Genomic DNA, 71,755 nt, shown 5'->3' with positions numbered 1-71,755 from the left:
CTGGGTGCATTGCTGAGCTTCTCCTGTTGTGATTCTTTGCAGTTTTGCGTTATATAAATTACACAATTCCTTCAGCTGGTGTCTGTGTCTTTGGTGCTGACCCTGGCCACTGGTGAAACTGAGTCCCATCGTGCCTAGGAGTTACCTGGGAAGACAAACGCCACCACTGCAAATGTCCCCTGGTTTCTGCCTTCTTCCCCCCACTTTATACGCTGAGCATGATGTCCCATGGTCCGGGATCTCCCCCGGGTCAGTTGGGGTCAGCTGTCCTGGCTGTGTCCCCTCCCAAGCTCACCTGCACCCCCAGCCCCTCCCCAGCGTGGCTGGACGAGGGGCAGGAAAGGCCTTGGCTCTGTGCAAGCTCAGCAAGAGCAAAACTATCTGTTTGTGATGGAGCCTGTGCTCAGCACCCGACCCCAGCAGTGTCTCGGTGCCAGCATCCGTGGCATCAGGCCCTACAAGGGGTTTCCATGGCAAGTGCCATGCCAGGTGACCCAGGTGTCCTGTCCCAGTGAGGCTTGCCATGGAAACAGTGCCCAGCTGACCTTTCTGTCTGGCTGAGCTGGCCTTTGGCCCTGGCCCTGGGGTTTGCTGCTGGTCCCGCTGCGCCTGCCCAGCCAGCGCGGCACAGGGCAGGTGGCCATGGCACAAGCCCCCAGCGAGGGATCCCCTCTGGCTCTGGGCAGTGACAGCAGCCCTGAGCAAGGGGCCCAGGGCAGGTTTCCATGACAAGCAGCCATCACAATGGCTCCAGGCGTTGGCTGCCGTGGCACCAAACTGAGGAAGGGGTCTCTGTGGCTGTTGCCATGGCACCTGACTGCATCAATGAGTGTCAGTGCAGCTGAAGCTGGACCAGCGGCACCGCTTTGTCCTCAGGCTTGCCATGGCAGCTGAGGACACAACAGGTCTGCATGCAAGTGCCCATGGAACCTGACTGCACAAATGGCTCCTTGGGGTGGTTTCCAAGGCAACTTGAACTGATGAGGGTTGCCCTGGCACCCAAACCCACTAGTGGGGGTCAGTGCAGTGTCCATGGCAACAGTCCCTTGCAATGGCCCAGGGCACCTTGGGATGCTAATCCACCCTCACAGCTGGGCAGGGCAGCTTGGAATGGTCTTGGTGCTGCCTGGGGCTTGGCACACACTTGAGGAGGGTGTCTGTTTTCAGTGGGGAACTTTTCGTTGTTTGGAGCAATCAAAACTGTTGTAGGTTGGTGTTGAAAAAAAAAAATAAGAAAACCCTTCTTAGGGTGTGTGCAGCCAGTTCTCCAAGCAAAGCAGGGGTGTCAGCTGAGTCAGGACAGACAGGATTCGGTTGGGGAATGTGCAGCAAAGTTGTCCACACCCACCGGGTCAAACCTCAAGGCACAGCTTCTCTGAGCAGGCCAGACCTCCTTAGGAGAGACCCTGGAGCAATATCCATCACACAATGCTACAATCTCAGGGCCTGAGAGGTGACTGCAGATACCTCTCCAGGAGTACAAGTCAGAAAAAAGAATGCAAAGGGTCTGGAGGCATTAATGGGTCCCACTGAGGTCCAGCTGCAGCACAGGCTGCTCATGGGCTCCTTGCAGGAGGGAATTGGAGGCCAGGATTGCACAAAATCCTCACAGAGACTCAGTGTGGGAAGGAAAATGCAAAGTACCCTAAAATACCTTGGTTATCTCAAAGCATTAATGAGCGCCCCCCCAGTGTCAATACAGAGCAATCAAGGGACTCCTTAAAGTAGATAATTGGAGGTCATGATTGCACAAACCTCTCCTGGAGTCGGTATCAAAAGGAAACACCTAGTACTTGAAAAATCTGAAGTACCCTGAAGCATTAATGAGCCCCACTGAGTGTTGGTAATGACTAAGAATCTCAAGGGACTCATTAGAGCAGATAATTGAAGACCAGGATTGTAGGAAGCTCTGAGAGACTCCAAGGCAAGAGCAAAGGCCAAGGTCCTTTGGAAAACCTGCAGTCCCTGGAAGCATTCAGGAGCCCCCCAGGGCCATTCCTGACCAAGGCTCCCCAGGGACTCATGCCAGCAGATCCCTGAGGCCACCGGGGTGTGGGGCAGGGGAGGATGCTGAGGGCAGGACAAGGGGGTGACAGTGCCCAGCCTTGCTGGGGCTGTGCCAGGAGGCCCCAGTGGCTCAGGACAAGGTGTCTCCTCCCAGCCCTTGGTGGCACAGACGCTGCTGTGCCCCAGGGCACCAAGACTTGGCTTCTCCTGGGCACTGCCAGCCCTGCCAGGGCCCTTGGCCATGTCCAGCACAGCTTGTCCTGCACTGTCCCACAGCTGCTGCTGTGCCCCTGCAGGCTGCACACTCCCATCTCGCTGCCCCCCTGGCTCTGCCCTGCCACTGCCCACCCTGCCCTGACTTCTGCCCAGGCTGTCTCTGCAACCCCCAACCAATGGGCTGGGGATGGGCAAGTGTTCCTTAGGGCACAGGGAGGGGACAGCTTGGCTGGGGTGACCCAAGGGCTCTCCCATTCCATGCGATGTCAAGGGCAGCAATAAACTGAGGGCAAGGAAGGGCGTCAGATGGTCTCTGAATTTGTAGTGATCTTACACTCCTCCCTGATCTGAACATCCCACATTGCTTCTTTTGTGAAGCAGAGGTGCGCTTCTCCTACTGGGAAACTTTGGTATGCTGAGGGAGCCCACCCTTTTTTCTAAATTGGTGGCTACCCAGTAACTTTTCCCATAGTAGTGCAAGTTTCTAAGTTGTGCTTATTATAGCAGGCCGAATAGATATGTGTGTGGAAGGCAAGGGTGGATACCGTGTGTCCACTGTACCGGATTGTCTGGTAAGGCTTGGAACAAGCATCAGCTCTGTTTCCTTTTATCATGATGAGCAGTAGGATGACTCTCAGGACTATGTTCATCCCTCTGCCTCCCTCAAGGCCTACGGGGTTGCTGCCAGTAGCCGAGGTTTGTTTCATCTTCTCCTTCTCGGCAGCAGGGACTATGTCCTGGGGTGTCCCACTTTGTCCTTTTCTTCTGGTGTTGTTTCTTACTTTTGTTCCAGCTTTTAGCTTTATCCCCAGGACCAGGTACAGCAGTAAGAGCACGGTATACACAACCCTTTCTGGCACTCTTTTGCCAAAACCTTTGCTTTGGCTTTTGTTTTTTGTTTTGGCTTGTTTTTTTTTTTTTTGTTTGCTTTGTCCCTTTCTCAAATAACGCCCACCAATTGTGATCATTAATTTCGATTTCTCCTTGTGCTGATAGGGTATTAAGTACCTTAATAGTTTCCTTCTATTCATTTCTTCTACATTGGATACGTGATGCGAATGGGAGGTACCCACCATAGGAATGACTCCACCACAACTCGGTACAATATGGACATCTTTTCTTGATGAACGGGCTACAATCACACCCAGGTTCAGGACAGGTGACTTTCAGTCCTGACTGGGAGGCCTTTGAGAAGAATTGATCTGGTATCCACAGCAAGTCCTCCGAATTCGCACTTTGAGGTCTCTGGGCTCGGATGTCACAGTCCAACCTGTCTTGGCTTAATCGTATGTATGGCAAATCCTAGAGGTATGGTTTGAGCTAAAATTCTCTTCTTCCTTAATTCTCGCAAGTCTTTGTTGATTGTTATTATGTAGTTTTGAAGAGAAGGGTCCTGAACTAAGCCGGATCAAGGCGTACTCCTTTAGGGTAAGGCATACCATCCAGCATTTCATATGGTGAAATCCCTGTTTTCGAATTTGGCGTTGCCATGTATTAGACAGGGCCAGTGGGAGGCACTTTGTCCATGGCATTTTAGTCTCAATCATTAATTTTGACAGCTGCTGTTCTAAAGGTTGATTCATCATTTCAACTCTCCCAGAACTCTGAGGGTGCCAGGGTGTATGATACTCCCAGCTGATGCCTAGTGCCGAGGTCAGTAACTTCAGCACTTCCGATGTAAAGTGTGTCCCTGGTCTGAGTCTATTGCTCGGACCAGCCCATACCTTGGTATTATGTGTTCTGTCAATATTCTGGCTACCACTTGTGATGTGTCTCCAGCTGCAGGGTATGCCTCTACCCAGTGGCTTAATTGGTTTACTATTACTAGTAAATATGTCTATCTTCCTATTTTTGGTGATTCTGTAAAATCTATTTGTATTCTTTCAAAGGGTCTGTAAGCAGTTTTCCATCCTCCTGACGGACCTTGTTGCATACCTTTTTTTATGAATTTTCTGACAAGTTAAACAACCTTGTCCTTGCACTACTCTCGAAGATCTGTCTATAAACAATTTTTCTCCATCCTTAAGTTTAACGTCTTCCAAGTCAGGTCTAGTTTTTCTTTGTAATTCTATAATGTCCACACAATTATATTTTAAGTTTTCTCCTGGTTCCCCATATAGGAATTGTGCAGGACTTTGAGCAGTTGTTGCTTTTAGCTCTAAATTTGGGGAAGTAATTAGAATAGCTTCATATTTTAATATTTAGGCATCGGTTAGCCATTTCTCAGCTTTTTGATTCAGAATTCCCCTGACATGATGAGGGGAGTGTACCATTAGGGGTGCCCCAGAGGTGACTTTTTGGGCTTCCTCAGTTAAAAGTGCTGTGGCCACTAGGGCTTGTAGACATGAGGGCCAGCCCCAACTGACAGGGTCTAGCAGTTTAGAATAATATCCCACTGGCCTTTGACTGCTTGCCCATTCCTGAGTGAGTACCCCATATGCTGTTTGATCAGAGGTGTTTACAAATAACTGAAATGGTCTCTCCAAATCCGGGAGACTTAGTACAGGGGCTTGAATTGAATCATGTTTGACTTTTTAAAAACTTTTGTCATTCACCTTTGTCCATTTTCTTAATAAATTATTTTCTGCCTCTGGCAGTAACAGTAGATTTGTAATTCAATTCTGCTCTGGGTCTCAATTTGCATATATTTAATAATAAGGACTCAAAATGGTTCACTTTTTGCTCCCATCACAAGTGCTGTTTCTCTACTAGGTTTGCACGTTTTTGGTAGGTGTTTAATTGTGGATATTTTTTTTTGGCTCTTGTATCTACTAAAAGTTCCACCTCCTCTCCATGGGGACCGATTTTTTAAAAATTATTTTTTCAAGGGCTCTTTCGATGGTATAGTCCCCAGTACATACAGCCCTTGACACCCTTATTCGTTCTTTTGGAACATTTTTTCATCCCGTATCCTCTCTTTACAATTTTTTTTTTTTTTACTATGACCTTTCTTGTTACAGTAAAAGCAGGTTCGACTTAGTGAATTATTTCCTGCCTCATTTCCTTGTTTCCGTGGGGGTTTTCGTGTTTTCCCTCCCCCTTTCTTCCCTGGTGAGTAGGATACTTAATGTAGATTGTAATTCCATCCAAGTACACAGACTTGGTCCGAGGAATTGATTTAGTGTCTCAGATACCCCTATAGGATCTTCCAATAGTTTTCCCATCTCTTTTTCTAAGTTTCTTACCTCCCCTGTGTTCAAGGGAACATTTACAAATCCAGTTAATTCAGTCTGTTGTCCCGCTAATGGGACTTCCCTCAGGGGGTAAAGGGGAGCCTTTGTGTCATTATCTCCCTCCTCTCTGCTGATCCTATCGCTCCTGGTATTTCTTTGACTCCAGGGAGTCCTTTGAGCTATTGGAGTACCAGAAGGGGAGGGAGCAGAGACATTGGGGGGGGGAGGGGGGGATCGCCTGTATTTTTTTGTATTATATGGAGGTGGGAGATTATCAAGGGATTCCCAGGTAACCTTTTTTGTTATCCTCATCCTCTTTTTCCTTGACCGTACATCCCGAGAATGGTTTATGCTGTTCTGTCCACAGAGCAGCACAGTCACATTCCTCTCTGTTAAATGGTTCTTTACAAGCATCCTAAGTGTTTAATGCCCCACAACTCCATTTTTTTCTTTACTTTTTCTTTTGTATAATTCCCTTGTGTCCCAACGTCATTCCCAAAGTGCTGCCCGGTGGTATTTCTGGCAACCTACTGGCCTTCTTTTTTCTTTTTTTTTTTATTTTTTTTTATTTTGTTTTTAAGAACTTTGAACCCTTCGTGGGTTGTTTGGACTTAAAACCTTCCTCTTTCTTTGTCCTATTTTTACCTCAAAGGACTATCTCGAGGTATTTGTGCTTCCTCTTGTATTCCACCCGGATCCTGCCTCTCCTTGGGTCAGGATGGGAAGGAATTCTGCCTCTACCTGGGCTTGGGATGGGAAAAAGCAGCTTTTTCCCTCTTCCCCCGTGACTCCTGTGTTGCTCTCCAATCTTTCCCCCCCCCAAGTCCCTCCCCCCAAGTCCCACCTCTGCCTGGGTTGGGATGGGAAAAGAACCTGGCCTCTACCTGGGTTAGGACGGGAAAAAGCAGCACTCGCTTCGTCCCTTCACCGGCCGGGCCCCTGGCGGGAAACCAGAACCGCGGACAAGAAGGACTCCACACTCGGTTCGTGGAAAAATCCACGTCTCGTTCAGCAAGCACACAGTCACCTCCACCAAACCAGACAGTCACTTACGGCTTCGACGCTCCTGTCTGGGTCTGCGTGCACAAGAATGACAGGTGATTTTGCCGTGGTCTTCCGGGGAGTTTTTTTCCTTGCTCAGTCTATATCGTGAGGTACGTCCATGGGTCCTGAGAACCACTGAGGAACCGGGGCCGTGGGAGCGGGGCGCCTCCCTGAAATTGCAGTGCCTCTCAAGGCTCCAAGGATGTCCCAGGTTTCAGCACCAAATTATTATAAATGAGAAACAAAGTCTCGATATTTAGCAAAATTTAGATTGCTTTATTTGGTATAGACGGAGCAAGCAGCGCTGGGGAACGTGAGGGGTCAGCGCCCACTCCACGCTCCGTCGAACGTTGGTTGGCAGCTCCTTTTTATAGGATGGTTCTCCTTGTAGTCTCGGGACAGTTTGCCAAGCAGCCATGTGGTCTTGGTAGATAAGGAACAGTAGACATGGGGGTCTTGTCTTAACAGCTGAGTTGCAATTGATTACACCAAGGCAGGAAATCTGGTAGTGCAAAATCTTTTAGGCTGCAATTGGTTATACAAATGCAGGAAATCTGATTTTGCAATATCTTTCAGGCCGTGGGAAACCCCCGTTTTACAAACTGGTATCAGATACAATTTAATAAAAAATCATAATATTCATAATAGGGGGATTTAAACAAAATTATTTAATCATATGTATTTTCTCTGTCTAATGTCCATGCTTCATTTCAGACCTGAGTATTCTGGTTTATACAAACCCAGCTACTTTTATGATTGACACGAATCTTTTATCAATTATCACACATGGAACAGGTCTGGCTGGCTTGGCCTCCCAGGGGCTACCTGACAGGTCTGGCTGCCCATGGAATGTCCAGGGCTGCCTCTCATCAGTCTCTGGAGCACTGGGGCTCTGTGCCTTCCTTCCTAGGGAAAAGAACCGGCCTTCTTGTCCTTCCTGACCATGACCTAAATTGGAATTTGGCCTCCCAAATTCCATATATCCAAGGATTGCTCCCAGACAAAAGTAGCCAGGATAGACAGGTCAGGCTGGCCTGGTCCTGCGGTGAATTTCTCAGACTATGAGCAGAATTGGTTTATTTGCCAACATCTTGGAGAAAGTCCAGAGATCTCCTGGGATGGGGTTTGGAGGCCTCAAGCACATGACCACGATACAGGGACAAAGGAGCTCTGTGCTCAGTGGAGTGGAGGCTGAGGATGGTGGAGGAGAGCCCTGGGAGTGCCTGAAGGGTGGTTTCAGAGATGGTGGATCCTTTTGACATGGCAGAAAACAGCCAGAGATAGAAAAGATTAATGCCAAGGGCCGCTGGGGAGGGCCAGACTGGACCCAAGGAGAAAGGAATTTCTCTGCCAGGGCAGGGCTGTGGTGCAAGAAATCCCCCAGAAAGAGTGTGGAGCAGCCCAAGGCTTTGTGTGGCCAGGCAGAGGCAGGCAGGAGGCAGAGCTGGCAGCAAAGGAAGGGGCCAGCGAGGTGGGGCAGCCGGGGGCTGAGGACAGCCTGCAGGGACAGAGGGGCAGGGCATGGGCACCGTAGGACAGCCTGGGCTGCAGAGGGCACAGGGATGGGCAGCAGCTGAAAGGCCCTGCCAGAGCCAACTCCTGCAGCACTTTGGCCATGGCTGCTGGCCCCGGGAAGAGCCCTGAGCAATGAGGGAGGGACAGGATCTGCCTTGCCAGGGACTGGGGCTCAGGCTTTGGCCTTTGCATTCCTGAAACACATCCAGGTGAGCTCAGCACCAGGGACACCTTTCTATTTCTTGTCCCCACCTGCCATCAGTGCCTCCAGGGTTCAATGATTTTGAAATTGGAGACTTTAAAAAGTCCACTTTATTGTTTAAGAACATTTTCAATTTCATTTGTCTAAAATGGAGTTGCCATGAGCAAAGTGCACTTGTGTGGGGACCAGCAGGTCTGACTGCCCTGGGCACAGGGAGCCCAGTTTTCCCTCTGAGCTCCCCAGTGTGCAGGCTGAGAGCAATGCTGAAGATGAGGCAGCAAGACAAACCAGAGCTCAAAAACAAAGAAGCTGCGCCAAGATCCCCCCTAGGAAGAGAAGTCATATTGGTGAGATTCCCAAGAAATTAGACCAGAAATGACCAAGGGAAATCTGTCCCAGCTTGTCATTGCCTTCTTTCTACAGTCTCCAACGCCCGGAGTGAAGAAATGTCCAACAGCAGCTCCCGCAGCCACTTCCTCCTGCTGGCATTGGCAGACACGTGGCAGCTGCAGCTCCTGCACTTCTGCCTCTTCCTGGGCATCTCCCTGGCTGCCCTCCTGGCCAACGGCCTCATCATCAGCGCCGTAGCCTGCGGCCACCACCTGCACACCCCCATGTTCTTCTTCCTGCTCAACCTGGCCCTCAGCGACCTGGGCTCCACCTGCACCACTGTCCCCAAAGCCATGCACAATTCCCTCTGGGGCACCAGGCCCATCTCCTGTGCAGGATGTGCTGTACAGCTCTTTTGCTTGCTGTTCTTTACCACAGCAGAGTAGTATCTCCTGACCCTCGTGTGCTACAAGCACTACGTGTCCATCTGCACACCCCTGCACTAGGGGATCCCCCAGGGCAGCAGAGCTTGTGCCCACATGGCAGCAGCTGCCTGGGCCAGTGGCTTTCTCCATGCTCTCATGCACACTCCCAGTCCATTTTCACTGCCCCTGTGCCGGGGCAATTCCCTGGGCCAATTCTTCTGTGAAATGCCCCAGATCCTCAAGCTCTCCTGCTCCAAATTCTACCCCAGGGAACTTGGCCTACTCATGGGTGGTACCTGTTTAGCATTTGCTTCTTCTGTATTCATTGTTTTCTCCTATGTGCAGATCTTCAGGGCCGTGCTGAGGATCCCCTCTGAGCAGGGATGGGATAAAGCCTTTTCCACCTGCCTCCCTCACCTGGCCGTGCTCTCCCTGTTCCTCAGCACTGTCATGTTTGCCTACCTGAAGCCCCCCTCCATCTCCTGCCCATCCCTGCATCTGGCACTGTCACTTCTGTACTCAGTGCTGCCTCCAGCCCTGAACGCCCTCAGCTACAGCCTGAGGAACCAGGACCTGAAGGACACCCTGAGGACAATGATCACTGAGTGGTTTTCAGAAGCAATGAACTGTCATTCTTCTGCATAGCTGTTACTAAGTTACTCATTAATGCCCACTTTGTGTCCCGTATTTTTGCTGCTGACACAGGTGTTACACTTCTGAGAACTTGCTCGCACCAAAATCTTGGACTGTTCAGGCAAATATTTCAGTATTTGCCTTTCTAGTGTGACCCAGAGACTGTAGAAATGGGGAGCTCTAGTACAGTAAGTGTGTGCTGAAACAACAGAAAGAACTCTGTGTTGTCTTGTTTGCCTGACATCTTTCCTCCCTGACATCTCTGGAGCTGCAGGGTCGGTGCCTGTGGGCAGAGCAGGGGGAGAAGAGTCCCAGCAGAACAGCATTGCCAGGGAGCCCCAGGGCTTCTCCTGTGTAACCTCCTCTTCCTTCACTTCCACACTCCCCTTCAGAGCCCCTGTGCTGGTTTAAGGCCTCAGGGCTCTCTCAGCTTGGTCCCTGCCCTGCTGGGTGACTGTCCAGAGACTGCAGGCAAGGACAGGTTGTGGGCACTGCTGGGACAGAGCTGGGCTCTACAACAGCATTTCCATGGTGCAAGGGCATGTCCCCGGAGCAGGGCCAAAAAGCTTCAATCTTCTTCCCAATTTGTTCTCAAGGATGTGCCCAACACAGTACTCTGGAGAGGAAACCAGAGGGTGAAGAGGAAAATGTGGCAGTGTTCAGGGTGGAGGCCCCCAGGTGTGCCCTTGCAAAGGCAGCGCTGCTTCCAGCAGTGGCCTCTCAGCCCAGGTCACAGAGGTTGCTCTTCCCTCCATGGTGGGACATCAAGTGACCGGGTCAGGAGTCTGTGTTTGCAGTGCAAGGACAAGACACAGCCCTGAGCATCCTCTGTGTGGGGTGGGGGTGGGGACGACGACGACATAAACCCAGGGAGCACAAACACCTTCAGCTCTTCCTGGAGTTTCCAGAGAGTAAGGTCCCCTGGGAACTCCTGAATGCAGGGCTGGGATGAGCTCCTGTGCCCAGAGCTCCCCGTGTCCATCCCTCCGGCTGTGGGGCACCTGGGGCAGGGGCAGGGCAGGGTGACACCAGCAGGGCTGAGCTCCCTGCCAGGCTCTGGCAGCGGCAGCAGAGCCCAGGGAGCCGCTGCCCGTGCTGCAATGAACTGTCTGTGTGTGTGCCAGGGAAGGACTCGTGTCCCTGGATGCCCCTGTGGCTGTGAGCGGGGCATGAGCCCAGCTCAGGGCTGGGCACCTGACAGAGCCCTGACATTGCTGGCTGTGCCCAGAAGAGAAGGCTTAGGAAAGGTGACCATGGTTAAACCTCTCTGTCCATCAAGTGACAGCCAAGTGTCTGTCACTGGCCCTCCTCAGTCAGACAACAGGAGAAAATAAGCTGAAAACCTGTGGGTCAACAGAATAAGAGATTAATGGGGAGGGCAGGGCAAGGAAGTAAAAAGCAAAGGCCAAATGCAGAAGCAAAGGAAACCACAGGGAGGCAAGAATTCAGTAGATGTAGTGGTTGCTTTGGAAGACAAACGTATTAATAGAGAAAATTCAGAGACCATCTCACGCCCTTCCTTGCCCTCAGTGTATTGCTGCCCTTGACATCGCATGCAATGGGAGAGCCCTTGGGTCACCCCAGCCAAGCTGTCCCCTCCCTGTGCCCTAAGGAACACTTGCCCATCCCCAGCCCATTGGTTGGGGGTTGCAGAGACAGCCTGGGCAGAAGTCAGGGCAGGGTGGGCAGTGGCAGGGCAGAGCCAGGGGGGCAGCGAGATGGGAGTGTGCAGCCTGCAGGGGCACAGCAGCAGCTGTGGGACAGTGCAGGACAAGCTGTGCTGGACATGGCCAAGGGCCCTGGCAGGGCTGGCAGTGCCCAGGAGAAGCCAAGTCTTGGTGCCCTGGGGCACAGCAGCGTCTGTGCCACCAAGGGCTGGGAGGAGACACCTTGTCCTGAGCCACTGGGGCCTCCTGGCACAGCCCCAGCAAGGCTGGGCACTGTCACCCCCTTGTCCTGCCCTCAGCATCCTCCCCTGCCCCACACCCCGGTGGCCTCAGGGATCTGCTGGCATGAGTCCCTGGGGAGCCTTGGTCAGGAATGGCCCTGGGGGGCTCCTGAATGCTTCCAGGGACTGCAGGTTTTCCAAAGGACCTTGGCCTTTGCTCTTGCCTTGGAGTCTCTCAGAGCTTCCTACAATCCTGGTCTTCAATTATCTGCTCTAATGAGTCCCTGGAGATTCTTAGTCATTACCAACACTCAGTGGGGCTCATTAATGCTTCAGGGTACTCCAGATTTTTCAAGTACTAGGTGTTTCCCTTTTGATACCGACTCTAGGAGAGGTTTGTGCAATCTTGACCTCCAATTATCTACTTTAAGGAGTCCCTTGATTGCTCTGTATGGACACTGGGGGGCCCTCATTAATGCTTTGAGATAACCAAGGTATTTTAAGGTACTTTGCATTTTCCTTCCCACACTGAGTCTCTGTGAGGATTTTGTGCAATCCTGGCCTCCAATTCCCTCCTGCAAGGAGCCCATGAGCAGCCTGTGCTGCAGCTGGACCTCAGTGGGACATATTAATGCCTCCAGACCCTTTGCATTCTTTTTCTGACTTGGACTCCTGGAGAGGTTTCTGCAGTCTCCTCTCAGGCCCTGAGATTGTAGCATTGTGTGATGGATATTGCTCCAGGGTCTCTCCTAAGGAGGTCTGGCCTGCTCAGAGAAGCTGTGCCTTGAGGTTTGACCCGGTGGGTGTGGACAACCTTGCTCCACATTCCCCAACCGAATCCTGTCTGTCCTGACTCAGCTGACACCCCTGCTTTGCTTGGAGAACTGGCTGCACACACCCTAAGAAGGGTTTTCCTCTTTTTTTTTTTTTTTCTACACCAACCTACAACGGTTTTGATTGCTCCAAACAACGAAAAGTTCCCCACTGAAAACAGACACCCTCCTCAAGTGTGTGCCAAGCCCCAGGCAGCACCAAGACCATTCCAGAGCTGCCCTGCCCAGCTGTGAGGGTGGATTAGCATCCCAAGGTGCCCTGGGCCATTGCAAGGGACTGTTGCCAGGGACACTGCACTGACCCCCACTAGTGGGTTTGGGTGCCAGGGCAACCCTCATCAGTTCAAGTTGCCTTGGAAACCACCCCAAGGAGCCATTTGTGCAGTCAGGTTCCATGGGCACTTGCATGCAGACCTGTTGGGTCCTCAGCTGCCATGGCAAGCCTGAGGACAAAGCGGTGCCGGGGCTGGTCCAGCTTCAGCTGCACTGACACTCATTGATGCAGTCAGGTGCCATGGCAACAGCCACAGAGACCCCTTCCTCAGTTTGGTGCCACGGCAGCCAACGCCTGGAGCCATTGTGATGGCTGCTTGTCATGGAAACCTGCCCTGGGCCCCTTGCTCAGGGCTGTTGTCACTGCCCAGAGCCAGAGGGGATCCCTCGCTGGGGGCTTGTGCCATGGCCACCTGCCCTGTGCCGCGCTGGCTGGGCAGGCGCAGCGGGACCAGCAGCAAACCCCAGGGCCAGGGCCAAAGGCCAGCTCAGCCAGACAGAAAGGTCAGCTGGGCACTGTTTCCATGGCAAGCCTCACTGGGACAGGACACCTGGGTCACCTGGCATGGCACTTGCCATGGAAACCCCTTGTAGGGCCTGATGCCACGGACGCTGGCACCGAGACACTGCTGGGGTCGGGTGCTGAGCACAGGCTCCATCACACACAGATGGTTTTGCTCTTGCTGAGCTTGCACAGAGCCAAGGCCTTTCCTGCCCCTCGTCCAGCCATGCTGGGGAGGGGCTGGGGGTGCAGGGGAGCTTGGGAGGGGACACAGCCAGGACAGGTGACCCCAACTGACCCGGGGGAGATCCCGGACCATGGGACATCATGCTCAGCGTATAAAGTGGGGGGAAGAAGGCAGAAACCAGGGGACATTTGCAGTGGTGGCGTTTGTCTTCCCAGGTAACTCCTAGGCACGATGGGACTCAGTTTCACCAGTGGCCAGGGTCAGCACCAAAGACACAGACACCAGCTGAAGGAATTGCGTAATTTATATAACGCAAAACTGCAAAGAATCACAACAGGAGAAGCTCAGCAATGCACCCAGACATCACTCCCAAGAAGTGCCCGCAGTGATTAAGAAAGATCCATCAGCAGTTCCCCCCAGACTTTACCATCACCCAGATGCACACATCAGCTGGGGGAAGCTGTCACAGCCAAGGACTGCAGAGCCACTCCCGGACACTGGGAATTCCTGCAGGTGCCTCCAGCCACAGCTGAGGCTTCCAGCCCCGCTGAGAGAGGGCCCAGCTCTGACAGTGCTGAAGAAACAAACTGACAGCACTTCTAGTGCAGCAACATGTGGTTTCATTCTCCTCTTGGCTCACACCCAGAGCCTGGCCAGGGCTCAAGGAGGAACCCAAGGAGTTGGCTTTGACCAAACACACCCCAAACAAGGCCAGATGTTGGATTTCATGGCCTTGTTCGGCTTCTAAATACACAAAGGTCAATCCACCTTTCACTCATGAGTGCATACATCTATCACAGCGCTCATGTCCGTGCATAGTTTGGTCATGTGTGGATACAAAGATAACATTTGGTTGGAAGGTTCATCCAGAGATCCCCTTTGGCTCAGGGCCTGGTGTTCAGCCCTCAGTCAGGGCCTCTTGTCCAGCCTTTGGTACTTCAGGCATGTGATTTACTGCTGGGCTTGACAGTGCTGGGTGAACAGCAGGACTGCATGAGCTCTGAGGTCTTTCCCAACTGGAAGGATTCTGTAATTCCAGGATTCCATCTGCTGCATTCAGCTAGGTCCATGTTAGCAGCATTCCTTGAGTCCAAAAGGCCCCTCTTGGTCAGCCCTTGTGGCCTAAGGCTCCAGCTCCTTTAGCTCCTGCTGCTAAGCTGCTCAGGCTGAACGAGAGGGCTCAGGGAGAAGAAGAATACAGCTCATGCAATTCCTTCTGGGACGCTGAGAGGGGAGGGTGTGGCACCAGGAGCATTGTTTGCTGTGGCCTCCTCTCTACCCTTCAGGCCCTTCAGTGCTTTGAAGCAGCCAAGAGCTTTCTTCAAGGGTGCAAGGAAGCAGCTGTTCCTGCTCCCAGCTCTGGCTCTTCCCACTCTCTGACCTTGACTGGTTTTGTCCCTCTGGCTGTGCCCTCTGCTCCCCCTGTGCTTGGTGGCTGCTGCCCAGGACTGTGGCACTGGCACACATCAAGGGCTCCAGCCCCTCCTTTCTCTGCCCTTGCAGCTGCCTGCTCACAGCAGCCTTTTCCACCTGGAAGCTCCCCATGGAGAGGGAGTCCCCACCTCTGTTCCCTGCACAACCTCCAGGATGCCAGCGCTGCCATCTCCAGTCCCTGCTGGCACTGAGGGCTCCCAGGTGCCCCAGGCTGCTGTGACACCACTGCACACCGCAGGGAACAGTGCCAGGAGGAGTTCAGCTGTGCTGCTCCATCAGTCTGTGCCAACCAAAGGGGAAAAATCCTCAGCCCTGCAGGGCCAAGAGCTGCTCACAACTCTTGTGGCCAGAATGTCTGCTGAGGGCCAGCCAGGCTGCTGCAGTGGCACCGACCTCCCAGCTACCACCATTGCAGTCATGTCCCCTGGGCCTGGCTCTTCCCTTTCCTCTGTCCCTCTCCTGCCCCTGCAGGGATGAAGAGTTTTGCCATTAATATCTTGTCCCCAAGGTGCTGGGGCCAATTGCTTCCCAGTCGGGTTCCTGCAGCACGAGTGGCTTTGCAGAGCCCAGCCAGAAATGACCCCTGAAGCTGCAGCTCTGCAGTGGTGGCCACCAGGCCGAGTTGCCAAGGGAGGCTTGTGGCCATGCCCTGGAAGCAGCTGCTGCTGCCAAGGTGCCTTTGGTGTCTCAGGCTCTCCCTGGCACAGGTGCCACCACGGCACTCTGCACTTGTGCCCGAGGCCTTCCCTGTCTTGGGGCTGGCCTGGGCCTTTTCCTGCAGCGGGGTCTGCCCTGGCCATGGCACAGGAAAGGCAGTTCCTGCTGCAGCAGGAGGCTCTGCCTGGAATGGGCTCAAACAACTCCAACAAGACTCTGTTTGCAAAGCTCCCGGTGGGAAATGAAGAGGGGGATCACGCTGCTTTTGGGGTCAACAGTGCTGAAACCAGCCTGACTCCTCCATCCCCAAGATCAACATCCTGAGAGGGAGCTGAAGCTGTGGCAGAGCTGGTAAAATGCCCAGAGAAAGGAACAACCAAGTGCCACCGCTGAGAACTTCTGCAGAGCTGCTGAGCTGGCACAGCCTGGGCACATCTGCCTGACAGGGCAGCACTTCAGACTGGAAGAGCCCCGTGCCAGATTTTAACGGCAGCGTGTCCCAACATTTCCCTCCTTGGAGGGGTGGGGGCCTTCCTCCCTGCAGTGGGGACACCCCTCAAGGTCACTGCTCCAGGCTGAGCCAAAGGGACTTGCCCACGGTTGTTGGTTTGGGGCAAGGACATCAATCTCTACTTAATAACTGGTTTTGCTTTAACACAATTGCTTCAAAATTGCATCCTGTCTCACCCTGAGTGTCCCTGCAGAGGAACAGACACGCAGTTCCACAAGCTCAGGGTTCTCCTTTGATGAGGAATCTGGCATGCAAATGGCCTTGTAAGAAGCATAAAAGCTGAGGGAATGGACTAGAAATTATTAGAAAAAAATGACCCTTCTTTCAGACAAAGTTCACCCAGTTCACCTGCATTTCCCCGTTTTAGATTCTTTTTGTCATCTACTCTGGGAGGGCTGCAGTCAGGGCTGCATTCCCTTACAATTCCTGGTCGATGACTTGTGAGTCTTAGACACTGTAAAGTACCTTGAGCTGCAGAGAGTTTGCCTTCCCGTGGCTTTGTTGGAAAGCAATGCTGGAGACATAAGGGCAGTGCTTGGGTGGGGCAGGAATCCTCCAGCCAGGGAACGTGCCCCGGCGGCAGTGTGTGAGCCTCAGCGGGGCCAATGCACAGCAGCGAGCGAGGGGATTGCTGTGTCACTGTGCGGGAGTCAGGACTCTGGGCCTTGGCTGAACAGGGCAAAGTTCCCGTGTTTGGACAGACTCAGGGGCTGCCCCGGGGCGCGCGGGGCTCGGGCATGGGGCGTGTGGGGCGAGCGGCGAACGGACACGCGGACACGCGGACAAACGGCCCCGGCGCTTCGGAAGCAGCGGCAGCAGCGGCAGCAGCGGCGGCAGCAGCGGCTGCAGCGAGTCTACAAGCCCTCTTACTCTCTTTCTTGTTCATTCTATCCCTTCTCCCCGGGCTCCGTTCCCCAGACCCCCCCGTCGTCTCCCCCTCTCCCCCTGCCGGACCGGGCCATGCCCCCGGCCCGCCCCCGGCCTCGGGCGGGGCTGCCCCGTCACCTGCCCCGTCCGTCCCACCCCGGGCTCGCCTCTGCCCGGCTCTGGCTTTCGTGGCTGTGGCGGTGCTGGGCGGGCATCAGTGCCTGGGGCTGGGGCAGCATCGCTGCCCTTTGGCTTTGCCTGGCCGGAGCCCGAACCCGAGCCCGGCCCCGACCCCCGCCCCTACCCCGGCTCCGGCCCCGCCTCCGGCTCCGGCCCCGGCTCCTCCAGGGGCCCGCTGAGGACACACGCGGCGCGGCCGCTCCCGCCGCCTCCGCTGCGGCTTCCCCGGCCCGAGCTCCGCCGCTCGGCAGCGCGGCCGCCGGCCCCGAGCCGCCAGGGCCCGGGGCGGGTGGGGATGCCCGGCCCGGGACGGTCGGGGGGCGGTCGGGGGCCGTGTGTGGCCCCGGGCCGAGCGCTGACGGCCGCGTGTCGCCCGCAGGGAAGGCGCAGGGGGCCTTGCAGGAGCGGTACCGGCTGGGTTCGCTGCTGGGCAGCGGCGGCTTCGGCAGCGTCTTCTCGGGGACCCGGCTCGCGGACGGCGCCCCGGTGAGTGGCGGGGCCGGCGGCGGGCGGAGGAGGAGAAGGAGGAGGAGGAGGAAGAGGAAGAGATGGAGGGCGGAGGAGGAGGCCGGGGCGCGGCGGGCCGGGCGGCGATCTGAGCCCGCTGCTGCCCCTTGGTTCGCAGGTGGCCATCAAATGCGTGCGGCGGGATCGCATCCGCCATTGGGGCGAGCTGGTGAGTGAGCGGGGCCAGCGGCAGAAGCCGGGGCGTTGCGGGCGGCGGGGAGCCGGGGCCCGGCAGGCTGGGAGCCGCCGGGAGCCCTGCAAGGAGAGCGGGCGTGGGCTGAGCGGGGGATGCAGAGCATCCCAGGCTGGCTGAGGCGTTCCAGAGCCCTGGCACGGCCTCAGCCCCACTGACGGCATCGTGGTCCTCGCGCAGCCCAACGGCGCCCGTGCGCCCCTGGAGGTCGTGCTGCTGGACAAGGTGTCCACTGGGTTCCGTGGAGTAATTCAGCTCCTGGAGTGGTTTGAGCTGCCCAGCTGCGTCTTGTTGGTGCTGGAGCGTCCCGAGCCATGTCAGGACCTCTTGGATTTCATCGTGGCTCGGGGCTCCCTGCCGGAGGAGGAGGCGCGGGGGCTGTTCCGCCAGGTGCTGGAGGCCGTGCGGCACTGCAGCAGCTGTGGGGTCCTGCACCGCGACATCAAACCTAGCAACATCCTCATCGACCTGGCCACCGGACAGGCCAAACTGATTGACTTTGGCTGTGGCACCTTCCTCCAGGACACACTCTACACCCAGTTTGCAGGTGAGCCCAGCCTGGGGGATGCCCCTGGGCATCTCATGGCCCAGCCTGACTGTGGCACCCCGCTTGGATTCCCCGCTTTGCTGCAGGTCATGGGATTGCTTCTCCTGCACCAAAAGTTGCTTTTGAGTGGGGATCAGAGGGGAGCCAGCTCCCAGCCCTGCCAACGGCATTCACCACCCACTCAGCCGTGGCTGGAGCTGGGGCAGCCAGCCCGACACAAACCCCCTGGGGGGAGCAGAGAGGGGACTCAGACCCGTGCACGGCTCCGTTTGGTGTGCAGGCGAGGAAGGGCTTGGACTGCTTTGCTGCCCCTGTTTGCCTTGGCTTGTTAATGTTTATTGGGGGCAATGCAAGCAGAGAGGAGAGTGGGTTTTTCCCACCCTCGGGTGGGTTTTTCTTCTGGGTGTCATGGTTGGGCCTTCCCAGGGCTTCTGCTGCCCTCTCCCAACACCAGTGGTTTCTTTTCCGTCCCTCCTTTTTGTACGCCAGAGTCAGGTGTTGGTGACGAGGCAGCGGGTCACTCCTGTGCCACTGGTGCGGTCCCCCCAGTCCCAGGGATGCTGGGGCGAGGCGCTGGGAGCAGCAGCATCCCCGTGATGAGCTCCATCTGTATTCCATAGGGACACGGTCCTACAGCCCCCCAGAGTGGACCCACCTGAAATGCTACCACGGCGAGGCAGCAACGGTCTGGTCCCTGGGTATCCTGCTGTACCAGATGGTCTGCGGGAAGCACCCGTTCAAGAAGGGCCGGGACATCGTCTGGGGCCAGCTCATGTTCCCACGAGGGCTCTCTCAAGGTGAATCCTCATCTCTGGGATGTGGCACATGTCCTGCTCTCCTGCTCTCCTCCAAAACAGGGAATTGACTGCAAAGCTCAGGCCCAGCTCTGAGCAGATCCAGCAGAGCCTGGGCACGGGAACAGTGGGGCAAAGTGAACAGGGTCCTCCTCCAGCTGACCGGTGATTTGTGGTTTCTCTCCCCAGAGTGCCAAGATGTTATCAGATGGTGTTTATGCATGCACTCCATGGACAGGCCATCTTTGGAAGATCTCTTCTATGACCCCTGGCTGCAGGGTGTTCACCTGCCCTAGAAGATGGGAGAGATTCACAGGCACCGTTTGATCCGGGAGCCTGGATCAAACAGCTCCACACGTGTCTTGGTGATAAGAAGCAAAGAAACACAGACTTTTTTCTCCTGCCTGTACCATGGAGCAGGGGTCATCAGATGGGAATGTCCGTTCTGGAGCTGAGCTGGTCTTGCAAGCACTGGCGGCCACCATGCATCCTGGTTTTACTTGTCCTGCTTCAGTGGTGGCTGAGTCCCTGGGCAGAACACTGACAGCCTGGTCTGGCCCCCAGGGAAGGAGCAGCAGCCCCTGGAGAAGCTGTACCACGTGGAGCTGCTGCAAGGACAACCTCAAGGCTGACAGCCTCTTCCTCGACCTGGCCACTGGCAGCAGGAGATGATGGACTTTGATTCTGGCACCTTCTTCAAAGACACGCTCCACGCCCAGTGTGCAGGTGAGTCCACAGCCAGGGGGATGCTCCCAGATCTGGGCATGGCCTGGCCCCTGGCTGGCAACCAAAGGTTCCCCCTTTGCTGGAGTAGATGCAAGGAGTTCTTCAGTGGGCTGCCAAGGTGCTTTTTGGCTCTGGGCAGCTGCTGAGGGGCTGGATGTGCCATGGCTGGCTGCAGGCTGGGCACGTGTCCTGCCCTCGTGCTCTGCTCCCAGAGGCAGCAGTGACTGGGAGGTTTGTGCCCAGCTCTGGGCACAGGCAGCATGGTCTGGGCACTGCTCGTGGTTGGGACAAGGGGGACAGGAGCCTTCAGCTGAGGGGTGGTTTCTGGGTTCTCTCCTTGCAGCCGGGCTCTGCGGATGCTGAGGCAGCTCTGGGCCGTGCCAGGGCTCTGCTGGGCTCAGCCCTGGGCACGGCTGGGCCCGCTCTGCCCTCACAGGGCTCTGAGAGCTTTGCATCACACGAGCCCGTTCCCAGCACACCGCCTGAGCTTTCTGCTTTTGCAGGTGAGGGAGACTCTCCTGCAGGCCAAGAGATTGCAGTTAGGGACACACACCCAATTGGCAAGAACCCAAACTCTCCACGGTCCCAGCTGAATGCCTGGATCTCCACAGGATGTTTTGTCTGTCTCCATTCCTTTTTGTCTGGAATTGTGCCGTAGCAATTGTGCAATTTCTTCCTCCTCTAGAAGTGCCACGAGTGGGCAAAACCTGGCGAGTGGGCCGTGTTCCTAAGGCAGTGCAGTCTGGAGCTGATGGATGGAGAGTTGCCCTTCTGCACTTCCAAACCAGAGCAAAAAGCTGTAAGTGGGTCTTTCCATCTTGAAGAAATCACTGACAATTTCAAAGGGAACAGCGCACCTCATTTGAAGGGTGAGAAGGAAGGGCATCTTCAAAAAGGATTTGGGGTTTGACAGAGTTTAGTTTCCCAGTCCTGCTTGGAGCTGGCAGGGCACAAAGCAATTTCCTCTTGCTTCAACCACAATTGAAAATAACAATATTGGAAATAAACCCCAACATCGTTTTAAATAGGCTGCTGAGGTCAGTAAGATGGATCCATACCATCAGCACGTTTCTAAAGTAAATAACTTAGTCCTTGTTTTAAAAAGATCGGTTGCCCCTTTATCCAAAGGTCTGGACTACTTTTCACTAACACGTTGTTTTGTTTGTATCTTTCACATGTTTTCTGTGTTTTTTTTTTCCTTTTCTATGTTTTTTGTTTTTCCTAGAACAGAAATCCTCTCCTAAAACAGGAGTGTCCTTCGCTCCTGGTTCCCGTGTGGAGCAGCTCCTTCCCGCTGGCTGAGCTGCCCAGGCAGAGCCCAGCAGCTCCTGGCCCTGCAGGCCTGAGGCTTTTCCCATTGCTGGGCACGGACTGATGGAGCAGCACAGCTGAACACAGGGACACACAGAGGGACCAGGAGCAGCTGCCTTTGTCCACCTGGAGCTCCAAGGGCCAAACTCTCAGCAGACAGGGCTGGAAGAGACTTGCAGGCTCCCTGTTTGCTGTGCTGCCCCCCCTTGTGCCTGGCCCAGCTCTGTGGGGGCAGAGGGAGAAGAAGGGGCAGAGGGAGAAGAAGGGGCAGCTGCCTCCCAGCTCCCAACCCCCAGCCCAGGGACCCCTGTGTGTGCTTGGGGCACTGTCAGCACCCGCTGCTCCAGCCACCGCTTCTGCTGGCACTGACAGCAACAGCCAAATTGTGGCTGATCCCGAGGGAGCAGCAGCAGTGCCTGGATCTGATCCCTGACTCTGGGCAGGGCTGGAAAAAAACGACACCCACAGCAGCAGCAGCAGCAGCAGCAGCAGCACATGGACCTGACTTTGAGCACAGCCCCTGGCACTGTTCCCTGCGGTGTGCAGTGGTGTCACAGCAGCCTGGGGCACCTGGGAGCCCTCAGTGCCAGCAGGGACTGGAGATGGCAGCGCTGGCATCCTGGAGGTTGTGCAGGGAACAGAGGTGGGGACTCCCTCTCCATGGGGAGCTTCCAGGTGGAAAAGGCTGCTGTGAGCAGGCAGCTGCAAGGGCAGAGAAAGGAGGGGCTGGAGCCCTTGATGTGTGCCAGTGCCACAGTCCTGGGCAGCAGCCACCAAGCACAGGGGGAGCAGAGGGCACAGCCAGAGGGACAAAACCAGTCAAGGTCAGAGAGTGGGAAGAGCCAGAGCTGGGAGCAGGAACAGCTGCTTCCTTGCACCCTTGAAGAAAGCTCTTGGCTGCTTCAAAGCACTGAAGGGCCTGAAGGGTAGAGAGGAGGCCACAGCAAACAATGCTCCTGGTGCCACACCCTCCCCTCTCAGCGTCCCAGAAGGAATTGCATGAGCTGTATTCTTCTTCTCCCTGAGCCCTCTCGTTCAGCATGAGCAGCTTAGCAGCAGGAGCTAAAGGAGCTGGAGCCTTAGGCCACAAGGGCTGACCAAGAGGGGCCTTTTGGACTCAAGGAATGCTGCTAACATGGACCTAGCTGAATGCAGCAGATGGAATCCTGGAATTACAGAATCCTTCCAGTTGGGAAAGACCTCAGAGCTCATGCAGTCCTGCTGTTCACCCAGCACTGTCAAGCCCAGCAGTAAATCGCATGCCTGAAGTACCAAAGGCTGGACAAGAGGCCCTGACTGAGGGCTGAACACCAGGCCCTGAGCCAAAGGGGATCTCTGGATGAACCTTCCAACCAAATGTTATCTTTGTATCCACACATGACCAAACTATGCACGGACATGAGTGCTGTGATAGATGTATGCACTCATGAGTGAAAGGTGGATTGACCTTTGTGTATTTAGAAGCCGAACAAGGCCATGAAATCCAACATCTGGCCTTGTTTGGGGTGTGTTTGGTCAAAGCCAACTCCTTGGGTTCCTCCTTGAGCCCTGGCCAGGCTCTGGGTGTGAGCCAAGAGGAGAATGAAACCAGATGTTGCTGCACTAGAAGTGCTGTCAGTTTGTTTCTTCAGCACTGTCAGAGCTGGGCCCTCTCTCAGCGGGGCTGGAAGCCTCAGCTGTGGCTGGAGGCACCTGCAGGAATTCCCAGTGTCCGGGAGTGGCTCTGCAGTCCTTGGCTGTGACAGCTTCCCCCAGCTGATGTGTGCATCTGGGTGATGGTAAAGTCTGGGGGGAACTGCTGATGGATCTTTCTTAATCACTGCGGGCACTTCTTGGGAGTGAGGACTGGGTGCATTGCTGAGCTTCTCCTTCTGTGATTCTTTGCTGCTTTGAACTTTAGAAAATTAGGCAATTCCTTCAGCTGGTGTCTGTGTCTTTGGTGCTGACCTTGCCCACTGGTAAAAGCAAAGTGGCGTAGTCTGGCTGGATCACAACAAAATGTCACTTTTAAAATGTAAATGTAAGGAGTCCGTCCCGTTGGAAATTGCTGGATGCGAAGCCCTTCCCTAGAGTTGTGTGTCTCAGGAGTGGGCTGAGGTCAGAGCACCGTGGGAGCAGTGGAGCCGTGAGTTAAAAGAGGCTGAACCAGTGGGTGTCTTCAAATGCATCCCAAAATTGCATATGGAAAAAGGAAAAGAACTTGTGGGTTTGGGAGGATGAGGAGGGATTTTGTTAAGAGCATATTGGAAACAGCAGCAACAGAAGGAACAATTTGTGTTGGAACACTCCCACATGGAGACACAGAAAAAGTTTTAATCTTGAGCTTGAATTTCATTGTGCTTGTGATATAATAATGTTACTGTGTTATACATACATATGTGTACGCATATCTTACATGTCATGAAATAATATTTTTATTTTTATATAAATAATAATAATAATAATGTGAAATAATGCTGACAGTACTCGTGTGTTAGCTTTGGTTGCTCAGGGATGTAACACTGAATACCCTACAGAAAAGCTTTAACAAGGACATCAACGTCACGGCAAACTTTGTGAGACTGTTTATAATGAATACAGGAGGAAGGGATGAAATTGGCTGCTTTCATGGGGTTTGCTGACCCTGTGATGTGGAATGTGTTTTTTGTTAGTGTGGAAAACACAGTGATTAAGACTGCTGGGTTTTTCATACAGCAGGCTATCCACAAGCTGCGGCATTGGTTGGACAGATGAATGTTTGTTAAAAGAGCAGTTGAAAAAATGAGGAGCTGAGAAGCTGTCCCGATGGAGAAGCCAACTCCCAGATGTGCTCCCTACCCTTAGCAATGGGCCCACTGGGAAATGGAAAGGCCCTGGATGTGCATGGCTGCTCCCGGTTTGCAAATACAACCATGGCCAGTGAGACTTGGACTTCCTGGGAAATTGTTCTGGGTGCCACGGCCCCTGACAGGGCCCCCCAGAGGCTGCAGGGCTGGACTGTGATGCACTGGAATTAATTAGGATAAATCAGAAGCAAATGAGAGTTATCAATACAGAAAGAGGAGTTCAGATTCCTCCAGGACACTTTGTTTGGGGAACTGCTCACTGGAGCTTGGCCTTGCAAAGGGTTCACGTCACGGGAAGAGGAATTGATGCAGATTGTCAAGGAGAAATCAAAGTAATCCTTTTCAGCAATAGTGAACAAGATTGGATGATTTAGCCCTGTGGCACAGTAGCACCATTATTGATCTTCCAGCTTTCGAAACATCAGTGAAGGAAGGAGATCCAGCTCAAATCAGCACTGTTTGTGGAGATCAAGGCTTTGGATGCAGCAGTCCTAATAATGGAGCCAAAGTGTGGGTGGAGAGGCCAAGTGGCCCTCCCGAGCCAGCTGCAGGAACAGCTCTGGGGAAAGACAAGACTGTTGGAATGCTGGAACCTGGCAATATGTCCCTGCAGCCAAGTGCTCTATGTGAGAACAAGTGGATGTTTTGGGATATTGTTTTAGAGATCGTGCCAGACCACATCTGCGTGTTTGCCCCAAGGGTCCCGTTTGGGAAATGCTCTGATCCACGGGGCTCCATGTGAAGGCTGATGTGACACTGAGGCACTTCCAGACGAATTCCAGCCAGGAGCCTGGGGGTCCCTCAGGGCCTGGGACCCGGCACCTCTCCAGCCAAAGGGGAAAGGACCCCAGCAAGCCTTGTTACCCGCAGACAGCGCAGGAAAGCTGAACAGCAAAGGTCCCTCGGGACATTATTCTGGAATTAAATGGGCACCAGCTGCATGGACAGTGGAATTACTGTTCCTAACCCGGATGAGACTGAGGAAAAAGAATGAGTCACCTTGTCACTAAAGTAGTGCTTATGTCTGTAAGTTGTGTCTTGAGAGTCAGCCAGAATCTTTGTTTGCCAGAAACACCTGTAGAGTTTCATCAGGGATTAGTCCTGAAATTGTTCTGAAAATGTAAAGATCTTAGTAGCCAAAATACTCCATGTAAGTAATTGCTGGGTATGTCCTCAACTAATGTTGGGAGGAATGGGGGTCCCTTGGAGGGCCCACCCTGTGGGGTGGCCAGAGCTCTGTCCATGGGCTCTGACTCCTAACAGAGTCAGTGCAGGGACAGTTAAAGAAAACTGTGCTGTGCAAAAAAGGAATACAATGATCAGCTTCACAGGGTTCACTAAGATTTCCCTTCAGTAGAAACTGAACCCTGTTGGAGTTAGAGGCCCCAGTGTGAAAGGATTTCTGTGCTTTGCCATCACTCCCAATGTCCATAGAACTTGGGGTGCTGGAGCTGGTCAGGGTCAGTGTTAGAGCACTGCCAGCTGCAGGGCCACTGTGAAACTGCTGTGGCCCAAAGGCACGGGGGACACAAGAGGAGCACAGGGAGGAGCCCTGGATGCATCAGCAGCCCACAGTGGGAAATGGGAAATCAGACCTTTGGTACTGGGAATGGGACCTGCTGGATGTGCAGAGACAATGCCTGTAAAGGCTTCCCTCAATGTGTTTGGGTCCTGTTTTTCAGGCAGTGTTGATGCCTCCCTTGGGGGTACTTCAGCAACAAGCAGAAGGAAGAGTTTGGGCCGAGAGAACATTTCCCCCCACAGAGTGCCTTTGGTCTCAGAAAGCCAAAGACTCTGGTTCACCCTGTGCCCCATGAGCACTGCCTCGTCCTATGGAGTTCACATTAATGAGCTACATGGATTATTTGAAGAAGTAGAAAAGGATACTGTGCAAATATCCAGTAGCACATCCTGTGAGCTCCAACAAACACAAATGGGGCTCTACAGAACCTCATGGCCTTGGATCATCTGCTTGCTGGGCAAGGAGGAGCCTGGGCTATGACGGGACAGGAATGTTGCACTTCTATCAGTGATGAGTCTGAAGTGCAGCCATCAGGAATCACCTCAATAGGAAGAGCAGTAGAAGAGTGGCAGAAAGAAGAAAATTCTTCTTGCTGAGATTGCCTTCATGCCTGCCAAATTGGAGGCTGCTGTGAAATGCATTTGTGGCAGTCACTGCAAACATTGCAGTGTGAGCCCTTGGTGTGTAATGATTCCAGGTTAGAGTTGTTGTGACACTTTGTGCTGGGAAATGGAGCACTGAGACTTGTCTCAAGAGAGACACAGTCTCAAGAGAAAGTGGGGATTTGAGAAACAACAGAGAAGAGCAACTAATTAGGCATGTTTTAAAAGAGTTGCAAATTACAGCTCTGAGTAATGAACTGTTCTTCAATTAATGCTTAATTGAAGAACAGGAGGTGATGCCTTTGTGCCTCATACCTAAATCCAAGAATCCATTATTGAAGGAATTGTTATGGAGGCTGTAGTTCATGCTTTGGTCAAAGCACTGGTTGAAGTACCAAGGCCTGAACACCAGGCCCTGAGCCAAAGCTGAATTCTAGATGCACCTTCCAAGCCAATGTTATATTTTTATCTGCTCATCATTGAGGCATTTTTAGCAATACGATCTCTGTATCTGTGTATTGGTGAAAGAAGGATTTACCTTTCAGCATTTAGAAATCCAACAAGGTCCCATCTGGCCTTGTTTGGGGGTGTTTGGTCCAAGTGAACTCCCTTGGTTCCTCCTTGAGCTCTGGCCAGGCGTTGGGAAGAACCAAACAGGAGACTTAAACCCATGTTCCTGCACTAGGAGTGCTGTCAGATTCTCTGTTCAACACCATCAGAGCTGGGCCCTCTCTCAGCAGGGCTGGAAGCCTCAGCTGTGGCTGGAGGCACCTGCAGGAATTCCCAGTGTCCGGGAGTGGCTCTGCAGTCCTTGGCTGTGACAGCTTCCCCCAGCTGATGTGTGCATCTGGGTGATGGTAAAGTCTGGGGGGAACTGCTGATGGATCTTTCTTAATCACTGCGGGCACTTCTTGGGAGTGATGTCTGGGTGCATTGCTGAGCTTCTCCTGTTGTGATTCTTTGCAGTTTTGCGTTATATAAATTACGCAAGTCCTTCAGCTGGTGTCTGTGTCTTTGGTGCTGACCCTGGCCACTGGTGAAACTGAGTCCCATCGTGCCTAGGAGTTACCTGGGAAGACAAACGCCACCACTGCAAATGTCCCCTGGTTTCTGCCTTCTTCCCCCCACTTTATACGCTGAGCATGATGTCCCATGGTCCGGGATCTCCCCCGGGTCAGTTGGGGTCACCTGTCCTGGCTGTGTCCCCTCCCAAGCTCCCCTGCACCCCCAGCCCCTCCCCAGCATGGCTGGACGAGGGGCAGGAAAGGCCTTGGCTCTGTGCAAGCTCAGCAAGAGCAAAACCGTCTGTGTGTGATGAAGCCTGTGCTCAGCACCCGACCCCAGCAGTGTCTCGGTGCCAGCGTCCGTGGCTTCAGGCCCTACAAGGGGTTTCCATGGCAAGTGCCATGCCAGGTGACCCAGGTGTCCTGTCCCAGTGAGGCTTGCCATGGAAACAGTGCCCAGCTGACCTTTCTGTCTGGCTGAGCTGGCCTTTGGCCCTGGCCCTGGGGTTTGCTGCTGGTCCCGCTGCGCCTGCCCAGCCAGCGCGGCACAGGGCAGGTGGCCATGGCACAAGCCCCCAGCGAGGGATCCCCTCTGGCTCTGGGCAGTGACAGCAGCCCTGAGCAAGGGGCCCAGGGCAGGTTTCCATGACAAGCAGCCATCACAATGGCTCCAGGCGTTGGCTGCCGTGGCACCAAACTGAGGAAGGGGTCTCTGTGGCTGTTGCCATGGCACCTGACTGCATCAATGAGTGTCAGTGCAGCTGAAGCTGGACCAGCCCCGGCACCGCTTTGTCCTCAGGCTTGCCATGGCAGCTGAGGACCCAACAGGTCTGCATGCAAGTGCCCATGGAACCTGACTGCACAAATGGCTCCTTGGGGTGGTTTCCAAGGCAACTTGAACTGATGAGGGTTGCCCTGGCACCCAAACCCACTAGTGGGGGTCAGTGCAGTGTCCCTGGCAACAGTCCCTTGCAATGGCCCAGGGCACCTTGGGATGCTAATCCACCCTCACAGCTGGGCAGGGCAGCTCTGGAATGGTCTTGGTGCTGCCTGGGGCTTGGCACACACTTGAGGAGGGTGTCTGTTTTCAGTGGGGAACTTTTCGTTGTTTGGAGCAATCAAAACTGTTGTAGGTTGGTGTAGAAAAAAAAAAATAGGAAAACCCTTCTTAGGGTGTGTGCAGCCAGTTCTCCAAGCAAAGCAGGGGTGTCAGCTGAGTCAGGACAGACAGGATGCGGTTGGGGAATGTGCAGCAAGGTTGTCCACACCCACCGGGTCAAACCTCAAGGCACAGCTTCTCTGAGCAGGCCAGACCTCCTTAGGAGAGACCCTGGAGCAATATCCATCACACAATGCTACAATCTCAGGGCCTGAGAGGAGACTGCAGAAACCTCTCCAGGAGTCCAAGTCAGAAACAAGAATGCAAAGGGTCTGGAGGCATTAATGGGTCCCACTGAGGTCCAGCTGCAGCACAGGCTGCTCATGGGCTCCTTGCAGGAGGGAATTGGAGGCCAGGATTGCACAAAATCCTCACAGAGACTCAGTGTGGGAAGGAAAATGCAAAGTACCTTAAAATACCTTGGTTATCTCAAAGCATTAATGAGCCCCCCCCCCACCCCCCCCAGTGTCCATACAGAGCAATCAAGGGACTCCTTAAAGTAGATCATTGGAGGTCAAGATTGCACAAACCTCTCCTGGAGTCGGTATCAAAAGGGAAACACCTAGTACTTGAAAAATCTGAAGTACCCTGAAGCATTAATGAGCCCCACTGAGTGTTGGTAATGACTAAGAATCTCAAGGGACTCATTAGAGCAGATAATTGAAGACCAGGATTGTAGGAAGCTCTGAGAGACTCCAAGGCAAGAGCAAAGGCCAAGGTCCTTTGGAAAACCTGCAGTCCCTGGAAGCATTCAGGAGCCCCCCAGGGCCATTCCTGACCAAGGCTCCCCAGGGACTCATGCCAGCAGATCCCTGAGGCCACCGGGGTGTGGGGCAGGGGAGGATGCTGAGGGCAGGACAAGGGGGTGACAGTGCCCAGCCTTGCTGGGGCTGTGCCAGGAGGCCCCAGTGGCTCAGGACAAGGTGTCTCCTCCCAGCCCTTGGTGGCACAGACGCTGCTGTGCCCCAGGGCACCAAGACTTGGCTTCTCCTGGGCACTGCCAGCCCTGCCAGGGCCCTTGGCCATGTCCAGCACAGCTTGTCCTGCACTGTCCCACAGCTGCTGCTGTGCCCCTGCAGGCTGCACACTCCCATCTCGCTGCCCCCCTGGCTCTGCCCTGCCACTGCCCACCCTGCCCTGACTTCTGCCCAGGCTGTCTCTGCAACCCCCAACCAATGGGCTGGGGATGGGCAAGTGTTCCTTAGGGCACAGGGAGGGGACAGCTTGGCTGGGGTGACCCAAGGGCTCTCCCATTGCATGCGATGTCAAGGGCAGCAATACACTGAGGGCAAGGAAGGGCGTGAGATGGTCTCTGAATTTTCTCTATTAATACGTTTGTCTTCCAAAGCAACCACTACATCTACTGAATTCTTGCCTCCCTGTGGTTTCCTTTGCTTCTGCATTTGGCCTTTGCTTTTTACTTCCTTGCCCTGCCCTGCCCATTAATCTCTCTTTCTGTTGACCCACAGGTTTTCAGCTTATTTTCTCCTGTTGTCTGACTGAGGAGGGGCAGTGACAGACACTTGGCTGTCACTTGATGGACAGAGAGGTTTAACCATGGTCACCTTTCCTAAGCCTTCTCTTCTGGGCACAGCCAGCAATGTCAGGGCTCTGTCAGGTGCCCAGCCCTGAGCTGGGCTCATGCCCTGCTCACAGCCCCAGGGGCATCCAGGGACACGAGTCCTTCCCTGGCACACACACAGACAGTTCATTGCAGCACGGGCAGCGGCTCCCTGGGCTCTGCTGCCGCTGCCAGAGCCTGGCAGGGAGCTCAGCCCTGCGGGTGTCACCCTGCCCTGCCCCTGCCCCAGGTGCCCCACGGCCGGAGGGATGGACACGGGGAGCTCTGGGCACAGGAGCTCATCCCAGCCCTGCATTCAGGAGTTCCCAGGGGACCTTACTCTCTGGAAACTCCAGGAAGAGCTGAAGGTGTTTGTGCTCCCTGGGTTTATGTCGTCGTCGTCCCCACCCCCACCCCACACAGAGGATGCTCAGGGCTGTGTCTTGTCCTTGCACTGCAAACACAGACTCCTGACCCGGTCACTTGATGTCCCTCCATGGAGGGAAGAGCAACCTCTGTGACCTGGGCTGAGAGGCCACTGCTGGAAGCAGCGCTGCCTTTGCAAGGGCACACCTGGGGGCCTCCACCCTGAACACTGCCACGTTTTCCTCTTCACTGCTGGTTTCCCCTCCAGGGCACTGTGTTGGGCACATCCTTGAGAACAAATTGGGAAGAAGATTGAAGCTTTTTGGCCCTGCTCCGGGGACATGCCCTTGCATCATGGAAATGCTCTTGTAGAGCCCAACTCTGTCCCAGCAGTGCCCACAACCTGTCCTTGCCTGCAGTCTCTGGACAGTCACCCAGCAGGGCAGGGACCAAGCTGAGAGAGCCCTGAGGCCTTAAACCAGCACAGGGGCTCTGAAGGGGAGTGTGGAAGTGAAGGAAGAGGAGGTTACACAGGAGAAGCCCTGGGGCTCCCTGGCAATGCTGTTCTGCTGGGACTCTTCTCCCCCTGCTCTGCCCACAGGCACCGACCCTGCAGCTCCAGAGATGTCAGGGAGGAAAGATGTCAGGCAAACAAGACAACACAGAGTTCTTTCTGTTGTTTCAGCACACACTTACTGTACTAGAGCTCCCCATTTCTACAGTCTCTGGGTCACACTAGAAAGGCAAATACTGAAATATTTGCCTGAACAGTCCAAGATTTTGGTGCGAGCAAGTTCTCAGAAGTGTAACACCTGTGTCAGCAGCAAAAATACGGGACACAAAGTGGGCATTAATGAGTAACTTAGTAACAGCTATGCAGAAGAATGACAGTTCATTGCTTCTGAAAACCACTCAGTGATCATTGTCCTCAGGGTGTCCTTCAGGTCCTGGTTCCTCAGGCTGTAGCTGAGGGCGTTCAGGGCTGGAGGCAGCACTGAGTACAGAAGTGACAGTGCCAGATGCAGGGATGGGCAGGAGATGGAGGGGGGCTTCAGGTAGGCAAACATGACAGTGCTGAGGAACAGGGAGAGCACGGCCAGGTGAGGGAGGCAGGTGGAAAAGGCTTTATCCCATCCCTGCTCAGAGGGGATCCTCAGCACGGCCCTGAAGATCTGCACATAGGAGAAAACAATGAATACAGAAGAAGCAAATGCTAAACAGGTACCACCCATGAGTAGGCCAAGTTCCCTGGGGTAGAATTTGGAGCAGGAGAGCTTGAGGATCTGGGGCATTTCACAGAAGAATTGGCCCAGGGAATTGCCCCGGCACAGGGGCAGTGAAAATGGACTGGGAGTGTGCATGAGAGCATGGAGAAAGCCACTGGCCCAGGCAGCTGCTGCCATGTGGGCACAAGCTCTGCTGCCCTGGGGGATCCCCTAGTGCAGGGGTGTGCAGATGGACACGTAGTGCTTGTAGCACACGAGGGTCAGGAGATACTACTCTGCTGTGGTAAAGAACAGCAAGCAAAAGAGCTGTACAGCACATCCTGTACAGGAGATGGCCCTGGTGCCCCAGATTGAATTGTGCATGGCTTTGGGGATAGTGGTGCAGGTGGAGCCCAGGTCGCTGAGGGCCAGGTTGAGCAGGAAGAAGAACATGGGGGTGTGCAGGTGGTGTCAGGTGGTGGCCGCAGGCTACGGCGCTGATGATGAGGCCGTTGGCCAGGAGGGCAGCCAGGGAGATGCCCAGGAAGAGGCAGAAGTGCAGGAGCTGCAGCTGCCACGTGTCTGCCAATGCCAGCAGGAGGAAGTGGCTGCGGGAGCTGCTGTTGGACATTTCTTCACTCCGGGCGTTGGAGACTGTAGAAAGAAGGCAATGACAAGCTGGGACAGATTTCCCTTGGTCATTTCTGGTCTAATTTCTTGGGAATCTCACCAATATGACTTCTCTTCCTAGGGGGGATCTTGGCGCAGCTTCTTTGTTTTTGAGCTCTGGTTTGTCTTGCTGCCTCATCTTCAGCATTGCTCTCAGCCTGCACACTGGGGAGCTCAGAGGGAAAACTGGGCTCCCTGTGCCCAGGGCAGTCAGACCTGCTGGTCCCCACACAAGTGCACTTTGCTCATGGCAACTCCATTTTAGACAAATGAAATTGAAAATGTTCTTAAACAATAAAGTGGACTTTTTAAAGTCTCCAATTTCAAAATCATTGAACCCTGGAGGCACTGATGGCAGGTGGGGACAAGAAATAGAAAGGTGTCCCTGGTGCTGAGCTCACCTGGATGTGTTTCAGGAATGCAAAGGCCAAAGCCTGAGCCCCAGTCCCTGGCAAGGCAGATCCTGTCCCTCCCTCATTGCTCAGGGCTCTTCCCGGGGCCAGCAGCCATGGCCAAAGTGCTGCAGGAGTTGGCTCTGGCAGGGCCTTTCAGCTGCTGCCCATCCCTGTGCCCTCTGCAGCCCAGGCTGTCCTACGGTGCCCATGCCCTGCCCCTCTGTCCCTGCAGGCTGTCCTCAGCCCCCGGCTGCCCCACCTCGCTGGCCCCTTCCTTTGCTGCCAGCTCTGCCTCCTGCCTGCCTCTGCCTGGCCACACAAAGCCTTGGGCTGCTCCACACTCTTTCTGGGGGATTTCTTGCACCACAGCCCTGCCCTGGCAGAGAAATTCCTTTCTCCTTGGGTCCAGTCTGGCCCTCCCCAGCGGCCCTTGGCATTAATCTTTTCTATCTCTGGCTGTTTTCTGCCATGTCAAAAGGATCCACCATCTCTGAAACCACCCTTCAGGCACTCCCAGGGCTCTCCTCCACCATCCTCAGCCTCCACTCCACTGAGCACAGAGCTCCTTTGTCCCTGTATCGTGGTCATGTGCTTGAGGCCTCCAAACCCCATCCCAGGAGATCTCTGGACTTTCTCCAAGATGTTGGCAAATAAACCAATTCTGCTCATAGTCTGAGAAATTCACCGCAGGACCAGGCCAGCCTGACCTGTCTATCCTGGCTACTTTTGTCTGGGAGCAATCCTTGGATATATGGAATTTGGGAGGCCAAATTCCAATTTAGGTCATGGTCAGGAAGGACAAGAAGGCCGGTTCTTTTCCCTAGGAAGGAAGGCACAGAGCCCCAGTGCTCCAGAGACTGATGAGAGGCAGCCCTGGACATTCCATGGGCAGCCAGACCTGTCAGGTAGCCCCTGGGAGGCCAAGCCAGCCAGACCTGTTCCATGTGTGATAATTGATAAAAGATTCGTGTCAATCATAAAAGTAGCTGGGTTTGTATAAACCAGAATACTCAGGTCTGAAATGAAGCATGGACATTAGACAGAGAAAATACATATGATTAAATAATTTTGTTTAAATCCCCCTATTATGAATATTATGATTTTTTTATTAAATTGTTTCTGATACCAGTTTGTAAAACGGGGGTTTCCCACGGCCTGAAAGATATTGCAAAATCAGATTTCCTGCATTTGTATAATCAATTGCAGCCTAAAAGATTTTGCACTACCAGATTTCCTGCCTTGGTGTAATCAATTGCAACTCAGCTGTTAAGACAAGACCCCCATGTCTACTGTTCCTTATCTACCAAGACCACATGGCTGCTTGGCAAACTGTCCCGAGACTACAAGGAGAACCATCCTATAAAAAGGAGCTGCCAACCAACGTTCGACGGAGCGTGGAGTGGGCGCTGACCCCTCACGTTCCCCAGCGCTGCTTGCTCCGTCTAAACCAAATAAAGCAATCTAAATTTTGCTAAATATCGAGACTTTGTTTCTCATTTATAATAATTTGGTGCTGAAACCTGGGACATCCTTGGAGCCTTGAGAGGCACTGCAATTTCAGGGAGGCGCCCCGCTCCCACGGCCCCGGTTCCTCAGTGGTTCTCAGGACCCATGGACGTACCTCACGATATAGACTGAGCAAGGAAAAAAACTCCCCGGAAGACCACGGCAAAATCACCTGTCATTCTTGTGCACGCAGACCCAGACAGGAGCGTCGAAGCCGTAAGTGACTGTCTGGTTTGGTGGAGGTGACTGTGTGCTTGCTGAACGAGACGTGGATTTTTCCACGAACCGAGTGTGGAGTCCTTCTGTCCGCGGTTCTGGTTTCCCGCCAGGGGCCCGGCCGGTGAAGGGACGAAGCGAGTGCTGCTTTTTCCCATCCTAACCCAGGTAGAGGCCAGGTTCTTTTCCCATCCCAACCCAGGCAGAGGTGGGACTCGGGGGGAGGGACTTGGGGGGGGGAAAGATTGGAGAGCAACACAGGAGTCACGGGGGAAGAGGGAAAAAGCTGCTTTTTCCCATCCCAAGCCCAGGTAGAGGCAGAATTCCTTCCCATCCTGACCCAAGAAGAGGCAGGATCCGGGTGGAATACAAGAGGAAGCACAAATACCTCAAGATAGTCCTTTGAGGTAAAAATAGGACAAAGAAAGAGGAAGGTTTTAAGTCCAAACAACCCACGAAGGGTTCAAAGTTCTTAAAAACAAAATAAAAAAAATAAAAAAAAAAAGAAAAAAGAAGGCCAGTAGGTTGCCAGAAATACCACCGGGCAGCACTTTGGGAATGACGTTGGGACACAAGGGAATTATACAAAAGAAAAAGTAAAGAAAAAAATGGAGTTGTGGGGCATTAAACACTTAGGATGCTTGTAAAGAACCATTTAACAGAGAGGAATGTGACTGTGCTGCTCTGTGGACAGAACAGCATAAACCATTCTCGGGATGTACGGTCAAGGAAAAAGAGGATGAGGATAACAAAAAAGGTTACCTGGGAATCCCTTGATAATCTCCCACCTCCATATAATACAAAAAAATACAGGCGATCCCCCCCTCCCCCCCCCAATGTCTCTGCTCCCTCCCCTTCTGGTACTCCAATAGCTCAAAGGACTCCCTGGAGTCAAAGAAATACCAGGAGCGATAGGATCAGCAGAGAGGAGGGAGATAATGACACAAAGGCTCCCCTTTACCCCCTGAGGGAAGTCCCATTAGCGGGACAACAGACTGAATTAACTGGATTTGTAAATGTTCCCTTGAACACAGGGGAGGTAAGAAACTTAGAAAAAGAGATGGGAAAACTATTGGAAGATCCTATAGGGGTATCTGAGACACTAAATCAATTCCTCGGACCAAGTCTGTGTACTTGGATGGAATTACAATCTACATTAAGTATCCTACTCACCAGGGAAGAAAGGGGGAGGGAAAACACGAAAACCCCCACGGAAACAAGGAAATGAGGCAGGAAATAATTCACTAAGTCGAACCTGCTTTTACTGTAACAAGAAAGGTCATAGTAAAAAAAAAAAATTGTAAAGAGAGGATACGGGATGAAAAAATGTTCCAAAAGAACGAATAAGGGTGTCAAGGGCTGTATGTACTGGGGACTATACCATCGAAAGAGCCCTTGAAAAAATAATTTTTAAAAAATCGGTCCCCATGGAGAGGAGGTGGAACTTTTAGTAGATACAAGAGCCAAAAAAAAATATCCACAATTAAACACCTACCAAAAACGTGCAAACCTAGTAGAGAAACAGCACTTGTGATGGGAGCAAAAAGTGAACCATTTTGAGTCCTTATTATTAAATATATGCAAATTGAGACCCAGAGCAGAATTGAATTACAAATCTACTGTTACTGCCAGAGGCAGAAAATAATTTATTAAGAAAATGGACAAAGGTGAATGACAAAAGTTTTTAAAAAGTCAAACATGATTCAATTCAAGCCCCTGTACTAAGTCTCCCGGATTTGGAGAGACCATTTCAGTTATTTGTAAACACCTCTGATCAAACAGCATATGGGGTACTCACTCAGGAATGGGCAAGCAGTCAAAGGCCAGTGGGATATTATTCTAAACTGCTAGACCCTGTCAGTTGGGGCTGGCCCTCATGTCTACAAGCCCTAGTGGCCACAGCACTTTTAACTGAGGAAGCCCAAAAAGTCACCTCTGGGGCACCCCTAATGGTACACTCCCCTCATCATGTCAGGGGAATTCTGAATCAAAAAGCTGAGAAATGGCTAACCGATGCCTAAATATTAAAATATGAAGCTATTCTAATTACTTCCCCAAATTTAGAGCTAAAAGCAACAACTGCTCAAAGTCCTGCACAATTCCTATATGGGGAACCAGGAGAAAACTTAAAATATAATTGTGTGGACATTATAGAATTACAAAGAAAAACTAGACCTGACTTGGAAGACGTTAAACTTAAGGATGGAGAAAAATTGTTTATAGACAGATCTTCGAGAGTAGTGCAAGGACAAGGTTGTTTAACTTGTCAGAAAATTCATAAAAAAAGGTATGCAACAAGGTCCGTCAGGAGGATGGAAAACTGCTTACAGACCCTTTGAAAGAATACAAATAGATTTTACAGAATCACCAAAAATAGGAAGATAGACATATTTACTAGTAATAGTAAACCAATTAAGCCACTGGGTAGAGGCATACCCTGCAGCTGGAGACACATCACAAGTGGTAGCCAGAATATTGACAGAACACATAATACCAAGGTATGGGCTGGTCCGAGCAATAGACTCAGACCAGGGACACACTTTACATTGGAAGTGCTTGTTATAAGTGTTTGTCACACACACTGACTCAGAGCCAATTGAACATCAACAAGGGGAATTTATTAAGCAAGCGGTAACAAGCAAAAGCAGCGCTGGGCGGCCGGGAGTTAGCACTCTACCAACGGCGCGCACTTTCCTCTCTCAGTCCTTTGGGTTTTATACCCCTTGTTTCTGGTGTACGTGTCCCTTTTGCAATCGTGTCTGCGCTTGCACTGCCTGTTGATAGGGGTCGTACTTTGCCCTCCTGTGGTCGTTGGAATGAAGAAGACTCCTCTTCCCGGCAGAACCTCTGCCTTATCAGTAGATCCTTTTTACGCGTTGAACAATGGATACTTAAGTATGGTTAATTAACTCAGCTCAAACTAATCAAGACATTCTTGTGGACTACGGGTGCATGACTTGTGCCCTCTCAGATCTGGTTCTATTCTTTGTTATTTTATTGAACTCTTGGTAGTCCTTCTATTTTAATGAACAATTTTTATGTTGTTTTTATTACAGTGCTGAAGTTACTGACCTCGGCACTAGGCATCAGCTGGGAGTATCATACACCCTGGCACCCTCAGAGTTCTGGAAGAGTTGAAATGATGAATCAACCTTTAGAACAGCAGCTGTCAAAATTAATGATTGAGACTAAAATGCCATGGACAAAGTGCCTCCCACTGGCCCTGTCTAATACATGGCAACGCCAAATTCGAAAACAGGGATTTCACCATATGAAATGCTGGATGGTATGCCTTACCCTAAAGGAGTACGCCTTGATCCGGCTTAGTTCAGGACCCTTCTCTTCAAAACTACATAATGACAATCAACAAAGACTTGCGAGAATTAAGGAAGAAGAGAATTTTAGCTCAAACCATACCTCTAGGATTTGCCATACATACGATTAAGCCAAGACAGATTGGACCGTGACATCCGAGCCCAGAGGCCTCAAAGTGCGAATTCGGAGGACTTGCTGTGGATACCAGATCAATTCTTCTCAAAGGCCTCCCAGTCAGGACTGAAAGTCACCTGTCCTGAACCTGGGTGTGATTGTAGCCCGTTCATCAAGAAAAGATGTCCATATTGTACCGAGTTGTGGTGGAGTCATTCCTATGGTGGGTACCTCCCATTCGCATCACGTATCCAATGTAGAAGAAATGAATAGAAGGAAACTATTAAGGTACTTAATACCCTATCAGCACAAGGAGAAATCGAAATTAATGATCACAATTGGTGGGCGTTATTTGAGAATGGGACAAAGCAAACAAAAAAAAAAAAAAAGCCAAAACAAAAAACAAAAGCCAAAGCAAAGGTTTTGGCAAAAGAGTGCCAGAAAGGGTTGTGTATACCGTGCTCTTACTGCTGTACCTGGTCCTGGGGATAAAGCTAAAAGCTGGAACAAAAGTAAGAAACAACACCAGAAGAAAAGGACAAAGTGGGACACCCCAGGACATAGTCCCTGCTGCCGAGAAGGAGAAGATGAAACAAACCTCGGCTACTGGCAGCAACCCCGTAGGCCTTGAGGGAGGCAGAGGGATGAACATAGTCCTGAGAGTCATCCTATTGCTCATCATGATAAAAGGAAACAGAGCTGATGCTTGTTCCAAGCCTTACCAGACAATCCGGTACAGTGGACACACGGTATCCACCCTTGCCTTCCACACACATATCTATTCGGCCTGCTATAATAAGCACAACTTAGAAACTTGCACTACTATGGGAAAAGTTACTGGGTAGCCACCAATTTAGAAAAAAGGGTGGGCTCCCTCAGCATACCAAAGTTTCCCAGTAGGAGAAGCGCACCTCTGCTTCACAAAAGAAGCAATGTGGGATGTTCAGATCAGGGAGGAGTGTAAGATCACTACAAATTCAGAGACCATCTGACGCCCTTCCTTGCCCTCAGTTTATTGCTGCCCTTGACATCGCATGGAATGGGAGAGCCCTTGGGTCACCCCAGCCAAGCTGTCCCCTCCCTGTGCCCTAAGGAACACTTGCCCATCCCCAGCCCATTGGTTGGGGGTTGCAGAGACAGCCTGGGCAGAAGTCAGGGCAGGGTGGGCAGTGGCAGGGCAGAGCCAGGGGGGCAGCGAGATGGGAGTGTGCAGCCTGCAGGGGCACAGCAGCAGCTGTGGGACAGTGCAGGACAAGCTGTGCTGGACATGGCCAAGGGCCCTGGCAGGGCTGGCAGTGCCCAGGAGAAGCCAAGTCTTGGTGCCCTGGGGCACAGCAGCGTCTGTGCCACCAAGGGCTGGGAGGAGACACCTTGTCCTGAGCCACTGGGGCCTCCTGGCACAGCCCCAGCAAGGCTGGGCACTGTCACCCCCTTGTCCTGCCCTCAGCATCCTCCCCTGCCCCACACCCCGGTGGCCTCAGGGATCTGCTGGCATGAGTCCCTGGGGAGCCTTGGTCAGGAATGGCCCTGGGGGGCTCCTGAATGCTTCCAGGGACTGCAGGTTTTCCAAAGGACCTTGGCCTTTGCTCTTGCCTTGGAGTCTCTCAGAGCTTCCTACAATCCTGGTCTTCAATTATCTGCTCTAATGAGTCCCTTGAGATTCTTAGTCATTACCAACACTCAGTGGGGCTCATTAATGCTTCAGGGTACTCCAGATTTTTCAAGTACTAGGTGTTTCCCTTTTGATACCGACTCCAGGAGAGGTTTGTGCAATCATGACCTCCAGTTATCTACTTTAAGGAGTCCTTTGATTGCTCTGTATGGACACTGGGGGGGGTGGGGGCGGGGGCTCATTAATGCTTTGAGATAACCAAGGTATTTTAAGGTACTTTGCATTTTCCTTCCCACACTGAGTCTCTGTGAGGATTTTGTGCAATCCTGGCCTCCAATTCCCTCCTGCAAGGAGCCCATGAGCAGCCTGTGCTGCAGCTGGACCTCAGTGGGACCCATTAATGCCTCCAGACCCTTTGCATTCTTGTTTCTGACTTGGACTCCTGGAGAGGTTTCTGCAGTCTCCTCTCAGGCCCTGAGATTGTAGCATTGTGTGATGGATATTGCTCCAGGGTCTCTCCTAAGGAGGTCTGGCCTGCTCAGAGAAGCTGTGCCTTGAGGTTTGACCCGGTGGGTGTGGACAACCTTGCTGCACATTCCCCAACCGCATCCTGTCTGTCCTGACTCAGCTGACACCCCTGCTTTGCTTGGAGAACTGGCTGCACACACCCTAAGAAGGGTTTTCCTATTTTTTTTTTCTACACCAACCTACAACAGTTTTGATTGCTCCAAACAACGAAAAGTTCCCCACTGAAAACAGACACCCTCCTCAAGTGTGTGCCAAGCCCCAGGCAGCACCAAGACCATTCCAGAGCTGCCCTGCCCAGCTGTGAGGGTGGATTAGCATCCCAAGGTGCCCTGGGCCATTGCAAGGGACTGTTGCCAGGGACACTGCACTGACCCCCACTAGTGGGTTTGGGTGCCAGGGCAACCCTCATCAGTTCAAGTTGCCTTGGAAACCACCCCAAGGAGCCATTTGTGCAGTCAGGTTCCATGGGCACTTGCATGCAGACCTGTTGGGTCCTCAGCTGCCATGGCAAGCCTGAGGACAAAGCGGTGCCGGGGCTGGTCCAGCTTCAGCTGCACTGACACTCATTGATGCAGTCAGGTGCCATGGCAACAGCCACAGAGACCCCTTCCTCAGTTTGGTGCCACGGCAGCCAACGCCTGGAGCCATTGTGATGGCTGCTTGTCATGGAAACCTGCCCTGGGCCCCTTGCTCAGGGCTGCTGTCACTGCCCAGAGCCAGAGGGGATCCCTCGCTGGGGGCTTGTGCCATGGCCACCTGCCCTGTGCCGCGCTGGCTGGGCAGGCGCAGCGGGACCAGCAGCAAACCCCAGGGCCAGGGCCAAAGGCCAGCTCAGCCAGACAGAAAGGTCAGCTGGGCACTGTTTCCATGGCAAGCCTCACTGGGACAGGACACCTGGGTCACCTGGCATGGCACTTGCCATGGAAACCCCTTGTAGGGCCTGATGCCACGGACGCTGGCACCGAGACACTGCTGGGGTCGGGTGCTGAGCACAGGCTCCATCACACACAGATGGTTTTGCTCTTGCTGAGCTTGCACAGAGCCAAGGCCTTTCCTGCCCCTCATCTAGCCATGCTGGGGAGGGGCTGGGGGTGCAGGTGAGCTTGGGAGGGGACACAGCCAGGACAGGTGACCCCAACTGACCCGGGGGAGATCCCGGACCATGGGACATCATGCTCAGCGTATAAAGTGGGGGGAAGAAGGCAGAAACCAGGGGACATTTGCAGTGGTGGCGTTTGTTTTCCCAGGTAACTCCTAGGCACGATGGGACTCAGTTTCACCAGTGGCCAGGGTCAGCACCAAAGACACAGACACCAGCTGAAGGAATTGCGTAATTTATATAACGCAAAACTGCAAAGAATCACAACAGGAGAAGCTCAGCAATGCACCCAGACATCACTCCCAAGAAGTGCCCGCAGTGATTAAGAAAGATCCATCAGCAGTTCCCCCCAGACTTTACCATCACCCAGATGCACACATCAGCTGGGGGAAGCTGTCACAGCCAAGGACTGCAGAGCCACTCCCGGACACTGGGAATTCCTGCAGGTGCCTCCAGCCACAGCTGAGGCTTCCAGCCCTGCTGAGAGAGGGCCCAGCTCTGATGGTGTTGAACAGAGAATCTGACAGCACTCCTAGTGCAGGAACATGGGTTTAAGTCTCCTGTTTGGTTCCTCCCAACGCCTGGCCAGGGCTCAAGGAGGAACCAAGGGAGTTCACTTGGACCAAACACCCCCAAACAAGGCCAGATGGGACCTTGTTGGATTTCTAAATGCTGAAAGGTAAATCCTTCTTTCACCAATACACAGATACAGAGATCGTATTGCTAAAAATGCCTCAATGATGAGCAGATAAAAATATAACATTTGCTTGGAAGGTGCATCTAGAATTCAGCTTTGGCTCAGGGCCTGGTGTTCAGGCCTTGGTACTTCAACCAGTGCTTTGACCAAAGCATGAACTACAACCTCCATAACAATTCCTTCAATAATGGAGTCTTAGATTTAGGTATGAGGCATAAAGGCATCACCTCTTGTTCTTCAATTAAGCATTAATTGAAGAACAGTTCATTACTCAGAGCTGTAATTTGCAACTCTTTTAAAACATGCCTAATTAGTTGCTCTTCTCTGTTGTTTCTCAAATCCCCACTTTCTCTTGAGACTGTGTCTCTCTTGAGACAAGTCTCAGTGCTCCATTTCCCAGCACAAAGTGTCACAACAACTCTAACATGGAATCATTACACACCAAGGGCTCACACTGCAATGTTTGCAGTGACTGCCACAAATGCATTTCACAGCAGCCTCCAATTTGGCAGGCATGAAGGCAATCTCAGCAAGAAGAATTTTCTTCTTTCTGCCACTCTTCTACTGCTCTTCCTATTGAGGTGATTCCTGATGGCTGCACTTCAGACTCATCACTGATAGAAGTGCAACATTCCTGTCCCGTCATAGCCCAGGCTCCTCCTTGCCCAGCAAGCAGATGATCCAAGGCCATGAGGTTCTGTAGAGCCCCATTTGTGTTTGTTGGAGCTCACAGGATGTGCTACTGGATATTTGCACAGTATCCTTTTCTACTTCTTCAAATAATCCATGTAGCTCATTAATGTGAACTCCATAGGACGAGGCAGTGCTCATGGGGCACAGGGTGAACCAGAGTCTTTGGCTTTCTGAGACCAAAGGCACTCTGTGGGGGGAAATGTTCTCTCGGCCCAAACTCTTCCTTCTGCTTGTTGCTGAAGTACCCCCAAGGGAGGCATCAACACTGCCTGAAAAACAGGACCCAAACACATTGAGGGAAGCCTTTACAGGCATTGTCTCTGCACATCCAGCAGGTCCCATTCCCAGTACCAAAGGTCTGATTTCCCATTTCCCACTGTGGGCTGCTGATGCATCCAGGGCTCCTCCCTGTGCTCCTCTTGTGTCCCCCGTGCCTTTGGGCCACAGCAGTTTCACAGTGGCCCTGCAGCTGGCAGTGCTCTAACACTGACCCTGACCAGCTCCAGCACCCCAAGTTCTATGGACATTGGGAGTGATGGCAAAGCACAGAAATCCTTTCACACTGGGGCCTCTAACTCCAACAGGGTTCAGTTTCTACTGAAGGGAAATCTTAGTGAACCCTGTGAAGCTGATCATTGTATTCCTTTTTTGCACAGCACAGTTTTCTTTAACTGTCCCTGCACTGACTCTGTTAGGAGTCAGAGCCCATGGACAGAGCTCTGGCCACCCCACAGGGTGGGCCCTCCAAGGGACCCCCATTCCTCCCAACATTAGTTGAGGACATACCCAGCAATTACTTACATGGAGTATTTTGGCTACTAAGATCTTTACATTTTCAGAACAATTTCAGGACTAATCCCTGATGAAACTCTACAGGTGTTTCTGGCAAACAAAGATTCTGGCTGACTCTCAAGACACAACTTACAGACATAAGCACTACTTTAGTGACAAGGTGACTCATTCTTTTTCCTCAGTCTCATCCGGGTTAGGAACAGTAATTCCACTGTCCATGCAGCTGGTGCCCATTTAATTCCAGAATAATGTCCCGAGGGACCTTTGCTGTTCAGCTTTCCTGCGCTGTCTGCGGGTAACAAGGCTTGCTGGGGTCCTTTCCCCTTTGGCTGGAGAGGTGCCGGGTCCCAGGCCCTGAGGGACCCCCAGGCTCCTGGCTGGAATTCGTCTGGAAGTGCCTCAGTGTCACATCAGCCTTCACATGGAGCCCCGTGGATCAGAGCATTTCCCAAACGGGACCCTTGGGGCAAACACGCAGATGTGGTCTGGCACGATCTCTAAAACAATATCCCAAAACATCCACTTGTTCTCACATAGAGCACTTGGCTGCAGGGACATATTGCCAGGTTCCAGCATTCCAACAGTCTTGTCTTTCCCCAGAGCTGTTCCTGCAGCTGGCTCGGGAGGGCCACTTGGCCTCTCCACCCACACTTTGGCTCCATTATTAGGACTGCTGCATCCAAAGCCTTGATCTCCACAAACAGTGCTGATCTGAGCTGGATCTCCTTCCTTCACTGATGTTTGGAAAGCTGGAAGATCAATAATAGTGCTACTGTGCCACAGGGCTAAATCATCCAATCTTGTTCACTATTGCTGAAAAGGATTACTCTGATTTCTCCTTGACAATCTGCATCAATTCCTCTTCCCGTGACGTGAACCCTTTGCAAGGCCAAGCTCCAGTGAGCAGTTCTCCAAACAAAGTGTCCTGGAGGAATCTGAACTCCTCTTTCCGTATTGATAACTCTTATTTGCTTCTGATTTATCCTAATTAATTCCAGTGCATCACAGTCCAGCCCTGCAGCCTCTGGGGGGCCCTGTCAGGGGCCATGGCACCCGGAACAATTTCCCAGGAAGTCCAAGTCTCACTGGCCATGGTTGTATTTGCAAATCGGGAGCAGCCATGCACATCCAGGGCCTTTCCATTTCCCAGTGGGTCCATTGCTAAGGGTAGGGAGCACATCTGGGAGTTGGCTTCTCCATCGGGACAGCTTCTCAGCTCCTCATTTTTTCAACTGCTCTTTTAATAAACATTCATCTGTCCAACCAATGCCGCAGCTTGTGGATAGCCTGCTGTTTCCAATATGCTCTTAACAAAATCCCTCCTCATCCTCCCAAACCCACAAGTTCTTTTCCTTTTTCCATATGCAATTTTGGGATGCATTTGAAGACACCCACTGGTTCAGCCTCTTTTAACTCACGGCTCCACTGCTCCCACGGTGCTCTGACCTCAGCCCACTCCTGAGACACACAACTCTAGGGAAGGGCTTCGCATCCAGCAATTTCCAACGGGACGGACTCCTTACATTTACATTTTTAATGTGACATTTTGTTGTGATCCAACTAGACTACGCCTCTTTGCTTTTACCAGTGGGCAAGGTCAGCACCAAAGACACAGACACCAGCTGAAGGAATTGCTTAATTTTCTAAAGTTCAAAGCAGCAAAGAATCACAGAAGGAGAAGCTCAGCAATGCACCCAGTCCTCACTCCCAAGAAGTGCCCGCAGTGATTAAGAAAGATCCATCAGCAGTTCCCCCCAGACTTTACCATCACCCAGATGCACACATCAGCTGGGGGAAGCTGTCACAGCCAAGGACTGCAGAGCCACTCCCGGACACTGGGAATTCCTGCAGGTGCCTCCAGCCACAGCTGAGGCTTCCAGCCCCGCTGAGAGAGGGCCCAGCTCTGACAGTGCTGAAGAAACAAACTGACAGCACTTCTAGTGCAGCAACATCTGGTTTCATTCTCCTCTTGGCTCACACCCAGAGCCTGGCCAGGGCTCAAGGAGGAACCCAAGGAGTTGGCTTTGACCAAACACACCCCAAACAAGGCCAGATGTTGGATTTCATGGCCTTGTTCGGCTTCTAAATACACAAAGGTCAATCCACCTTTCACTCATGAGTGCATACATCTATCACAGCACTCATGTCCGTGCATAGTTTGGTCATGTGTGGATACAAAGATAACATTTGGTTGGAAGGTTCATCCAGAGATCCCCTTTGGCTCAGGGCCTGGTGTTCAGCCCTCAGTCAGGGCCTCTTGTCCAGCCTTTGGTACTTCAGGCATGCGATTTACTGCTGGGCTTGACAGTGCTGGGTGAACAGCAGGACTGCATGAGCTCTGAGGTCTTTCCCAACTGGAAGGATTCTGTAATTCCAGGATTCCATCTGCTGCATTCAGCTAGGTCCATGTTAGCAGCATTCCTTGAGTCCAAAAGGCCCCTCTTGGTCAGCCCTTGTGGCCTAAGGCTCCAGCTCCTTTAGCTCCTGCTGCTAAGCTGCTCATGCTGAACGAGAGGGCTCAGGGAGAAGAAGAATACAGCTCATGCAATTCCTTCTGGGACGCTGAGAGGGGAGGGTGTGGCACCAGGAGCATTGTTTGCTGTGGCCTCCTCTCTACCCTTCAGGCCCTTCAGTGCTTTGAAGCAGCCAAGAGCTTTCTTCAAGGGTGCAAGGAAGCAGCTGTTCCTGCTCCCAGCTCTGGCTCTTCCCACTCTCTGACCTTGACTGGTTTTGTCCCTCTGGCTGTGCCCTCTGCTCCCCCTGTGCTTGGTGGCTGCTGCCCAGGACTGTGGCACTGGCACACATCAAGGGCTCCAGCCCCTCCTTTCTCTGCCCTTGCAGCTGCCTGCTCACAGCAGCCTTTTCCACCTGGAAGCTCCCCATGGAGAGGGAGTCCCCACCTCTGTTCCCTGCACAAACTCCAGGATGCCAGCGCTGCCATCTCCAGTCCCTGCTGGCACTGAGGGCTCCCAGGTGCTCCAGGCTGCTGTGACACCACTGCACACGGCAGGAACAGTGCCAGGGGCTGTGCTCAAAGTCAGGTCCATGTGCTGCTGCTGCTGCTGTGGGTGTCGTTTTTTTCCAGCCCTGCCCAGAGTCAGGGATCAGATCCAGGCACTGCTGCTGCTCCCTCGGGATCAGCCACAATTTGGCTGTTGCTGTCAGTGCCAGCAGAAGCGGTGGCTGGAGCAGCGGGTGCTGACAGTGCCCCAAGTACACACAGGGGTCCCTGGGCTGGGGGTTGGGAGCTGGGAGGCAGCTGCCCCTTCTTCTCCCTCTGCCCCTTCTTCTCCCTCTGCCCCCACAGAGCTGGGCCAGGCACAAGGGGGGGCAGCACAGCAAACAGGGAGCCTGCAAGTCTCTTCCAGCCCTGTCTGCTGAGAGTTTGGCCCTTGGAGCTCCAGGTGGACAAAGGCAGCTGCTCCTGGTCCCTCTGTGTGTCCCTGTGTTCAGCTGTGCTGCTCCATCAGTCCGTGCCCAGCAATGGGAAAAGCCTCAGGCCTGCAGGGCCAGGAGCTGCTGGGCTCTGCCTGGGCAGCTCAGCCAGCGGGAAGGAGCTGCTCCACACGGGAACCAGGAGCGAAGGACACTCCTGTTTTAGGAGAGGATTTCTGTTCTAGGAAAAACAAAAAACATAGAAAAGGAAAAAAAAAACACAGAAAACATGTGAAAGATACAAACAAAACAACGTGTTAGTGAAAAGTAGTCCAGACCTTTGGATAAAGGGGCAACCGATCTTTTTAAAACAAGGACTAAGTTATTTACTTTAGAAACGTGCTGATGGTATGGATCCATCTTACTGACCTCAGCAGCCTATTTAAAACGATGTTGGGGTTTATTTCCAATATTGTTATTTTCAATTGTGGTTGAAGCAAGAGGAAATTGCTTTGTGCCCTGCCAGCTCCAAGCAGGACTGGGAAACTAAACTCTGTCAAACCCCAAATCCTTTTTGAAGATGCCCTTCCTTCTCACCCTTCAGATGAGGTGCGCTGTTCCCTTTGAAATTGTCAGTGATTTCTTCAAGATGGAAAGACCCACTTACAGCTTTTTGCTCTGGTTTGGAAGTGCAGAAGGGCAACTCTCCATCCATCAGCTCCAGACTGCACTGCCTTAGGAACACGGCCCACTCGCCAGGTTTTGCCCACTCGTGGCACTTCTAGAGGAGGAAGAAATTGCACAATTGCTACGGCACAATTCCAGACAAAAAGGAATGGAGACAGACAAAACATCCTGTGGAGATCCAGGCATTCAGCTGGGACCGTGGAGAGTTTGGGTTCTTGCCAATTGGGTGTGTGTCCCTAACTGCAATCTCTTGGCCTGCAGGAGAGTCTCCCTCACCTGCAAAAGCAGAAAGCTCAGGCAGTGTGCTGGGAACGGGCTCGTGTGATGCAAAGCTCTCAGAGCCCTGTGAGGGCAGAGCGGGCCCAGCCGTGCCCAGGGCTGAGCCCAGCAGAGCCCTGGCACGGCCCAGAGCTGCCTCAGCATCCGCAGAGCCCGGCTGCAAGGAGAGAACCCAGAAACCACCCCTCAGCTGAAGGCTCCTGTCCCCCTTGTCCCAACCACGAGCAGTGCCCAGGCCATGCTGCCTGTGCCCAGAGCTGGGCACAAACCTCCCAGTCACTGCTGCCTCTGGGAGCAGAGCACGAGCGCAGGACACGTGCCCAGCCTGCAGCCAGCCATGGCACATCCAGCCCCTCAGCAGCTGCCCAGAGCCAAAAAGCACCTAGGCAGCCCACTGAAGAACTCCTTGCATCTACTCCAGCAAAGGGGGAACCTTTGGTTGCCAGCCAGGGGCCAGGCCATGCCCAGATCTGGGAGCATCCCCCTGGCTGTGGACTCACCTGCACACTGGGCGTGGAGCGTGTCTTTGAAGAAGGTGCCAGAATCAAAGTCCATCATCTCCTGCTGCCAGTGGCCAGGTCGAGGAAGAGGCTGTCAGCCTTGAGGTTGTCCTTGCAGCAGCTCCACGTGGTACAGCTTCTCCAGGGGCTGCTGCTCCTTCCCTGGGGGCCAGACCAGGCTGTCAGTGTTCTGCCCAGGGACTCAGCCACCACTGAAGCAGGACAAGTAAAACCAGGATGCATGGTGGCCGCCAGTGCTTGCAAGACCAGCTCAGCTCCAGAACGGACATTCCCATCTGATGACCCCTGCTCCATGGTACAGGCAGGAGAAAAAAGTCTGTGTTTCTTTGCTTCTTATCACCAAGACACGTGTGGAGCTGTTTGATCCAGGCTCCCGGATCAAACGGTGCCTGTGAATCTCTCCCATCTTCTAGGGCAGGTGAACACCCTGCAGCCAGGGGTCATAGAAGAGATCTTCCAAAGATGGCCTGTCCATGGAGTGCATGCATAAACACCATCTGATAACATCTTGGCACTCTGGGGAGAGAAACCACAAATCACCGGTCAGCTGGAGGAGGACCCTGTTCACTTTGCCCCACTGTTCCCGTGCCCAGGCTCTGCTGGATCTGCTCAGAGCTGGGCCTGAGCTTTGCAGTCAATTCCCTGTTTTGGAGGAGAGCAGGAGAGCAGGACATGTGCCACATCCCAGAGATGAGGATTCACCTTGAGAGAGCCCTCGTGGGAACATGAGCTGGCCCCAGACGATGTCCCGGCCCTTCTTGAACGGGTGCTTCCCGCAGACCATCTGGTACAGCAGGATACCCAGGGACCAGACCGTTGCTGCCTCGCCGTGGTAGCATTTCAGGTGGGTCCACTCTGGGGGGCTGTAGGACCGTGTCCCTGTGGAATACAGATGGAGCTCATCACGGGGATGCTGCTGCTCCCAGCGCCTCGCCCCAGCATCCCTGGGATTGGGGGGACCGCACCAGTGGCACAGGAGTGACCCGCTGCCTCGTCACCAACACCTGACTCCGGCGTACAAAAAGGAGGGACGGAAAAGAAACCACTGGTGTTGGGAGAGGGCAGCAGAAGCCCTGGGAAGGCCCAACCATGACACCCAGAAGAAAAACCCACCCAGGGGTGGGAAAAACCCACTCTCCTCTCTGCTTGCATTGCCCCCAATAAACATTAACGAGCCAAGGCAAACAGGGGCAGCAAAGCAGTCCAAGCCCTTCCTCGCCTGCACACCAAACGGAGCCGTGCACGGGTCTGAGCCCCCTCTCTGCTCCCCCCAGGGGGTTTGTGTCGGGCTGGCTGCCCCAGCTCCAGCCACGGCTGAGTGGGTGGTGAATGCCGTTGGCAGGGCTGGGAGCTGTCTCCCCTCTGATCCCCACTCAAAAGCAACTTTTGGTGCAGGAGAAGCAATCCCATGACCTGCAGCAAAGCGGGGAATCCAAGCGGGGTGCCACAGTCAGGCTGGGCCATGAGATGCCCAGGGGCATCCCCCAGGCTGGGCTCACCTGCAAACTGGGTGTAGAGTGTGTCCTGGAGGAAGGTGCCACAGCCAAAGTCAATCAGTTTGGCCTGTCCGGTGGCCAGGTCGATGAGGATGTTGCTAGGTTTGATGTCGCGGTGCAGGACCCCGCAGCTGCTGCAGTGCCGCACGGCCTCCAGCACCTGGCGGAACAGCCCCCGCGCCTCCTCCTCCGGCAGGGAGCCCCGAGCCACGATGAAATCCAAGAGGTCCTGACATGGCTCAGGACGCTCCAGCATCAACAAGACGCAGCTGGGCAGCTCAAACCACTCCAGGAGCTGAATTACTCCATGGAACCCAGTGGACACCTTGTCCAGCAGCACGACCTCCAGGGGCGCACGGGCGCCGTTGGGCTGCGCGAGGACCACGATCCCGTCAGTGGGGCTGAGGCCGTGCCAGGGCTCTGGAACGCCTCAGCCAGCCTGGGATGCTCTGCATCCCCCGCTCAACCCACGCCCGCTCTCCTTGCAGGGCTCCCGGCTACCCTTTTAGGCCATTTGAGGTCACAATGAATCATTTGATGGTTGGCCTCCATGGTGTCATAATGCTTCCTTGCTTCTATAGGGCCCCATGCGGTCAAATTCATCCCTGGTCCTTTTTTCGCCCCCTGGTGTCAAAAGGAATCCTTAGATTATTAACCTGCATTGGGTCACAATGGATCCTTGCTTCTCTTAACCTCTGTGGTGTCACAATGCATCCGATGCCCTTTTAGGCCACTTTATGTCACAATAACTCATTTCATTGTTGGCCTTCATGGTGTCATAATATTTCCTTGATTCTATTGGGCCCCATGGCGCCACAATTCATTCCTGGACATTTTTGGCCCATTGGTGTCACAAGGGATCATTAGATTGCTAGACTCCATTGGGTAACAATGGTTCCTTGCTTCTCTTAACCCCTGTGCTGTCACAACGCATCCCATGCCCTTTTAGGCCACTTGATGTCACAATGAATCATTTGATTCTTGGCCTCTTTGGTGTCATAATAGTTCCTTGCTTCTATTGAGCCCCATGTTTTCACAATTCATCCCTGGCCTTATTACAACTCCAGGTGTCACAAGGGATCATTAGATTGTTAGCCTCCCTTGGGTCACAATGGTTTCTTGCTTCTCTTAACCTCTGTGGTGTCACAATGCATCCCATGGCCTTTTAGGCCACTTGGTGTTACAATGAAACATTTGATTCTTGGCCTCCATGGTGTCATAATGTTTCCATGTTTTTCTTGGGCCCCATGCTGTAACAATCCCTTCCTGGCCCTTTTACGCCCCCTGGTGTCACAAGGGATCATTAGATTGTTAGCCTGCATTGGGTCACAATGGTTCCTTGCTTCTCTTAACCCCTGTGGTGTCACAATGCATCCCATGCCCTTTTAGGCCACTTGATGTCACAATGAATCATTTGATTCTTGGCCTCCACGGTGGCATAATAGATCCTTGCTTCTATTGGTCCCCGTGCTGTAACAATTCATCCCTGGCCCTTTTACGCCCCCTGGTGTCAAATGGGATCCTGGGATTATTAGCCTCCATTGGGTCACAATGGTTCCTTGCTTCTCTTAACCCCTGTGGTGTCACAATGCATCCCATGCACTTTTAGGCCACTTGATGTCACAATGAATCATTTGATTCTTGGCCTCCATGGTGGCATAATTGTACCAGGTTTTACTTGGGCGCCATGCTTTCACAATTCATCCCTGCTCCTTTTAGGCCCATTGGTGTCAAAAGGGATCATTAGATTGTTAGCCTGCATTGGGTCACAATGGTTCCTTGCTTCTCTTAACCTCTGTGGTGTCACAATGCATCCCATGCCCTTTTAGGCCACATGATGTCACAATGAATCATTTGATTCTTGGCCTCCATGGTGTCATAATGGTTCCTTGTTTCTATTGGGCCCCATGCTGTCACAATTCAACCCTGGCCCTTTTACGGCCCCTGGTGTCAAATGGGATCCTGGGATTATTAGCCTCCATTGGGTCACAATGGATCCTTGCTTCTCTTAACCCCTGTGCTGTCACAATGCATCCCATGCCCTTTTAGGCCACTTGATGTCACAATGAACCATTTGATTCTTGGCCTTCATGGTGCCATAATGGTTCCTTGCTTCTATAGGTCCCCATGCTGTCAGAGTTCATCCGTGGTCCTTTTGCGCCCCCTGGTGTCAAAAGGGATTCTTAGATTGTTAGCCTCCATTGGGTCACAATGGTTCCTTGCTTCTCTTAACCCCTGTGGTGTCACAATGCATCCCATGCCCTTTTAGGCCACTTGATGTCACAATGAATCATTTGATTCTTGGCCTCCACGGTGGCATAATAGATCCTTGCTTCTATTGGTCCCCGTGCTGTAACAATCCATCCCTGGCCCTTTTTATAGCCCCTGGTGCCACAAAGGATCATTAGATAGTTCGCCTGCATTGGGTCACAATTTTTCCTTGCTTCTCTTAACCTCTGTGCTGTCACAATGCATTCCAAGCCCTTTTAGGCCACTTGGTCTTACAATGAACCATTTGATTCTTGGCCTTCATGGTGTCATAATGGTTCCTTGCTTCCATAGGTCCCCATGCTGTCAGAGTCCATCCGTGGTCCTTTTGCGCCCCCTGGTGTCAAAAGGGATTCTTGGATTGTTAGCGTGCATTGGGTCACAATGGTTCCTTGCTTCTCTTAACCCCTGTGGTGTCACAATGCATCCCATGCCCTTTTAGGCCACTTGATGTCACAATGAATCATTTGATTCTTGGCCTCCATGGTGGCATAATGGTTCCTTGTTTCTATTGGTCCCCATGCTGTCACAATTCATCCCTGGCCCGTTTACGCCCCCTGGTGTCAAATGGGATCCTGGGATTATTAGCCTCCATTGGGTCACAATGGATCCTTGCTTCTCTTAACCCCTGTGGTGTCACAATGCATCCCATGCCCTTTTAGGCCACATGATGTCACAATGAATTATTTGATTCTTGGCCTCCATGGTGGCATAATAGATCCTTGCTTCTCTTGGTCCCCGTGCTGTAACAATTCATCCCTGGACCTTTTTGGCCCATTGGTGTCACAAGGGATCATTAGATTGTTAGCCTGCAATGGGTCACAATGGTTCCTTGCTTCTCTTTACCTCTGTGGTGTCACAATGCATCCCATGCCCTTTTAGGCCACTTGATGTCACAATGAATCATTTGATTCTTGGCCTCCATGGTGTCATAATTGTTCCTTGTTTCTATTGGGCCCCATGCTGTCACAATTCATCCCTGGCCCTTTTTATACCCCCTGGTGTCACAAGGGATCATTAGATTGTTAGCCTGCATTGGGTCACAATGGTTCCTTGCTTCTCTTAACCTCTGTGGTGTCACAATGCATTCCAAGCCCTTTTAGGCCACTTGGTCTTACAATGAACCATTTGATTCTTGGCCTTCATGGTGTCATAATGGTTCCTTGCTTCCATAGGTCCCCATGCTGTCAGAGTCCATCCGTGGTCCTTTTGCGCCCCCTGGTGTCAAAAGGGATTCTTAGATTGTTAGCCTGCATTGGGTCACAATGGTTCCTTGCTTCTCTTAACCTCTGTGGTGTCACAATGCATCCCATGCCCTTTTAGGCCACTTGATGTCACAATGAATCATTTGATTCTTGGCCTCCATGGTGTCATAATGGTTCCTTGTTTCTATTGGGCCCCATGCTGTCACAATTCAACCCTGGCCCTTTTACGGCCCCTGGTGTCAAATGGGATCCTGGGATTATTAGCCTCCATTGGGTCACAATGGATCCTTGCTTCTCTTAACCCCTGTGCTGTCACAATGCATCCCATGCCCTTTTAGGCCACTTGATGTCACAATGAATCATTTGATTCTTGGCCTCCATGGTGGCGTAATTGTACCAGGTTTTATTTGGCCCCATGCTTTCACAATACATCCCTGCTCCTTTTAGGCCCATTGGTGTCAAAAGGGATTATTAGATTGTTAGCCTGCATTGGGTCACAATGGATCCTTGCTTCTCTTAACCCCTGTGCTGTCACAATGCATCCCATGCCCTTTTAGGCCACTTGATGTCACAATGAATTATTTGATTCTTGGCCTCCATGGTGGCATAATAGATCCTTGGTTCTATTGGTCCCTGTGCTGTAACAATTCATCCCTGGACCTTTTAGGCCCATTGGTGTCACAAGGGATCATTAGATTGTTAGCCTGCATTGGGTCACAATGGTTCCTTGCTTCTCTTAACCTCTGTGGTGTCACAATGCATCCCATGCCCTTTTAGGCCACTTGATGTCACAATGAATCATTTGATTCTTGGCCTCCATGGTGGCGTAATTGTACCAGGTTTTACTTGGGCCCCATGCTTTCACAATACATCCCTGCCCCTTTTAGGCCCATTGGTGTCAAAAGGGATCATTAGATTGTTAGCCTCCATTGGGTCACAATGGATCCTTGCTTCTCTTAACCTCTCTGGTGTCACAATGCATTCCAAGCCCTTTTAGGCCACTTGATGTCACAATGAACCATTTGATTCTTGGCCTCCATGGTGGCGTAATTGTACCAGGTTTTAATTGGGCCCCATGCTTTCACAATACATCCCTGCTCCTTTTAGGCCCATTGGTGTCAAAAGGGATTATTAGATTGTTAGCCTCCATTGGGTCACAATGGATCCTTGCTTCTTTTAACCCCTGTGCTGTCACAATGCATCCCATGCCCTTTTAGGCCACATGATGTCACAATGAATTATTTGATTCTTGGCCTCCATGGTGGCATAATAGATCCTTGCTTCTATTGGTCCCAGTGCTGTAACAATTCATCCCTGGACCTTTTAGTCCCATTGGTGTCACAAGGGATCATTAGATTGTTAGCCTGCAATGGGTCACAATGGTTCCTTGCTTCTCTTAACCTCTGTGGTGTCACAATGCATCCCATGCCCTTTTAGGCCACTTGATGTCACAATGAATCATTTGATTCTTGGCCTCCATGGTGTCATAATTGTTCCTTGTTTCTATTGGGCCCCATGCTGTCACAATTCATCCCTGGGCCTTTTTATACCCCCTGGTGCCACAAGGGATCATTAGATTGTTAGCCTGCAATGGGTCACAATGGTTCCTTGCTTCTCTTAACCTCTGTGGTGTCACAATGCATTCCAAGCCCTTTTAGGCCACTTGGTCTTACAATGAACCATTTGATTCTTGGCCTTCATGGTGTCATAATGGTTCCTTGCTTCCATAGGTCCCCATGCTGTCAGAGTCCATCCGTGGTCCTTTTGCGCCCCCTGGTGTCAAAAGGGATTCTTAGATTGTTAGCCTGCATTGGGTCACAATGGTTCCTTGCTTCTCTTAACCCCTGTGGTGTCACAATGCATCCCATGCACTTTTAGGCCACTTGATATCACAATGAATCATTTGATTCTTGGCCTCCATGGTGGCGTAATTGTACCAGGTTTTACTTGGGCCCCATGCTTTCACAATACATCCCTGCTCCTTTTAGGCCCATTGGTGTCAAAAGGGATTATTAGATTGTTAGCCTCCATTGGGTCACAATGGATCCTTGCTTCTTTTAACCCCTGTGCTGTCACAATGCATCCCATGCCCTTTTAGGCCACTTGATGTCACAATGAATTATTTGATTCTTGGCCTCCATGGTGGCATAATAGATCCTTGCTTCTATTGGTCCCCGTGCTGTAACAATTCATCCCTGGACCTTTTAGGCCCATTGGTGTCACAAGGGATCATTAGATTGTTAGCCTGCATTGGGTCACAATGGTTCCTTGCTTCTCTTAACCTCTGTGGTGTCACAATGCCTCCCATGCCCTTTTAGGCCACTTGATTTCACAATGAATCATTTGATTCTTGGCCTCCATGGTGTCATAATGGTTCCTTGTTTCTATTGGGCCCCATGCTGTCACAATTCATCCCTGGCCCTTTTACGCCCCCTGGTGTCAAATGGGATCCTGGGATTATTAGCCTCCATTGGGTCACAATGGATCCTTGCTTCTCTTAACCCCTGTGGTGTCACAATGCATCCCATGCCCTTTTAGGACACTTGATGTCACAATGAATCATTTGATTCTTGGCCTCCATGGTGGCATAATAGATCCTTGCTTCTATTGGTCCCCGTGCTGTAACAATCCATCCCTGGCCCTTTTTATACCCCCTGGTGCCACAAGGGATCATTAGATTGTTAGCCTGCATTGGGTCACAATGGTTCCTTGCTTCTCTTAACCTCTGTGGTGTCACAATTCATTCCAAGCCTTTTAGGCCACTTGGTCTTACAATGAACCATTTGATTCTTGGCCTTCATGGTGTCATAATGGTTCCTTGCTTCTATAGGTCCCCATGCTGTCAGAGTCCATCCGTGGTCCTTTTGCGCCCCCTGGTGTCAAAAGGGATTCTTAGATTGTTAGCCTGCATTGGGTCACAATGGTTCCTTGCTTCTCTTAACCCCTGTGGTGTCACAATGCATCCCATGCCCTTTTAGGCCACTTGATGTCACAATGAATCATTTGATTCTTGGCCTCCATGGTGGCGTAATTGTACCAGGTTTTACTTGGGCCCCATGCTTTCACAATACATCCCTGCTCCTTTTAGGCCCATTGGTGTCAAAAGGGATCATTAGATTGTTAGCCTCCATTGGGTCACAATGGATCCTTGCTTCTCTTAACCCCTGTGCTGTCACAATGCATCCCATGCCCTTTTAGGCCACATGATGTCACAATGAATTATTTGATTCTTGGCCTCCATGGTGGCATAATAGATCCTTGCTTCTCTTGGTCCCCGTGTTGTAACAATTCATCCCTGGACCTTTTAGTCCCATTGGTGTCACAAGGGATCATTAGATTGTTAGCCTGCAATGGGTCACAATGGTTCCTTGCTTCTCTTAACCTCTGTGGTGTCACAATGCATCCCATGCCCTTTTAGGCCACTTGATGTCACAATGAATCATTTGATTCTTGGCCTCCATGGTGTCATAATTGTTCCTTTTTTCTATTGGGCCCCTTGCTGTCACAATTCATCCCTGGCCCTTTTTATACCCCCTGTTGCCACAAGGGATCATTAGATTGTTAGCCTGCAATGGGTCACTGTCCTGGTTTACAATACAACATACATATTCTATTACCATCTGAGAAGTGTGATCATCCTTATCTCTGTGGGAAATGTCTTCTGTTGATGGGCCATCACTGATAAGGGTGATCATCCTTATCTCTGTGGGAAGTATCTTCTGTTAATGGGCCATTGAGTCCTACTGTAGAACTGATAAGATTACTTCATCCCATTGGGAGATGCTCCAGCCAGGAGGATGAGCCAAGCCTTTCCTACCTAGATAAAAACTGAGGTTTAGAACGCCAAAAGCAGCCTTTCTCCACTGGATTCCAGAGGAAGAACCAGGTCCTTATCCACATCATCGCTGGACCCTTTGGAGGAAAACTGCACCAGCACCCTGACTGACAGGGTATCAGGTTGTATTCTGACTCTGTCAGTGGTTTTATTTTTATTATTGCATGTATTTTGTTTTTTTTTCTTCTTTTTTTTCTCTTCCCTATTAAAAATTGTATTACTGACTTGAAGTCTCACTGGTTTTGCTTTCCAAACCAGTACATTTATTGGCGCCCAACGTGGGGCAAGAAGGTACTGAGAAAAAAGTCAGCATTACAATTTTGAATTTTGCCAGCCACCTATTCACCATGATTCTCAACATGCTTACGTGGGTTTTATATCTTACTCTCTATATTTTTCCGCACATGGGGAACTATCTGCCGGTTGTAATGCTCCTGTGTAGACCAGGGTATGGTATAAAAATTGCTTTATTGGTCTATTATGTCTATTGCATGATAACCTCTGAGGCAATGAACATCATTCGGAATATATACTCAACTTTGTTTGTTTGTCCTAGTCTAGGCTGCTACATCTGGGGTCTCAACAATCTCACCCAGCCCCTGGGGGGAGGGGAAAAGGATGATTTTTTCCAATCTTTCAGGCATGGCACAGCAGTTTTTGGAAATGTTGAGTTCTCTCTGGATGCCAAGGACAGCATAATATTGTTGTTAGTTCTGCTTTGTCTTCTCTGCACAGCCTTCACAGCCTGCAACATGCTTAGAAACAAAACACTACATGGTATAGTGCAGCGTATTCTTGAGGAAGAGGAAAAAAGAAACAAATCTACTGCGTCCATGTCTGCACAGACTGTCACAAAGGAGAAAAGAGCCAAAAGAAAAGCAACAGCATCCGTCTCTACACAGACTTTTATCCAGGAAGAAGGAACCAAAAGTGCCACCAGCATCTCCACACAAACTGTCACCGAACCAGAACAGCCCAGACCAGTAGCAGTTGCCCCCGTTCAGAAGAAGAAATCAAAGAGCAAATCAGTTCGCATAGTCACTGATGAGGACGTGGCAGGACCTTCGCACCCAGCAGAAGAGACAGAGCCAGAAATCATCACTCGCTCTCTATCCCTGGGTGAGCTGCGTGACCTGCGGAGGGAATTCACCCGCCAGGCAAACGAGTCCATCCTGACCTGGCTGCTCCGCATCTGGGACGCTGCAGCCAATGACACAGTTCTGGATGGAAGTGAGGCCAGGCAACTGGGATCTCTGTCCCGGGATGTGGTCATTGACCAGGGGATCGGGAAAACCCAAGAAACCCTCAGCCTCTGCGGCGACTGTTGACAAGTGTGAAGGACAGATACCTTTGTAAAGAAGATCTCCAGGTGCACCAAGGAAAATGGAGCACAATGGAACAAGGTATCCGATGCCTGAGGGAATTGGCTGTGCTGGAGATCATTTTCTCAGAAGATGAGAGATTTCCTAAGAGCCCAGACTGTGTCCGGTGCACCTCACAGATGTGGTTGAGATTCGCACGGCTTGGACCAGAGATATACTCCCGTTACCTGGCAACGCTGCAATGGAGGGAAGGTGAGGACATGGTAGGCGTCTTGGCCAATAAACTAAGAATTTATGAGGACACTGTCACTGCCCCATTTCGTACCCATGTCTCAACCGTGGAAACAAGGCTGGTTGAGCAACTCCGGAGCTTGATTGAAGAGGGCCATCAGAAGCTTAAAAAAGAACTTAAGGCAGAAAACTACCAGATCTCACCAGAACCAACAAGAGTCTCTGCCATTAGGAGCCGGCGTTTCCCAGCCAGGGAGAAAGGACACACTCCACGAGGTAACCTCTGGTTTTTCCTTCAGGAGCATGGAGAAGACATGAGGAAGTGGGATAGAAAACCCACCTCCTCCTTAGCAGCCCGGGTACGTGAACTGAAAAGAGGGACACCGAACATAAGAAGCTCACCTAGAGTCAACGCTGCTCCAGTCTCTCGTGCACAGAACTCCAAACAGTATCAGAACGATGATATGACTGATCCTCTTGAAGGGACCTCAAGAACCTATCTACAGGAAGAGAGCAACGTGTACCAAGACCAGGAATAGAGGAGCCCTGCCTCTAGCCAGGTAGAGGAGAGGGACAATCGGATCTACTGGACTGTGTGGATCCGATGGCCTGGCACATCCGACCCACAAAAACATAAGGCTTTGGTTGACACCGGCGCCCAATGTACCCTGATGCCATCAAGGTATGTAGGAGAAGAGTCAATCTCTATTTCTGGGGTAACAGGAGGATCCCAGCAGCTGACTGTAGTAGAGGCCGAAGTGAGTTTAACTGGGAAAGGGTGGCAGAAACACCCCATCGTGACTGGCCCAGAGGCCCCATGCATCCTCGGCATAGACTATCTTCGAAATGGGTATTTCAAAGACCCAAAGGGATATCGCTGGGCTTTTGGGATAGCTTCTGTAGAGACAGAAGACATCAGAAAACTGAATACCTTACCTGGTCTCTCAGATGACCCCTCTGCTGTGGGACTATTGAGAGTTGAAGAGCAACAGGTACCAATCGCCACAACAACAGTACACCGTCGGCAATACCGTACCGACAGAGACTCTGTGACTCCCATCCATGAGATGATTCGTAAACTGGAAAGCCAAGGGGTGGTCAGCAAAACCCACTCACCCTTCAACAGCCCCATCTGGCCTGTGCGCAAGTCTGATGGAGAATGGAGATTGACTGTGGACTATCGTGCATTGAATGAAGTGACTCCACCGCTGAGCGCTGCCGTGCCAGATATGCTGGAACTTCAGTACGAGCTGGAGTCCAAGGCAGCAAAGTGGTATGCCACCATTGACATTGCCAATGCATTTTTCTCCATTCCTCTGGCAGCAGAGTGCAGGCCTCAGTTTGCTTTCACCTGGAGGGGGGTGCAGTACACCTGGAACCGACTGCCCCAGGGGTGGAAACACAGTCCCACCATCTGCCATGGACTGATCCAGGCTGCACTGGAAAAGGGTGAGGCTCCTGAACATCTACAGTATATCGATGACATCATTGTATGGGGGAGCACAGCAGGGGAAGTCTTCGAGAAAGGAGAGAAGGTTATTCAGATTCTGCTGAAGGCTGGTTTTGCCATTAAGCAAAGTAAGGTAAAGGGACCAGCTCAGGAAATTCAGTTTCTAGGAGTCAAATGGCAAGATGGACGTCGTCAGATCCCAACAGAGGTAATTAACAAGATCACCGCTATGTCTCCACCAACCAACAAGAAGGAAACACAAGCTTTCCTAGGTGCCATAGGCTTTTGGAGAATGCACATCCCTGAGTACAGCCAGATTGTGAGCCCTCTCTACCTGGTTACCCGCAAGAAGAATGATTTCCACTGGGGCCCTGAACAACAGCAAGCCTTCACCCAGATCAAGCAAGAGATCGCTCATGCGGTAGCCCTTGGTCCAGTCAGGACAGGACCAGAGGTAAAGAACGTGCTCTACTCTGCAGCTGGAAATCATGGTCTATCCTGGAGCCTTTGGCAGAAGGTACCTGGTGAGACTCGGGGTCGACCACTGGGATTCTGGAGCAGAAGCTACAAAGGGTCTGAAAACAACTACACTCCCACAGAGAAAGAAATTTTGGCTGCCTATGAAGGAGTTCAAGCAGCCTCTGAAGTAATTGGCACTGAAACACAGCTGCTTCTAGCACCTCGACTACCGGTACTGGGCTGGATGTTCAAGGGAAAGGTTCCTTCCACACATCATGCCACTGACACTACATGGAGCAAATGGATTGCCCTCCTCACTCAGCGCGCCCGTATTGGAAATCCGAATCGCCCTGGGATTCTGGAAATAATTACAAACTGGCCGGAAGGTGAGACTTTTGGGTTATCTTCTGAAGAGGAGGAGCAAGTGGCACGTGCCGAGGAAGCCCCACCATACAATGAGCTACCGGAGACTGAAAGACGATATGCCCTCTTCACTGATGGTTCCTGCCGAGTTGTAGGCACTAACCGAAAATGGAAAGCTGCAGTATGGAGCCCCACACGACAAGTTGCACAAGCTACCGAGGGACAAGGTGGATCGAGTCAGGTTGCAGAGTTAAAAGCCATCCAGCTGGCTTTAGATATTGCCGAACGGGAGAAGTGGTCAAAGCTCTATCTCTACACTGACTCATGGATGGTAGCTAATGCTCTGTGGGGATGGTTGGATCGCTGGAAAAAGGCCAACTGGCAGCGCAGAGGGAAACCCATCTGGGCTGCTGAGATTTGGCAGGACATTGCCACCCGAGTAAAGAAGCTAACCGTGAAGGTTCGACATGTGGATGCGCATGTACCTAAGAGTCGAGCTAATGAAGAGCATCACAACAACGAGCAGGTGGACCGAGCTGCCAAGGTAAAAATATCACAAGTGGATCTAGACTGGCAGCACAAGGGAGAATTATTCCTAGCTCGTTGGGCCCATGATGCCTCTGGTCATCAGGGGAGAGATGCAACATACCGATGGGCCCGTGACCGAGGGGTGGACCTTACTATGGACAGCATCTCACAGGTCATCCAGAACTGTGAGACCTGTGCCACAATCAAACAGGCCAAGCGGGTGAAGCCTCTGTGGTACGGTGGACGATGGTCAAAGTACAGGTATGGGGAAGCCTGGCAAATTGACTACATCACCCTTCCCCAAACCCGCCAAGGCAAGCGCTACGTACTGACCATGGTGGAAGCAACCACAGGATGGTTGGAAACCTACCCTGTGCCTCATGCTACTGCCCGCAACACCATCTTGGGCCTAGAAAAACAAGTCCTTTGGAGGCATGGTACCCCCGAAAGAATTGAGTCAGACAACGGAACCCATTTCAAGAACAGCCTTATCAACACCTGGGCCAGAGAACATGGTATTGAATGGATATATCATATCCCTTACCACGCACCAGCTGCCGGGAAAGTTGAACGGTGCAATGGACTCCTTAAAACTACCCTGAAGGCACTCGGTGGGGGAACCTTCAGAAATTGGGAAATGAACTTGGCAAAAGCCACCTGGATGGTCAACACCAGAGGGTCCATCAATCGAGCCGGTCCTGCCCAATCTGAACCCCTGCACACAGTGGATGGAGACAAAATCCCTGTGGTACACATGAAAGGTATTTTAGGAAAGACTGTTTGGATCAATCCCACCACAGGCAAAGGCAAACCAATCAGTGGGATTGTTTTTGCTCAAGGACCTGGTTACACTTGGTGGGTAATGCAGAAAGATGGAGAAACCCGCTGTGTACCGCAAGGAAACCTTATTTTAAGAGAGAACTGTGTGTAGGGTTTCATTCTGTATTATATGTAAATATATAGGGTATTGGTTTGGGTATAATGTAGATGGTAATAGAATAAGGGGTGGATTATGTCCTGGTTTACAATACAACATACATATTCTATTACCATCTGAGAAGTGTGATCATCCTTATCTCTGTGGGAAATGTCTTCTGTTGATGGGCCATCACTGATAAGGGTGATCATCCTTATCTCTGTGGGAAGTATCTTCTGTTAATGGGCCATTGAGTCCTACTGTAGAACTGATAAGATTACTTCATCCCATTGGGAGATGCTCCAGCCAGGAGGATGAGCCAAGCCTTTCCTACCTAGATAAAAACTGAGGTTTAGAACGCCAAAAGCAGCCTTTCTCCACTGGATTCCAGAGGAAGAACCAGGTCCTTATCCACATCATCGCTGGACCCTTTGGAGGAAAACTGCACCAGCACCCTGACTGACAGGGTATCAGGTTGTATTCTGACTCTGTCAGTGGTTTTATTTTTATTATTGCATGTATTTTGTTTTTTTTTCTTCTTTTTTTTCTCTTCCCTATTAAAAATTGTATTACTGACTTGAAGTCTCACTGGTTTTGCTTTCCAAACCAGTACAGTCACTATGGTTCCTTGCTTCTCTTAACCTCTGTGGTGTCACAATTCATTCCAAGCCCTTTTAGGCCACTTGGTCTTACAATGAACCATTTGATTCTTGGCCTTCATGGTGTCATAATGGTTCCTTGCTTCCATAGGTCCCCATGCTGTCAGAGTCCATCCGTGGTCCTTTTGCGCCCCCTGGTGTCAAAAGGGATTCTTAGATTGTTAGCCTGCATTGGGTCACAATGGTTCCTTGCTTCTCTTAACCCCTGTGGTGTCACAATGCATCCCATGCCCTTTTAGGCCACTTGATGTCACAATGAATCATTTGATTCTTGGCCTCCATGGTGGCGTAATTGTACCAGGTTTTCATTGGGCCCCATGCTTTCACAATACATCCCTGCTCCTTTTAGGCCCATTGGTGTTAAAAGGGATTATTAGATTGTTAGCATCCATTGGGTCACAATGGATCCTTGCTTCTCATAACCCCTGTGCTGTCACAATGCATCCCATGCCCTTTTAGGCCACATGATGTCACAATGAATCATTTGATTCTTGGCCTCCATGGTGGCATAATAGATCCTTGCTTCTATTGGTCCCCGTGCTGTAACAATTCATCCCTGGACCTTTTAGGCCCATTGGTGTCACAAGGGATCATTAGATTGTTAGCCTGCATTGGGTCACAATGGTTCCTTGCTTCTCTTAACCTCTGTGGTGTCACAATGCATCCCATGCCCTTTTAGGCCACTTGATGTCACAATGAATCATTTGATTCTTGGCCTCCATTGTGTCAAAATGGTTCCTTGTTTCTATTGGGCCCCATGCTGTCACAATTCATCCCTGGCCCTTTTACGCCCCCTGGTGTCAAATGGGATCCTGGGATTATTAGCCTCCATTGGGTCACAATGGATCCCTGTTTCTCTTAACCCCTGTGGTGTCACAATGCATCCCATGCCCTTTTAGGCCACTTGATGTCACAATGAATCATTTGATTCTTGGCCTCCATGGTGGCATAATAGATCCTTGCTTCTATTGGTCCCCGTGCTGTAACAATCCATCCCTGGCCCTTTTTATACACCCTGGTGCCACAAGGGATCATTAGATTGTTAGCCTGCATTGGGTCACAATGGTTCCTTGCTTCTCTTAACCTCTGTGGTGTCACAATTCATTCCAAGCCTTTTAGGCCACTTGGTCTTACAATGAACCATTTGATTCTTGGCCTTCATGGTGTCATAATGGTTCCTTGCTTCTATAGGTCCCCATGCTGTCAGAGTCCATCCGTGGTCCTTTTGCGCCCCCTGGTGTCAAAAGGGATTCTTAGATTGTTAGCCTCCATTGGGTCACAATGGTTCCTTGCTTCTCTTAACCCCTGTGCTGTCACAATGCATCCCATGCCCTTTTAGGCCACTTGATGTCACAATGAATCATTTGATTCTTGGCCTCCACGGTGGCGTAATTGTACCAGGTTTTCATTGGGCCCCATGCTTTCACAATACATCCCTGCTCCTTTTAGGCCCATTGGTGTCAAAAGGGATCATTAGATTGTTAGCCTCCATTGGGTCACAATGGATCCTTGCTTCTCTTAACCCCTGTGCTGTCACAATGCATCCCATGCCCTTTTAGGCCACATGATGTCACAATGAATTATTTGATTCTTGGCCTCCATGGTGGCATAATAGATCCTTGCTTCTATTGGTCCCCGTGCTGTAACAATTCATCCCTGGACCTTTTAGGCCCATTGGTGTCACAAGGGATCATTACATAGTTAGCCTGCAATGGGTCACAATGGTTCCTTGCTTGTCTTAACCTCTGTGGTGTCACAATGCATCCCATGCCCTTTTAGGCCACTTGATGTCACAATGAATCATTTGATTCTTGGCCTCCATGGTGGCGTAATTGTACCAGGTTTTCATTGGGCCCCATGCTTTCACAATACATCCCTGCTCCTTTTAGGCCCATTGGTGTCAAAAGGGATTATTAGATTGTTAGCATCCATTGGGTCACAATGGATCCTTGCTTCTCATAACCCCTGTGCTGTCACAATGCATCCCATGCCCTTTTAGGCCACTTGATGTCACAATGAATCATTTGATTCTTGGCCTCCATGGTGGCATAATAGATCCTTGCTTCTATTGGTCCCCGTGCTGTAACAATTCATCCCTGGACCTTTTAGTCCCATTGGTGTCACAAGGGATCATTAGATTGTTAGCCTGCAATGGGTCACAATGGTTCCTTGCTTCTCTTAACCTCTGTGGTGTCACAATGCATCCCATGCCCTTTTAGGCCACTTGATGTCACAATGAATCATTTGATTCTTGGCCACCATGGTGTCATAATTGTTCCTTTTTTCTATTGGGCCCCTTGCTGTCACAATTCATCCCTGGCCCTTTTTATACCCCCTGTTGCCACAAGGGATCATTAGATTGTTAGCCTGCAATGGGTCACTATGGTTCCTTGCTTCTCTTAACCTCTGTGGTGTCACAATTCATTCCAAGCCCTTTTAGGCCACTTGGTCTTACAATGAACCATTTGATTCTTGGCCTTCATGGTGTCATAATGGTTCCTTGCTTATATTGGTCCCCGTGCTGTAACAATTCATCCCTGGACCTTTTAGGCCCATTGGTGTCACAAGGGATCATTAGATTGTTAGCCTGCAATGGGTCACAATGGTTCCTTGCTTCTCTTAACCTCTGTGGTGTCACAATGCATCCCATGCCCTTTTAGGCCACTTGATGTCACAATGAATCATTTGATTCTTGGCCTCCATGGTGGCGTAATTGTACCAGGTTTTCATTGGGCCCCATGCTTTCACAATACATCCCTGCTCCTTTTAGGCCCATTGGTGTCAAAAGGGATTATTAGATTGTTAGCCTCCATTGGGTCACAATGGATCCTTTCTTCTCATAACCCCTGTGCTGTCACAATGCATCCCATGCCCTTTTAGGCCACTTGATGTCACAATGAATCATTTGATTCTTGGCCTCCATGGTGGCATAATAGATCCTTGCTTCTATTGGTCCCCGTGCTGTAACAATTCATCCCTGGACCTTTTAGGCCCATTGGTGTCACAAGGGATCATTAGATTGTTAGCCTGCAATGGGTCACAATGGTTCCTTGCTTCTCTTAACCTCTGTGGTGTCACAATGCATCCCATGCCCTTTTAGGCCACTTGATGTCACAATGAATCATTTGATTCTTGGCCTTCTTGGTGTCATAATTGTTCCTTTTTTCTATTGGGCCCCTTGCTGTCACAATTCATCCCTGGCCCTTTTTATACCCCCTGTTGCCACAAGGGATCATTAGATTGTTAGCCTGCATTGGGTCACAATGGTTCCTTGCTTCTCTTAACCTCTGTGGTGTCACAATGCATTCCAAGCCTTTTAGGCCACTTAGTCTTACAATGAACCATTTGATTCTTGGCCTTCATGGTGTCATAATGGTTCCTTGCTTCTATAGGTCCCCATGCTGTCAGAGTCCATCCATGGTCCTTTTGCGCCCCCTGGTGTCAAAAGGGATTCTTAGATTGTTAGCCTCCATTGGGTCACAATGGTTCCTTGCTTCTCTTAACCCCTGTGGTGTCACAATGCATCCCATGCCCTTTTAGGCCACTTGATGTCACAATGAATCATTTGATTCTTGGCCTCCATGGTGGCGTAATTGTACCAGGTTTTACTTGGGCCCCATGCTTTCACAATACATCCCTGCCACTTTCAGGCCCATTGGTGTCAAAAGGGATCATTAGATTGTTAGCCTGCATTGGGTCACAATGGATCCTTGCTTCTCTTAACCCCTGTGCTGTCACAATGCATCCCATGCCCTTTTAGGCCACATGATGTCACAATGAATTATTTGATTCTTGGCCTCCATGGTGGCATAATAGATACTTGCTTCTATTGGTCCCCGTGCTGTAACAATTCATCCCTGGACCTTTTAGGCCCATTGGTGTCACAAGGGATCATTAGATTGTTAGCCTGCAATGGGTCACAATGGTTCCTTGCTTCTCTTAACCTCTGAGGTGTCACAATGCATCCCATGCCCTTTTAGGCCACTTGATGTCACAATGAATCATTTGATTCTTGGCCTCCATGGTGTCATAATTGTTCCTTGTTTCTATTGGGCCCCTTGCTGTCACAATTCATCCCTGGCCTTTTTTATTCCCCCATGGTGCCACAAGGGATCATTAGATTGTTAGCTTGCATTGGGTCACAATGGTTCCTTGCTTCTCTTAACCTCTGTGGTGTCACAATGCATTCCAAGCCCTTTTAGGCCACTTGGTCTTACAATGAACCATTTGATTCTTGGCCTTCATGGTGTCATAATGGTTCCTTGCTTCCATAGGTCCCCATGCTGTCAGAGTCCATCCGTGGTCCTTTTGCGCCCCCTGGTGTCAAAAGGGAGTCTTAGATTGTTAGCCTGCATTGGGTCACAATGGTGCCTTGCTTCTCTTAACCCCTGTGGTGTCACAATGCATCCCATGCCCTTTTAGGCCACTTGATGTCACAATGAATCATTTGATTCTTGGCCTCCATGGTGGCATAATTGTACCAGGTTTTACTTGGGCCCCATGCTTTCACAATACATCCCTGCCCCTTTTAGGCCCATTGGTGTCACAAGGGATCATTAGATTGTTAGCCTGCAATGGGTCACAATGGTTCCTTGCTTCTCTTAACCTCTGTGGTGTCACAATGCATCCCATGCCCTTTTAGGCCACTTGATGTCACAATGAATCATTTGATTCTTGGCCTCCATGGTGTCATAATGGTTCCTTGTTTCTATTGGGCCCCATGCTGTCACAATTCATCCCTGGCCGTTTTACGCCCCCTGGTGTCAAATGGGATCCTGGGATTTTTAGCCTCCATTGGGTCACAATGGATCCTTGCTTCTCTTAACCCCTGTGGTGTCACAATGCATCCCATGCCCTTTTAGGCCACTTGATATCACAATGAATCATTTGATTCTTGGCCTCCACAGTGGCATAATAGATCCTTGCTTCTATTGGTCCCCGTGCTGTAACAATCCATCCCTGGCCCTTTTTATACCCCCTGGTGCCACAAGGGATCATTAGATTGTTAGCCTGCATTGGGTCACAATGGTGCCTTGCTTCTCTTAACCCCTGTGGTGTCACAATGCATCCCATGCCATTTTAGGCCACTTGATGTCACAATGAATCATTTGATTCTTGGCCTCCACGGTGGCATCATAGATCCTTGCTTCTATTGGTCCCCGTGCTGTAACAATCCATCCCTGGCCCTTTTAGGCCCTTTGGTGACACAAGGGATCATTAGATTGTTAGCCTGCATTGGGTCACAATGGATCCTTGCTTCTCTTAACCTCTGTGCGGTCACAATGCATCCCATGCCATTTTAGGCCACTTGATGTCACAATGAACCATTTGATTCTTGGCCTTCATGGTGTCATAATGGTTCCTTGCTTCTATAGGTCCCCATGCTGTCAGAGTTCATCCGTGGTCCTTTTGCGCCCCCTGGTGTCAAAAGGGATTCTTAGATTGTTAGCCTGCATTGGGTTACAATGGTTCCTTTCTTCTCTTAACCCCTGTGGTGTCACAATGCATCCCATGCCCTTTTAGGCCACTTGATGTCACAATGAATCATTTGATTCTTGGCCTCCATGGTGGCGTAATTGTACCAGGTTTTAATTGGGCCCCATGCTTTCACAATACAACCCTGCCCCTTTTAGGCCCATTGGTGTCAAAAGGGATCATTAGATTGTTTGCCTGCATTGGGTCACAATGGATCCTTGCTTCTCTTAACCCCTGTGCTGTCACAATGCATCCCATGCCCTTTTAGGCCACATGATGTCACAATGAATTATTTGATTCTTGGCCTCCATGGTGGCATAATAGATCCTTGCTTCTATTGGTCCCCGTGCTGTAACAATTCATCCCTGGACCTTTTAGGCCCATTGGTGTCACAAGGGATCATTAGATTGTTAGCATGCAATGGGTCACAATGGTTCCTTGCTTCTCTTAACCTCTGTGGTGTCACAATGCATCCCATGCCCTTTTAGGCCACTTGATGTCACAATGAATCATTTGATTCTTGGCCTTCTTGGTGTCATAATTGTTCCTTGTTTCTATTGGGCCCCATGCTGTCACAATTTATCCCTGGCCCTTTTTATACCCCCTGGTGCCACAAGGGATCATTAGATTGTTAGCGTGCAATGGGTCACAATGGTTCCTTGCTTCTCTTAACCTCTGTGGTGTCACAATGCATTCCAAGCCCTTTTAGGCCACTTGGTCTTACAATGAACCATTTGATTCTTGGCCTTCATGGTGTCATAATTGTTCCTTGCTTCCATAGTTCCCCATGCTGTCAGAGTCCATCCGTGGTCCTTTTGCGCCCCCTGGTGTCAAAAGGGATTCTTAGATTGTTAGCCTGCATTGGGTCACAATGGTGCCTTGCTTCTCTTAACCCCTGTGGTGTCACAATGCATCCCATGCCCTTTTAGGCCACTTGATGTCACAATGAATCATTTGATTCTTGGCCTCCATGGTGGCGTAATTGTACCAGGTTTTCATTGGGCCCCATGCTTTCACAATACATCCCTGCTCCTTTCAGGCCCATTGGTGTCAAAAGGGATTATTAGATTGTTAGCCTCCATTGGGTCACAATGGATCCTTGCTTCTCTTAACCCCTGTGCTGTCACAATGCATCCCATGCCCTTTTAGGCCACTTGATGTCACAATGAATCATTTGATTCTTGGCCTCCACGGTGGCATAATAGATCCTTGATTCTATTGGTCCCCGTGCTGTAACAATCCATCCCTGGCCCTTTTTATACCCCCTGGTGCCACAAGGGATCATTAGATTGTTAGCCTGCATTGGGTCACAATGGTTCCTTGCTTCTCTTAACCTCTGTGGTGTCACAATGCATTCCAAGCCTTTTAGGCCACTTGGTCTTACAATGAACCATTTGATTCTAGGCCTTCATGGTGTCATAATGGTTCCTTGCTTCTATAGGTCCCCATGCTGTCAGAGTTCATCCGTGGTCCTTTTTCGCCCCCTGGTGTCAAAAGGGATACTTAGATTGTTAGCCTGCATTGGGTCACAATGGTGCCTTGCTTCTCTTAACCCCTGTGGTGTCACAATGCATCCCATGCCCTTTTAGGCCACTTAATGTCACAATGAATCATTTGATTCTTGGCCTCCATGGTGTGATAATGGTTCCTTGATTCTAATGGGCCCCATGCTGTCACAATTCATCCCTGCCCCTTTTACGGCCCCTGGAGTCAAAAGGGATTCTTAGATTGTTAGCTAGCATTGGATCACCATGGTTCCTTGCTTCTCTTAACCCCTGTGCTGTCACAATGCATCCCATGCCCTTTTAGGCCACTTGATGTCACAATGAATCATTTGATTCTTGGCCTCCACAGTGGCATAATAGATCCTTGCTTCTATTGGTCCCCGTGCTGTAACAATCCATCCCTGGCCCTTTTTATACCCCCTGGTGCCACAAGGGATCATTAGATTGTTAGCCTGCATTGGGTCACAATGCTTCCTTGCTTCTCTTAACCCCTGTGGTGCCACAATGCATCCCATGCCCTTTTAGGCCACCTGATGTCACAACGAATCATTTGATTATTGGCCTCCATGGTGGAGTAATTGTACGAGGTTTCTATTGGGCCCCATGCTTTCACAATACATCCCTGCCCCTTTTAGGCCCATTCATGTCACAAGGGATCATTAGATTTTTAGCCTGCATTGGGTCACAATGGATCCTTGCTTCTCTTAACCCCTGTGCTGTCACAATGCATCCCATGCCCTTTTAGGCCACATGATGTCACAATGAATTATTTGATTCTTGGTCTCCATGGTGGCGTAATTGTACGAGGTTTCTATTGGGCCCCATGCTTTCACAATGCATCCCTGCCTCTTTTAGGCCCATTGGTGTCACAAGGGATCATTAGATTGTTAGCCTCCATTGGGTCACAATGGATCCTTGCTTCTCTTAACCCCAGTGCTGTCACAATGCATCCCATGCCATTTTAGGGCACTTGATGTCACAATGAATTATTTGATTCTTGGCCTCCATGGTGGCATAATAGATCCTTGCTTCTATTGGTCCCCGTGCTGTAACAATTCATCCCTGGCCCTTTTAGGCCCATTGGTGTCACAAGGGATCATTAGATTGTTAGCCTGCATTGGGTCACAATGGTTCCTTGCTTCTCTTAACCTCTGTGGTGTCACAATGCATCCCATGCCCTTTTAGGCCACATGATGTCACAATGAATTATTTGATTCTTGGTCTCCATGGTGGCGTAATTGTACGAGGTTTCTATTGGGCCCCATGCTTTCACAATGCATCCCTGCCTCTTTTAGGCCCATTGGTGTCACAAGGGATCATTAGATTGTTAGCCTCCATTGGGTCACAATGGATCCTTGCTTCTCTTAACCCCTGTGCTGTCACAATGCATCCCATGCCATTTTAGGCCACATGATGTCACAATGAATTATTTGATTCTTGGCCTCCATGGTGGCATAATAGATCCTTGATTCTATGGGTCCCCGTGCTGTAACAATTCAACCATGGCCCTTTTAGGCCCATTGGTGTCACAAGGGATCATTAGATTGTTAGCCTGCATTGGGTCACAATGGTTCCTTGCTTCTCTTAACCTCTGTGGTGTCACAATGCATTCCAAGCCCTTTTAGGCCACTTGGTCTTACAATGAACCATTTGATTCTTGGCCTTCATGGTGTCATAATGGTTCCTTGCTTCTATAGGTCCCCATGCTGTCAGAGTTCATCCGTGGTCCTTTTGCGCCCCCTGGTGTCAAAAGGGATTCTTAGATTGTTAGCCTGCATTGGGTCACAATGGTTCCTTGCTTCTCTTAACCCCTGTGCTGTCACAATGCATCCCATGCCCTTTTAGGCCACTTGATGTCACAATGAATCATTTGATTCTTGGCCTCCATGGTGGCATAATTGTACCAGGTTTTACTGGGGCCCCATGCTTTCACAAATCATCCCTGCCCCTTTTAGGCCCATTGGTGTCACAAGGGATCATGAGATTGATAGCCTGCATTGGGTCACAATGATTCCTTGCTTCTCTTAACCTCTGTGGTGTCACAATGCATCCCATGCCCTTTTAGGCCACTTGATGTCACAATGAATCATTTGATTCTTGGCCTCCATGGTGTCATAATGGTTCCTTGTTTCTATTGGGCCCCATGCTGTAACAATCCATCCCTGGCCCTTTTACGCCCCCTGGTGTCAAATGGGATCCTGGGATTTTTAGCCTCCATTGGGTCACAATGGATCCTTGCTTCTCTTAACCCCTGTGGTGTCACAATGCATCCCATGCCCTTTTAGGCCACTTGATGTCACAATGAATCATTTGATTCTTGGCCTCCACGGTGGCATAATAGATCCT

Source organism: Cinclus cinclus, chromosome 21 (assembly GCF_963662255.1).
Source record: "Cinclus cinclus chromosome 21, bCinCin1.1, whole genome shotgun sequence".
Lineage (NCBI taxonomy): Eukaryota > Metazoa > Chordata > Aves > Passeriformes > Cinclidae > Cinclus > Cinclus cinclus.
This window is presented reverse-complemented; position numbering follows the sequence as displayed.